This window comes from Nelumbo lutea, chromosome 4 (genome assembly GCF_056320005.1).
Source record: "Nelumbo lutea isolate HS-2025 chromosome 4, American lotus-T2T, whole genome shotgun sequence".
NCBI lineage: Eukaryota > Viridiplantae > Streptophyta > Magnoliopsida > Proteales > Nelumbonaceae > Nelumbo > Nelumbo lutea.
In genome coordinates this window covers 86,631,688-86,703,776 of record NC_142687.1, presented here as the reverse complement: position 1 = coordinate 86,703,776, position 72,089 = coordinate 86,631,688, and the positions used below count along the sequence as shown (strand labels likewise).

Below are 72,089 nucleotides of genomic sequence, written 5' to 3'. Positions count from 1 at the left end.
TACGAACTCACTGCCACAAAACAGAGAAAAGATGAATCAGTCGTTGATTATATTGACAGGTGGAGAAATCTCTACCTTAATTGTCGAGACAAGCTCTCAGAAGTTTCAACTATTGATACTTGTATTCAAGGCATGGGTTGGGGTTTGCATTACATCCTCAAGGGAATAAAACCCTTAACATTTGAGGAATTGGCCACCTGCACCCATGACATGGAACGTATCTTGGCCACCTTCGGAGAACATCAACTGGATAATTTCCAAAGGGAAAAGGAAAAGAAAGATGGTGAAAATTAGACAAAATTGTCTAAGCCGATGCAAATTCTAGCAACCTCAATAGCCCCTCTCGAGCTTATCAAGAAGAAAAAAAGCAAGAAAGAAATAAAATCAAATATTAAACAAGAAAAAGAAAATCCAAAACTCACTCTTAAAGAATTGTAAGTGAAGGTGTATCCATTTCCTAATTCAAATGTCCCGAAAATGTTAGATGCCCTTCTAACTTGAAAACTTATAGAGCTTCCTAATAGTAAACGCCTAGAAGAGGAAGGGAAAATTGATCATCCGAAGTATTGTCATTACCATCGAGTAATTAGCCACCCAGTTGAGAAATGTTTTGTCCTCAAAGACAAGATAATAAAATTGGTCGAATCAAGAGTGATCGAACTAGATCCAAGTGATGACATAGCGACCACCAACATGACAACCACTACATTTGGATCCTTTGAACCTAAAGGCCTCCAATGCCCTCATCGTCCTGTCATCTATGAACTTACATCGGGGGCATAACTAAATGAAGCGCAAATCCCTAGTGACCCTTCTACTTGTTGTCATGCATTAGGGGTAGTACTAAATCGAGCACAAGCACATGCCTTAAGTTCCAAGGAAATTCCTTCACTCTGGTCCACCACGTCACTCTCAAAAGATGACTAGCCCATCATTACACGGCAGGAGCATCATGCGACACACCAATCCACTCTACCTTGTGGACAATCAAAGCAAATTAAAAGGAAGGTTCGATCATTAAGTTCCAAGGACAATCAAAGCAAACTAAATCGAGCACAAGCACATGCCTTAAGTTCTAAGGAAATTCCTTCACTCTGGTCCACCACGTCACTCTCAAAAGATGATTAGCCCATCATTACACGGCAGGAGCATCATGCGACACACCAATCCACTCTACCTTGTGGACAATCAAAGCAAATTAAAAGGAAGGTTCGATCATAGAGACTCCCCAAAAGCAAGAAAAGACAAGGCAAGAACATTGCTACCCAGCGACTGCAAGTGGTAACCAATGAAGTTTTGAAACAAGTCCCTCGGCTTCTAATTACTCTACAAGACTACTACAAAGTATACTCCCATATATGAGCTTAAACTATTCGTGCTCCTAGATATGAACCTAAACCTTGTATTAAAAAAAAACTCAATCAATATACTCCTGGATATGAGCATAAACTATCTACAAGGCTCCCGAGTATGAGTATAAACTACTTGACCTCTTAAACAACTCAAAGTTTGCTCCCGGATACGAGCATAAATTGTTTGCAAAACTCCAAGAGTATAAGTATAAACTACTCGTCATTTTGAAACTACTTAAAATTTGCTCCTAGATACAAGTATAAATTTTCTACAAAACTTCAAGAGTATGAGTATAAACTACTCTTCATTTTGAAATTATTCAAAATTTGCTCTTGGATACAAGTATAAATTGTCTGCAGAACTCCAAGAATATGAGTATAAACTACTCAAAATTTTCTCCCAGATACGAGAATAAACTGTCTACAAGACTCTTCAGTATGAGTATGAACTACTCAACTTCCAAAATAGCTCAAAATGTCCTCCCGAGCACGAACCTAAACTATATACAATGCCCCAAAATTGCAAGTACAAGTCACTTCATGAACTGTGGCATGACTTGATTCCTTTAAGGGTAGGGAGGCAACTTGAAAAAGTGCAATCGCAAAATAAATTATTACTCCTGGCCCACACAAGTATAAACTGTGAATAACTAAATCAAATATTAAAAAAAGAAAAACTACTCCTGACCTGCACGAGTATAAATTGTGAATGGAAAATTAAAAAAAAAAAAAAAAAAAACTTCTGATCTACATGAGTGAAATTGCAAATGATTCAAGAAATTCTTGCTCTTGCTTGCAAGAGTGCAAAACTTTGCAAGATTGCCAATTACAATAACAACCACCTTGGGGGGCATTTGTTGGTATATAAATTTCAACTTACTGAAGATGTTATCCCAAGAAATGCATTTAGTAAGGCCAAGTATGAAATGAATGGGGAAAGGAATATAGGGGCCTCTAAGGTATTGGCCCAAGAAATTGATGCTAAATATGATTTGGAGAAAAAAAAAAAGGAGAAATGATTGAGCTCAAGCCCAAGATGGTGTAGGGTTGGGGTCCATTGTAAATGGACATTAGCCCCATGCCACATGGCAATCCTTAAGCGTCCCACTAAATTGAAGGCCCACTATATTTCAATTAAAGATATTTTCTCTCTAATCACATTGAATTAGAGTGATTATTTCAAATCAAGAGGTTCAATCAGCTTAGTGGGGGCCATTTAAATGGCTATAATTTCACCCAAATTAATCATAATTGAATAAATTACCTTTTTATGTGAAGACACCCAATTATCTCACCTTGGCATAATAGGAAGAAAATGACAAAATATTGCAAAGTTGGCAATGATAAATATTTTCTCTCAAATCATGCTAAATTTGAGGGTTCACTCAAAGATTTACTCAAGTGGGACACAATTGAATGGCAATCACACTTAGATAAACATCCATAAAAAGGGGAATACAGTTGGCTAATAGATATGAAAAGCAGTAGCTTAACCAGATTTGTGGAGTCAAGCTCTTTCCGATTGGTCATTTATGCAAGCCTCACCAATCAATCTTGATTGGATTAAACCAAAATTGGTGGAGAGAATCCTACTAACAGCTATCAAGCCAATCTTGTGGTTCCCCCAATTAAATGGCAATTATCAACCATAATTACACTTCCATTATTGTCAAACGAGAGGGAATCATGGCTGAAAATTGAACCCAACTCATTATAAAAGGGGGGATGGGATAAGAGGCTTGAAAAAGGAGAGCAAGTTTCATGAGAAGAAGAGACGGGCTGCACCAACATCAAGGGAAGACGAATTAGAATTTCAGCCCCTCGATCATTAAAGCTTCGAAACCATTACAGCTCCATGCCACGTCAATTGAAGGAATCCAGCCTTTGGCTTGTTGTAATAAAAAGCTTCATCAAATTACTACAATAAAAAAAAAAAATCTCCTATCTTGTGTGTATACAATTGATCATTGCAAATTCTTTCTACAATTACAAGTTGTCAAATTTTTTGGATTATGTCCGTAACAAGCTACAAATACAAGTTTGGATTGTATTTGTGACAAGAGAATCAGAAGATTACCTTTGCCAAAAAAAAAAGTTTGTATCACACTTACATTTCAAAAAAATATTTTTTTTTTATTTATCTTCATTTAAGGCACTATGGCCTCTCTCTCCCTTATTATTCTTTGGTGTTGTACTAGAGACTCAGTATTGAATAGTGTCAAACTTTTGCCTTTCCAAGCATTATTACATTATAGTGAGTTAGATATTGGGGCCTAACTTGGGCATTACCCCTTTTTCAATTTTAATATTATAAAGGCTGGAGTTGGCCTTGTGGACTATGGGGCCGGGCCAGACACATAAAACCAGATGGGGGAAGGAGCCAATTTGAACTCTAAATAGTGCTCACTCCACTCACCACTTGCCCAATGTAATGACAATAGTTCCTTCCCCAAACTCAGGACAATCTTCTTGGTGCTATGCTTTACTTTATATCCTTTTCAACCCCAAAAGTTTTTTCCTTTTGGTGTGCTGTCTACCTGGTTACTATTTAACAAGGACAGGACTGAAGTTTCATCCACTTTGACCTGAAAAATGGGTTCCCATCTCTCAGATTTTTTTTTGTCATATTTACTCCTTTGAAAAAGCTAAATTTCCACGGGTCAATCATAAATGGTTCCCACTTGATCTATTATTACAGATAAAACGAAGATGAAGGTGTTGCATAGCACGCCCAAAAGGGTTAAAGGGAAACAAATCAAATCTCTCAAAAAGCTTTAATTTTGATATTATGATGATAAACTTGATCAATAAAGATTTGAGAAATGAAGCCAGATCAAGGATGTTCTTGGTTGTCTCATCAGGACTTGATGGATCATCAAGTCAAAGGTCCTACTGTAGTCTTTGAGAGCCAGTAAATGAGTTTGGGCGAAGACAACAAAAAACCGAATATGCTCCCTCAATGGGTTTGGATTAATCTCTTTAATGTAGTGAAGAGCACCCTACAAACGCTCAAGTCAGTAAACGCTAAACAATGAGGTAGTCAATTAACCCAAATTAGTTAAAACAAGCTAGTTACAACCGATCAAGTAAGTTCGAAAAACAAGCCAGAAGGCAGGACAGTTAGAATGGTAGGGTGTAGAGAGCATAAAGAAAAGTTTACCTTGGGTGGTATGTCCTTAAATATTCGCTGGGAGAATATTATTGTGTTTCTTACATGAGGTACACATGTCATGTCTCCAGATCATCCTCAACTGAAGTTCCAGGTCTATGCTCAAAAGGCTGGCATAAAGAAAAACAGGCTAAGCTGGCGCTTGCTAAAATGCCGGCTTAGCCTTTTAAACTGACGGCATAAATTTGAGCCGGCGGTTCGGTGGCCACCTTCTTTACTTGTGTCGCCCTAGTGTCACGGGGATAAATGTTGGGGTCCCGTGCGGCACTCGGAAGGGGCGAGTAAGCCTACGCAACAAAGCAAACACACACAAAAAGGCAACAAGATGGAATGCGAATTAGCAAAAGGCTATTTGTATTGCAATAATCAGTGGCAAGCACAAGCACACAGTACAGTGTCGAGGGGATCTCGTGCTTAACCCTTACACGCTTATGAACTCACTCGACTACCTACCTCCCCTCAAAGAATATGTTAAGATTTTGGGGGAGTGACAATAAGAGACATCAAAAAGGTGAAAAAAGAATACTACAGTATTACAGTAGTGCCATTGGCAATCCCCCATACAAAAGTACATGTATAGACCACTCATGGCACACACTTGGACGCTGGAGTGGCGGCTGTAGGCATGGTGATTGGCACTTGAAGGCGCGGCGAAGAGGACACTTGTTACAGTCTCCCCCACTCAATTCAGTCTCCGTCCTCGAAGACTATCTTCCATTTGAGGCTTGAACTTGTTGGTGAAAGAAGGTTCTTCGACTGCTCTACGAACCGGGTTTCTTCCAAGGCTCTGATTGTAGGTCGGGTAGATTGCTAGTGGAAGTTCTTGATGGTAGGAAAACCTATGGCCAGTCCCTAAGTTATGTCCTTGCTTGGCTGCTTCAAGGTAGGATTTTGACTTGTTCCTGATGGTGGTAGGAAAGTTGGTGGCCAAGGCTAGGTCAAAATGGTATTTTGGATTGTTAGGGTATTGGTTCCCATGCATTTTTCCCCAATGGTGACTCACAAGGCTACTACATAATTTATCTTGAGGGATGATGTGAATGAGGTCCCTAGAAGGCTCGGGTGGCACTCATTCTCCCCGATGGTTGTGGTAGTAGGCGTGGGCAAAGTTTGATGCGGCCTTGGGTCTTCTGTTGGGCCCACCAATTGTGAGTGTGTGCGGCTTCTGCTGCAACGGTGGCTTCCACTGCTGTTGTTGTGGCGGCACTGGCACTGACGTTGACTTCTTCCCAGAGTTGCTGCGATCACTTCCTATTGCAATGGTGGTAGTTGTAGATCTCTCGGCCAACAATGGTGGAGGGTGGTGTTGGAGTTGTAAGGCAGAGACGTGCTTCTTCTTGGTGCTGGTGGTGCCGATCATGTTAACCATGCAAGGTGACTGCTCATCCAAGATCATCAGGGTGTCGAGGTGAGGCGCCGGTGCAGCTTTGGCCTGTATCATGAAGTCCATTCCAAGGACAATATTGAAATCATCTATGTGGATGACAGAGAGGTCAATCTCTCCATCCCAGGTACCGAGTTGTAGTCTTACTTGGCGGGCCATGCCTTCAATAGGTTTGGCACCTGTGTTAACTGCTTTGAGCCAGCCAAGCTCTTTGGAAATGGCCAAGTTTAGTCTCTTGGCCTCTGCAATGGATATGAAGTTGTGAGTGGCCCCTGTGTCAACTAGGGCCCTAGTTGGCCTCCCGCCAATGGTTACATCAACATACCTCAGTCCTCTTTTGACTGAGGAGGGTTGTTTAGAGGTAGCCCCTTTCTTCTTCATGGCATTGAAAAGTTGGAGGGCGCCCACTCTTGGCGCTTGGGTACTCCGTTCCCCATCACTCTGCTCATCATCACTTAGCTTGGCAATGAGGGCATTCAGCTTTGCTCGCTTTGGGCAATTCCTGGTGAAGTGCTCCTCCCCACAAATGTAGCAAGTGGGAGGATGGCTTGGTCTCCCTTGATATCTGTTGTTGTAGTAGCTTTGACTTCCTTGTGGCTGCTTCTCCTTGTGGTGCTCGACTGGTTTGTGGTTGAAGGGTGGCTTCTCTTTTAGGGGACTGGGTTGTCTGTCTCTCCCACTCAAATGTGTGGTACACGGGTTGGCTGGTCTATTTCCTTCGTCATCCGACAATCTTTGTTCACTAAGTTGTTCGGCCACGGCCATGGCGGAGGCAAGGTCCTGAACATTGCTCGTTGGAGCTCGAGCTCGGCCCGGGGCTTTAGACCATCCATGAAGTTGAACAATAAGTCCTTGTCTGACATATCGATGACTTCTAATGTGAGGGTTAAAAACTCTTTGACATAGTCATGGAGGGAGTCGCCGTGCTTGAGAGTCTTCATCTTGCGACGAGAGAGGTATTCCACATTCTTTGGGTAGAACTGTCTCTTGAGCTCACTTTTAAAGTCAGCCCAGGTACAGATAACACACGTACCACGTTCTATATCAACACACCTTCTGCGTCACCACAACATAGCGACATCAGTCAAATACATAGTAGCAGTACGTACCTGAGTCATTTCATCAGTCACATTGGCAGCGGCAAGGTACTGTTCCATTTGCCACAGAAAGTTGTCAAGCTCTCTTGCATTGCGGGTTCCCGAATAGGGGGTTGGCTCCCTAATCTTGATGTGGGAGGGAGTATGTGTAAAGGAAGTGCTGGTTGGATTAGCGATGGCCCTCTTCAGGATTGCACATTCTGCTTTAAGCTCCTCTAATTGAGGTTGGGTGTCAGAGGAGGAACATGCGGCGGACTTCATTGAGGCCCACTCTGCTCTCATTTCATCCAGCTGGGCCTAGACGGCCATTGATGTGGAGGTGCTTCTTCTACACGTTGCCCACTCATTCTTCATCTCATCGAGCTGGGCTTGAAAACTATCAAGCCTGTCTTGGACCTGTGAGTTGGAGGAGCTTGCTTCTTGTTGGCGCGCAGTGCTGCAAATTTGCTTGAGTGTGCCATTGATTATGTCTCCGACCTCGTCCACGACTCCACTCAAGCGACCTTCAATCTCGACCAATGTGTTGTCCACGGCTTCCATGTTTTGATGCAGCTCGTCTATCGAGTCTCGCATCTCACCTACGATGGCTTCACAACGTAGTATGTGCAACTCAACGGCTGCATGCTTGTTGGAAGATTTCTCACATTTGCTGGGCTTCGGTTCCTTGTCCTTGTCGATGTCATCGACGGGCACATCATCGGCCTCATGGGCTGTGGAGAGTCCATGCTCGATCTCCACCACGATGTCCTTGTTATGCTTCATTCTATCACTCACGTCGCGGGCCGAATTCCTTAAGAGGAGCTCTTGTTCTGATACCAACTATGACGGGGATAAATGTTGGGGCCCCATGCGGCACTCGGAAGGGGCGAGTAAGCCTACGCAACAAAGCAAACACACACAAAAAGGCAACAAGATGGAATGCGAATTAGCAAAAGGCTATTTGTATTGCAATAATCAGTGGCAAGCACAAGCACACAGTACAGTGTCGAGGGGATCTCGTGCTTAACCTTTACACGCTTATGAACTCACTCAACTACCTACCTCCCCTCAAAGAGTACGTTAAGCTTTTGGGGGAGTGACAATAAGAGACATCAAAAAGGTGAAAAAAGAATACTACAGTATTACAATAGTGCAATTGGCAATCCCCCATACAAAAGTACATGTATAGACCACCCATGGCACACACTTGGATGCTGGAGTGGCGGTTGTAGGCATGGTGATTGGCACTTGAAGGCGCGGCGAAGAGGACACTTGTTACACTAGGTCATGGACGCCGGTCTTGAATACAAAGACCACCATCCTAGGGACCCAGTCCGACCATACATTGAGTGGCGGTTTTTAGAGAATTGTCGGCTTAGTTATTGAGTCGGCGCCCTTGACTGTCAGCTTAGATTAATTTGTCACTACCACAAAATGCCACCTTAGTTAAATTTTGTAATCAAATTCGACGGTTAACCGCCGGCTTAGACCAAATTTTCATCTAATTAAACCACCGCTATTAATGTTTTATTTTGACAAAAGTCACAGTTTGGACCACCAGCATAGACATTATATAAACTATTGGTTTAAGTGTAATGCTTTACCAAAGGTGACGGTTTGTTTGACCACTGGCTTAGGCTTTTAATTTTTTTTTTTTATAAATAAGAATTTCAGTTGACACCTGCTGAAACCTAAAGCATAAAATTAATAAAACAAATGCATGGTTCATATTGATTCTTTAATAAAAAAATCTTTTCATCACTCAACAACCAATCTCTAGAAGTCTAGATCATGTAATGCTGCTGCAAACCTGAAATGAACACGATTCAACCAATCACTGAAAAAGAATAATCATAATTGGTTTTGCATATTTCTTTAAAGAAGTATCCGAAACTTGAAAAGAATTCAAACTATCTCCAACCAACATGGGATCACAAACTGGGGAAATGTTGACCGATACAGTGAAGCTATGCTTCTTGGGTTTTTCCTTGACCGATACAGTGAAGATCTGATCATTCTTGGGTTTTGCCTTGACCGATACAGTGAAGCTCTGCTTCTCACCAATGCTACAAAATGACAGACTCATGGGCTCGACAGTAATCTCTACACCAAGTGCTGCATTTATGGTGGCATTGTATATGGACCCTGCTAACCCCACATTAGTGACTGTCATTCTGAACACGCTAGTTACCAGCTCAATAGCTTCATTCACAATTAGCTGCATGGAAGTGAGGAGAAGTCGATAGGATTTGAGTCAATTATCATACTTAGGGTTGTACCGCTATAACCTTCTTTGCATAAGAACTCAATGTATTGCATTTCATCCATGTCATAGACCAATCCAGGTGAGACAGCCTTCAGTGGGTTCACCTGACCAGCACCATACACAAATTTGGCCTCTTGGTTGACAGTAGAACTCACTGGCGTAGCTGAATAATACAAAACATACATATTTACATCAGAATACATTTGAAGATGATCAGCAAGAGAGAAAGTGAGCTTAGTTTTATCCATTTTCTTTAGGAAGTTAAATAAAGAAGGCATAGGAGTTTTTTACCAGTTGTCGTGATGGCAAATTTGATGGCTGCCGGCGACCAAATTGGGTGCATTGATTTGACATAGGTAGCCACCCCAATTATCCATTTGGGTGCATTGAAGAATACATTTGAAGATGATCAGCGAGAGAGAAAATGAGCTTAGTTTTATCCATGCATGGACGTAGCAGACATCATTACGAATTTGGAAAACTGATCATCATCTGGCTAGCCGGAAATTGACACGATTCCTGTGTACACATCCAAGACATTGGCACCAGGAGCAACAATGTCAAGCTGTTTTGAATGTTCATCATGAATTGAGAAAATATCAGATCATAAGGAATTCGATATCATTCAATTAAATAATAAGTCAAGTGACCCATTTAATTTCCACACACAATATCTAGCAATAGAATGGTGTCATGGATAATGGCACAAGCTAGAAATAAATTTCTTGATGATGGTAAATGATGGTCAAGAGATATATGTGGTGAGTTTTCTACAATAAAAGATATCTGACACCCATTCCTTTTACCTTTAGAACTTTGTTTGATACAGGATTAGGTCCTCTAGATGAAAACGTATATAGTCACAAATGAAGCAGCAACTTTCATGGCCTGGGTTTTGAATATCACGGCTTTGGGGGAACTAGATAAATTGCAACAAAAAAAAATACAGATTGAAATGGCTCAAGTCAGCATAGTTGTTCCTCTGTCAATTGAATGTTGTATTGATAAACTTACTTGAAAAGAGCAACAAAGGGAAAACAGCAATACAGTATCAATGTATATATAGAGCTCGCTTTCATGAATTACTTTGTGGAATTAATGTAGTCCATTATTATTTGCCTTTGAGTATGGTTTACCGTGGTCGATGGTGAGATCAAAACGGAGGCATAATCAAAAGGCCCGAAATTCGATTCTAGTATGGTTCCAACCCCTCCCATTTTTTTCACATTGTAATCGGGTGCATCATAAAAGTTGTCACAGTATACAATCTTTCCTTTCACCTTCTTGGGGTCCAATGAATCTTTGTAATAGTTACTATAGTCAAGACATATTGCAGCATTTTTGTGAATGCCATTGAAGTTGATAGGTTGGAATGAAAAAACCAAAACAGATTTGTTCATGAAATCAGAGGTACTGAACACTTTTTGTAATTAACAAAAGAAAGGAGTAATATAATTAATTAACGTGCGGGACAAGAGTCAGTTGCCTTGCATAAGCCGCGTATTGAGATGTATTAAGAATAACATCAGCACTCTTTATAAGAGGATAGAAACTTTTGTTAGGAGACACTATCAATTACAACTCCCTACACATTGTAGAGAAAACAAATGAAATTAATCAAAGATAGATGATGAATGGTTATAGGTTACAAGTGATCGATAATGAAGAAAGGGAGATGGATGGAACGACTTACATATACAGACTTGCCATTCCCTAGAACAACTTTGTTCCTGAACTCTCGATTAGTAGTTCTTGCGGCTACAATGAGAATCCATGGAGCATAATTACTTACAGTACCAGCAGAAGGTCCAAAGTTTCCAACTGCTTCTGAGGTGAGAATCCCACTCTTCATGGCATGGAAGGAGCCAATGGCTATAGAATCAGAAATGTATGGTCCAGTGTGACCACCAATAGACATAGAGATGATGTATGGTCCAGTGTTACAACCCTTTTTCACCTGACCCCCAAATAATTGCCCTCGGTTTACCCATTGGTTTGGTAAGAGTATCAGCCATCCCTTTGGTTGACATTTGTACCCATTTTACACTTATAACTGTTTTCCTTTTCAACATTTTAATCTCGCTCATGATATTCTTGTACAGCCATGGGTTCAGCTCCTAATTTTGAGTCATTTAGTTGCTTGAATCTCCTATATTTCTATAATTATGTTCCTTAGTCCTTGCAATGCTACTGATAGTTCTTCTTTTATTGAGCTTCCCTTCCCTATCAGTACTGAATATATGGTCAGTATGAGTACAATCCCTAAAGGTTCCACCAATACCTAATGGACCTAGACTGCCCCCACTTATTATGTCCTCAATGGAGAAAGAGTCAAAGTGCCTAATTGTTTGACCCATTAAATTGCCCTTGCTATGGTGCTTTTGGTAATAGCATTTTTGGACCTTGCCTTTCCACATCCAATGGAGAAGTCAACTTGCACCCCTAAAGAGCAAAAAACCATTCCCAAATTCCAAAAACAAAAGAACATGAAAAGGATACAGATGTGAGGAGATAAACACCACTTATTATGTCCACAGCAAGTGATAGGTAGTTTCCCCACTTGCATTACAAAGGATACAGATGTGAGGAGATAAACACCAACTCAGTCTTTTACTCTGAAGATGCAAATAAGTATTAATTTTCAAATGAAAAGCCTCTCAACAGAAGGCCCTCACCTTAGGTAACACTACTCTATACCAAATCTTTTTTATTGAGAAAGTCTTAGGGGGTGGAGAGAGAGAGAGAGAGAGAGAGAGAGAGAAAGAGATGAGGGAGGGAGAATCCATACAGCAAATAAATAGGAACAAGAGGAGACTAAAGGGGTGGGAATCTAAATCATACCATCAGATTTTTACAGACCAAGAAAGATCCCACCTAAATAACTGAACAAATTTAAAACCAAGGATACCTCTAACTCCCTCAAACCCCTTGTAAATAATTTCACATGTCTAATTAACTTCTAACAACATATTTTTTTTCTATGTTGCATGCTCTATATGACTCGGTTGTTTTAAATATAATACTGAAATAAACGGTTTGAATGTCTCAGCATTTGAGGCCTCTTGCTAGTGTGCTCGATGCTTTTTATCTGTTTCTAAAATCAGCCAACATTTTAATCATGTGACACCATTTAGATCTCATTTGAGATCAAAAGAAAAACCACAAAATTCCATTTTTTCAGAAATATTAGAAATGATGAAAATAGGCCTTGGTTGAATCAATAGACACACCTAGGTTTTCAAGTTCTTGAAAACCAAAATGAAATCTCGGAATTCGTCAGGTGTTATTGTAGATATATTTGGCACCAATAAGTGTGTCATTCACTCACTATTTCAAACCAAATCTTTTTTCTAACTAAAAGCAACTTCTCTAGTCCTTGTTCCACGAAACAAACATCATATGAAACATTTGGATTGTGAATGTTGTCATCATTCATAGCTTCAGTGTATCCCAGAATTGCATCATACTTTGGAATCCTCTACCAGTATTGATTGTTAACATCAACAACTATTACTTGATAGCTTCAATATGCCTCTGGCTTGAGTAATACTTTGGATATTTTGCAAACACCTACATGCTCCAACAAAAATAATGCAATGGAAACTGCTATTCCTTGTATTCTCTGCTTTGTTCACTCTTCTCTTTGTTGGGCTCCCAAGGAAGATAATGCAATAGATGACTACTATTCTGGGTATACCCTTCAGGAGAACATCTGTAGTGTATTCTCTTTAAAAGTTTTACTTGTTTTCCTTACTAAGAGCAAAAATAAACTTATCCATCAAAAAAAAAAGAGCGAAAACAAAATTGGAAAATGATGAGATAGAAGCACATGTATGCTCAACTTTGTTACAGGAAGACGTGACAAGAACCAATAATCACCTCAGATACCTTTCCCTGAATCATAGGATAAGTAAAACTAAGTGTTTTGCATCATTTATGTTTAAAACAAGCTGAATCATAAAATGATGGGCACCAAAAGAAGAGTCTATTTCTCAGAGGTTGCCCATTGATTTTAGCCTACAGTCTACGAGCCATTCATGAGGAAGTCTAGAAGAGATGAATTTGATGCAATACCTCTTGCTGACAAAGTTATTAACATTAGTGTAAGAGCACATGCTATGCATGTGTTCAAGTATTAACCATATATGATAATATGTTATTTAAATTTAACTTTTATGATGGACATGGAACCCAAGGCAAGTTTGCTTTATATAGTATAGATGTTGTATGTCCAATTATCAATAAAACGTAGGATGCTCAAGATTAAATATGCCATCAGGAAGAGATCAAGATAGTAAAACCATACTAGGGCTCAATCTTGAGAAAATCTTGAAGAAAAGGCTACCAATTCACAACTGTACCACTCTCTGTACTGAATGCAACATGTGAAGGTTTTACTAATATTATGGTTGTCCTAATTGATGATTCTGAGACAATGATTTCAGCATACTATTTTGAGCTGGGAAGGATTATTCATTGTGCTTTTTGGCTCTTACCCAAGAAAATATGCATTCTAGGTCCTTGCAGATTATATGGGCTGATGGTACAAAATCTGAAACAAAACTACCCAATAGATTCCACTATTCAATGGAGTTCCACCACAAAACTCAATAAATTTCTTAGCAGGTTCTTCTCAAACTAGACACCATTAGAGTAAATCCCAATCTGTATTATCTGTACCAGAATTGCATATTGGGGTACAGAGATGGGAGAAGTTCAGAGGTTACACTCTCGATGATATTGTTCAAAGATGATCTGTTGTGTCTCCTCCCTCCAGCATAGATGATGGTTCAGGATTGGATTATTTCTCTCCACAAGGAGATGGATGCTCTTTGGGGAACCTGGAATTCTCAAGAATGGGGAGGGGGGATTATGGGAATGCAGGAGATATCATACTGGGATTGGGGTATTCAGTTAGAGCTGACTTCAGAAATGAAATCCTCACTTGAGGGCCTTAATCTCCTTTGTTTAATTGGATGGTTCAGAGACAACACCGACAGCCCATGGGCACATCATCATCATGCTAGAGAAGCCAAGGATCTAGTTCCAGTTTGGAGATCTTTTTCAAATGATTTAAAAGATCAGCTAATGCAATGGTGATTTTCTAGCTAGAGTAAGGAGGGCAGAGTTGTATTTGGTGGTGGTTGGGGGGGGATGTTCTACGAAAGGAAGCCAAAAAGAAGAAAATGTATAGAAATTATCTACGAAAAAAACCAGTGATTCCACCAAAAAAATTAAAAAATAAATAAATAACAGAAAATCCCAAGCATCTACATTACAATAAAAAGAAAATCCCAAGCCAAATAGTCCCATCGACCAGCACTATGCAATGGAAAGAAAAGGAGAATTCCCAACCTCAAGACAACTACCCAAAACTCAGCATTAATACAATGATCTCAATGAAAGTCAACACGAGCCCCCTTAAAACAGCAGAGAATAAGAAGGGCATGTCATCATATATAAGCGTGCAAGAACCGAAGAGATTCAAAATCAAAATTTTTAACCAACTAGTAAAACGGAACCCTTCTCCTGTCAAGCTTCTGAATCTGCCCTTTCTTCCTTGTTCGTCTGCGTACTAGGAAAGTAGAGTAGCAGATGGTTCTCGCCCTAAGAGGAAAAAAGGGATGATTAGGGTTTTAGAATTTAATAGGAAATATGGGAATAGCATAGTCAATGATCGAACTTGCCTTTATCGACTCTTCGAATCACTTCTAATTAGCTTCTTGGAACAACTTGGAATGCCTCCTTGACTTCTCGACTTCTTTGTTCAATTGCTCTCAGTGATGATTTAATATAAGGTGAGATTGAGTGAATCTCTCTCAGTTGGTAGCTTTCTGTTTTTGGGTGGGAGATGAAGTGGACAAGAGGAGACGTTCCTCTCTCAAAAATGAAGCAGTAGAGAGTGGCGCACGAACACACCAATGTTTTTTGGAGGGAAATTTTGTTATTCAACCGGTCCAAAAATAATTCATGACGGCCGGTTCAATGTTTTAAAACCGCTGGCTTTATTGATTGAACCACCGCCCTTTTTCTATTGATCGGTGGTTTGATCCAATCTTGGTGCTTATGCTAAAATCGCCAGTATACATGGGTCTACCCTGGCATTTTGTTTAACCGCCGGTTTAAAAACACAGGCTTATCTGGTTTTTCTTGTAGTGAGGATAAGGAGTTTAGAACCATTAGGGCCAAGTTTGACGTGGCAGATTCCATTTGGTGTTTGCAATGGATTCCCACTTCACCTAGGAGACCAGATCCAGTAGGCACAACATAAGAAGCACATTCAGCGAGTACTTTGTAATAAATATTTTGATAACTGTTAAAAGTTGTCAAAAAGATTTGAAAGTACTTATTTAACATGTTTAGAATGACGTGCCTAACTGATACCGACTCAATTCACCCGGGTCTGCAACATGCACCAACATTTGCCTCCATGACAAGTGGAAGTGATCCACATCATTGTTCTCCATGCCATCCAAGCTTGGGACGTATGGTGGTCTCCAGCCCAGCAATGGCCATCTGCCATTCCTCATCATCAGTCCATGTGGTGGTTTGACCGGAGGTCCAAGTTATGACCAATCAAGATACAGTCTTGCTCTAAGTACATGTATGCATCTGATAGACTAATACAGGTCGTCCATCCACTATGTGTGTGTGTATATATATATATATATCACATATTATTTATATTATATATTTGGAAAAATTCTTTATCAGTAGCCTATACTTTGGCTTGAGTGACAATTTGATCCCCGAACTTTCAAAATGTGACAATCCAGTACCTACCATTAACCATTCCATTAATCAGTCATTAAGTGACATTTAAAAAGTCAAAAATGCCCTTCGAATTCCATCTAATTCTCTTTATCAACCATCCAAACATTGACAAATAAAATGAGCGGTCCTAAATTCTAGATTCTTCTAAATAGTCACCAACTTTTTTGAATAGAAGATGTTAAGATTTGGGACTGTTCAGTTTTTTGTCAACATTTGGATGGTTGATAAAGAGAATTAGATGGCATTCGAAGGGTATTTTTGACTTTTCAAATGTCACTTAACGGCTGATTAAAGAACTAGTTAACGACATGTACTAGATTGTCATATTTTGAAAGTTCAAGTACCGGATTGTCACATTTTAAAGTTTGGGGACCAAATTGTCACTCAAGCCAAAGTACAGAGTACTGATCGAGAACATTCAATAACAAGTAGTTTCTATCGGTTTGAATATAATATTACATATATTTATAATATATAATACAAATATAAAAAACTAAATAATCGAATCAGCCAACCAGTTAACAAGTAGTACCTATTCAGTTTTGGTTTGAAGATATAAAACAAAAAACAAAAAAAATGATATAACCATTTCGATTTCAAAAGAAAACCTCCATAATTCGATTAACTGAACCCTAAGCACCCCTAAATAAGATTGTCATTTGGCTAATTTTGAAAACATCGAAGATGAAGTGATCAACGACCAAAATCTTCGACATACAAAAATTACAAACTGAAAGCTTAGTTTGACGCATACATTTCTATTCCAACATATAATAAATTAGCAAGGTAGAAGACTATAAGGGTCCGCTTGGTTCATAATTGGAATCGGAATCAGAATCAGAATGATCAATTTTCATTGTCTGTTTGGTTCAGGCAGGAATGGAAATTAAAATCAGCAGAAATAAGATTTCATTCTCAAGGGAGGGATAGGAAATGGCCATTCCCTCAAATGGGGGAATGTCATTCCAGCAGGAATAGGAATGAGATTCCTATTCCATCCAACCAAACAGTTAGCTCATTCCGATTCCAATTCCAGACCCCTGTTCCTGCAAACCAAACGGGTCCTAAGTACATTTGATTATGAATAACTTATAGCTAAATTATGGGATCCATGTTGGATCCCTTGGGCTAAAGAAGCAAGCCTTAACCCTAGAGTTGAGCAACTCAAGTGCAGCAGTAGACTTGATGCACCTCGGAGTCTTGTATTGATTGATCGAACCCCCCTGGCTAATGCAAAGGTCCATCAACGCATCGAATGTCCCTGCCCCCACCAAGCGTATCTCCAAGGGACCCACAGACTTATCGTATGCACGGCATCGTCTATACACATAATCAAGTGACTCCTCTACCGTAGAGCAGCACTCCGGCAGGAGGTGAGCATCAAACAGAGATATCACACCGTTGGTCGTCGATGAGTGCTGTAGGTGCAGCACCTCCCAGTACAACACGTAGTGCCCAGGTATGGTCGACGTATCAGCATAACTAGTGTACTCTACAAGTAGAGCATTGTATGGTTCTAACAGCTTCTTCGCCATGCACACGCTCTTGTGAAGGTCCTCTTCGTTCGTCTTATCGGTGTCGATGCTCAATACAACATTCCGCCGGCAGATGAATCGGAACTGTGGAGCGCGGTTGTAAAATCCGGTCACCTGGAGCACATCTCCGATGCGATACCTATAAAGTCCTACTCCCAAGTCCCAACAAAGAAGAAGAATCAGTTTTAATTTGCTTTAGTCAGGTTTAATTTAGGATTATTCTCTTACTAATCAATCAATGCTTGACTGACTTACCAGCAAAGGTTGTAACGACAAGTTCGTAATAGCAGCCAGGTCTAACATGGGCAAGATCGACCAGCTTATCAACTGGCACTACTTCTTCTTCATTGCCGGCGTCCATCATCAGCAATAATCGCCCGTTGTCACCCAAGGGGATGAACTCAAAGTAACCCATGTTGGGTAAAAGAGTGTATGACACTTCTGCAGGATCACATAAGGGATTCAAGTTGACGCCGAAGTAACACTCAGATGAAGCGTACATGGTGCAGACCAAAGGTAGCTTCCCTCCACTGTAGAAATTGAGGGCCGGTATGTATTGGGCCATGGTCCCAGTGACTACAGCTTCAATGTACTTGGCTCTAGGCCATAACTGACACAGTATCCCCTTCCATGATTTACACCTACAGATGGCCTCGATCTCATCGGCAAGAAGTGGGTTGGGTGACCTTAGCACGTCTGACACGGCTGTTCGACATCCGGGATCGACTATTGTGGTAGAGTCGAGAGAACCAGTTCTTATGTCATTGCACAAGTGTACCCAGTTGCGCTCAAGGAAGCTAATGGCTCGGAGGAAGGCCGACGCAAACACAGCTCCAAGACGTAACACTTGATGTCGGTGGACTAAGCCGGTTAGGAGTTGGCAGTACATGCTCTGCTTGTTATCAGTGCAAAGGATGGCCTGGTCGGGGCTGGTGTAGTCGTTAAAAGGGTCCGGCGGTCGACACTTGAAGTGTTTGCTCTTGTAATAACTGGTCAGGACAGGCCGTGTGGGTAGGCCGGAGGGTGTCGGCGTCTCACTCTTCACAAAGTAGAGGTACATGGCCTTACCCTTGTCGAGGCCTGGGACATACCTGCAGGGAAAGAGAGCCAATAGAGAGAGAGACCTGGTTAATCAATCAAACATTCAAACTACAGGAATCAACAACCTTCATGGTCAAATAATGAACAATTGACCAGGTTTGGATTGAGAATGCCTGAATCGGTGCCCGGTGGCTGGACCAAAAAAGCTTTTGTAGGGATTTGTTGGCTTTTTAGTGGACTGTTTTGATTTATATATAGGTCCACCATATCCATCAAATATCAATTGTCTACGTTATAGCTAGGCAGATTGGACGTTAATGCAAATATGGAAACTGGAAAGTCTTACTGGTTCATGATCGGCATAATGAGATTATACAAAAAGGTTCGACGGTCAAGATCCTCTGCGATCGACGGCATCAGCTTTTGCTCTCCAGCCGAAGTCCCAGAACTGGTAATTAAGAACCGTAAACAGCAATATAATACATAAGGGGACTCCATCTCAAACATAACAAAACAAAGAATATAGACCATAACACCATATATAAAGCTCTAAAATGGCTAACTAGCATATTGCAATGAAGACTAAGGAGTGTTATTTGCTTCCACTCTCTATTTGGGTTGTCTCTTTGTGTGGATTTTTCTCTCATTTCTTCTTAATCTTCATGTGGGGTGTGCATGTATGTGCCTGTGTTTGTGTCATCTCTTTCAAGTTTCAACTTCCAAATTCCAAGTCCATCTGAGAGAGAAAGACAAACAGACCCACCTGCGTAGCATCTCAGTTATGGTTTGGCCGGATATAAGGGAAGAGTCTTCACCATTGGCGATTCTCTGAATGTATGGCTGGATATCAGCGTAAGTAACGACCGGAACAAGACGCTTGAACGTTGTCACCTCGGTGGGTTCTTTCATATACTTGTTCAAGTACTCAGTGTTCTTGTTTTTCATCAAGATGTCCTTTAAAAGGTTCTCCTGAACTTCCCCAGTCCTCTCTATTAACTTCTCCAGTTCCTTCAGTGCCTCCTCCCCTTTGTACTCTAACTTCTTCCCATCCATATGAGAGAGAGAGAGAGATAAAATTAAGAGAGCAAATACAAAGGTAGAAGTAGAGAAAAGAAAACAGAAACCTTCCACAATGTGGGTCTATTTATAATAATAGTCTCTGGCTAAGATATTATTCTGATTACTAAATTATACCCATGACTGATCAATTTTCTTACGCATCTCTAATACGATTTGATTCTGCCAGTACTGTGGGCCCTCAAGAGCTTTTCTTGATCGACTGGTGCAAAATAATTGGCTTCACTCCTGAAGTTATGGCGGTAGACCAACTTGATTGATTTCTACCGGTTTGTATCCAAGTTGTGCAGTTTTTCTACGACCCATTGATGAGCAAAAGCAAGAATGGCCGTGTAGAAGATATGACGACACCCAAATCGAGAAGGGTTTTCTAAAGTGTAGACCTTATTCGTCTTCGTAGTCCTTCAAACCTGTACATGTTTCAAAAACCGTAATGGATTGGATTTCAAGAATCTACATCTAATTTTTTATTATATATAAATAATAAATTAAATAAGTGAAATTGTGAAATAATATATATACAATAAAATTTTTAATTATTTGATTAAGACATGTAAAAAATACATAATCTATCAATTATTCTTATACATAAAATTCAAAATATTATTATATTTAATATCTACTACATAAAAAGATCGGATTTAACCTAATACCATACCTTACTCGTAATCATACTTATAGAATTCCAAAACCTATCCTTCAAGCAAAAATACCCGCCCCATCAAGGAAGATAAGGGCAGGTACCCACTTATTCCCATCAACCAAATCAATCACCTACCTCAGCCCTCAAAACAATATATAGAAACAAATAAAAAACTTACAGGAGAAGTGTTGAATGTTAATCAGTTTAGAAATGTTCAGATTTGATGCTGCTTCTTCCCACTAAAGTATGTAAGTTCTCGTAAAATCTCCCATTTTTGTCTCACTTAGAGTTTACACTTCAAATACAAGACATCTATGTGTAACAATGGCAATGTTTTGAAAATCGATGGAGAGACCATAATTCAATCCATTCAATTCAGTCATTTTTTCCAAGTAGCAATGACAGTAACCATCGATCCAAAGAATCTCACTCCAGAACTCTAGATATCTGAAAAATACGACACTTTCCTAACATAAATAGTATGAAATATACCTAAGCATCAGGGAAGAGATTGCTCATATCTAGTTCAAAATGGTGGCTACCCATGCAATTCACCCCGTTGCATCTTTCCATGCCTGAATAAAGTGTAAGTACTGATAGAGAAAGAAATTTTCATCACAGTAATGGAAAAGAAACATTTCCTGATTGCACTTCTATGGTTAATTAAGAAAACCAACAGCCCCCAAAGCCATAAAAAATAAACCCAAGTTGAAATTATAAAAAGGGTCATTCGAATATCCATGAATTCATCAAATTAAAAAGATAGTCCTTACCATCATTTGGATTTAATGAAATTGGATTTGAAGTAATTCTATCAACTTTCATAGCACTGACATCTGGTCAGAGAAAAGAAATAGAATGGGATGGATGAAATGTACAGGAGCAAACATCCTTATCCAAATTGGCCATGGATTGACAAAAGTCTTAATCCACATCTTTAAAGCATGTCTCATTCAAGTAGATGGATTGGTGCGCATCTCCTTTTTGGCCATTTTTTCAACCAGTAGTACGTTTGAGGGACCCTGACCCTCACCTCCCCCACTAATCCATGAATTCTGGCAAGGGAATAATAGTGCTAGTGCTTCAGAACTCACACACTATTTTCTAGTTGAAAGGAAGATGCAGTAATGAATTGAATGAGAAAGTAGAGCATGATGTACTAGACTAATGGGGCAATTCCAGATACTCTGATGACCCCCCAAACCCAATATTGAAATTAAGCTCCCTGTATCATCCAACCCTTGAAATCTGTGATTGGGTGGTGCCTTCTATCAGGCATTCAATCAGTCCAGTTGCATGCATCTAAAGAACATTCTGACATTCTCCCCACCATTTGAAGAACTGCAGATGTCCATATGTGACGGAACTTTCCTGAAAGCCCAACTGGTTCTAAAGTACTAACATCTCCACCCCTCCGGCCACCCCCATTACTACTCTAAATGATGGCAACATGCAGAAACAAGGACAAGAAAACCACAGTGAACAACTTTCAATAGTCTGTACAGCACAGAGCCAGAGCATTATGGAATACATGGACTAACTAACAGCCTTTGGGCCACAAAAGTCACAAAGGAGTGAAGAGGAAAAAGGAGAAATCAACATGCATACTAATATTCTTTGATCCCTCTTTTCTTTTCTTTCTATTTATTTGGAAATTATTATTTTGACAAAAGAAAGAGATTTGTTTATAGCCTTATAGGCATAACGACAAAAGAATCCTTATTCCTAAATGGGCCCTTTCCTTCTGGTCTTTTTTATGCTTTTCTGCAAAAGGGATGTAAAATTAGGCTTGGACTGAATGGCGCCTCGTCTTTGTTGGCCATAAATCAGTTTCTCTCTCTCTCTAATGTGGAAGTTGTTTTCAGCCTTTTTGGTGAAAAGTCGAATGATAAAGAAAACTGAAACCTGCACAATGGTTAATGGTATGAATTGAGTCCACATGAGTTGTCGGGCTAACTAAATTATGATTATCCTTCCAGCCATATGTTCAGATTAATTTATATTATGGTTCACTCTATTGAACAATGGCACTGTTAAGTATCAATCAGGCTCATAATTCTGAGACCAAAAACAATCCCTCTTATCATTCATTCAAGTCCAAATCCAAAAAATAGGGCTTATCTATATACCTATATAGCTCAGGCCTTGCCCGCTAGAGCTGTCAATGGATTCCAAAAATCTAATAGCTGATTTGACTCCAAATTTGGATGTTAGAACTTGCACCCAATTAATAATGAGATTAGATACAAATTTAGCCCTATTTGATTTAACTAAAATTCAAGTCCAATAAAAATTTATTATTTTATGTATATATGTAGTATAATTATGTATACATATAATATATTATATAATATATAATGATATATATATATATATAAACTTTACAATTGATAAACTTTATATTGTATACTTAATACATTTATATACATATATATTTTAAAATAATTGATTTTCTTAAAACTATTTAATTTTTTGGTCATTTTAAACAGTATAAGATGGTTGCAAATTAAATCCAAATATGATCCAAAGCTGACATAATAATCGGATGCAAATGCGGATCAAAGGATTTCATAATCCAAAGTAGATGTGGATGTAGTTGGATTTAATATGAACCCAAGTTATCTCCAGTCCTATTGTCCGCCTTATGTGTGGGGTTGGATAGATCTAAACTAGACCTATCTTAGAAAAAAAATATTTGCTTGAGCCCAAAAATTTGTAGGCCTAGCCATGTTTGGGCTAAGTTATAAATGATCATCCCTTAGTAGGAGTCATATGGCATTTATAATTAGGCTATTATTAGTATTTTATGTAGAATGTAAGTGGTTTATTTTATTATTTTTAATAAATTTTTTACTTATTATTATTATTATTCTTATTAGCTATTTTTAAATAAAATTCAAATGCAAGTTAATTTTTAATTTATGACTTACTAATTTTATTAATTTCTTAATTTTTAGTAGTTGCTAGTTAAAATTTGTTAAAATTTAATATTTTTATTAATTTTAGTAATTAAGTTTTAAATTATAGTTTTCTAACAATTAATGAATTAATAAGATTTGAATATGAATAGGGATAATGTTCCCCGTCTTATTGGGCACTCAATATCAGGTCAGGGATGGGATTGCCTTGGCAAGGACAATGATTGATAGTGATACCCAATCGAGGACGGGGGTGAAGATGGGGGAGTGAATTCATCGCCCCGCCCTAACCCCAATTATATATATATATATATACATCGCCCCACCCTAACCCCAATTATATATATATATATATATATATATATATATCAAAATATATTTAAAATACTTTTATATTTTAAAAAATTCCCTCATTTTAAGTAAATATATTTTATAAAAATAATTTTAAGGGTAAAATACAAAAACCTTGACAATCATAAAAACTTCCCCTATAATTTCTTTTTAACAAATACCTCCCCTAAACTTTTGAGAAACTCGGCAAAAACCTCCCTTACATCACCTTCCCATACGGAAAACGTTAAACTGATGCACCAATTTTACCAAATGCCTATTCTACCCTTTTATAAATTATTTTAAATACAAAATTACCGAAATAGCCCTGTTTTAACTCAACAAAAATGTTAGAAGATGACTGTTAAAAGAGGTTTTATCAAATTAAAATATGACTATTTTAGTATTTTTGTATGTAAAATAATTTATAAAAGGGTAGATTGGGTATTTAGAAAAAACGGGTGCATCAATCTAACTTTTTCCGTATGGGAAGGTGAAGGGAGGTTTTTGTTGAGTTTCTCAAAAGTTCAAGGAAGATATTTTTTAAAATGAAACTATAGGGGAGGTTTTTATGATTGTTAGAAACTTTAAGGGAAATTTTTGTATTTTACCCTAATTTCAATTTAAAATTTTAAGGTTTCATGTTCCTGATAAAGAATCCATCTCTGTTAGGAATTGAGGATGGAAGGTCATATTTATCCATAGAGGGGATCAAGGTCAAGGATGGTGATTTGTTTCAAAGTCGAGATTAGGGACAAGGAATATGGTCCCCACCATGAACCCCCCCCATCCCCCCACTTGTCATAGTTTTATAATTAACACGGGCAAGCCTATTCCTATCCCAAGCCGAGACAAATATTATTATGCTAGTATGGGTAGGGTTCAACTACACAACCTATAAAATTGTTAATACACTATCAAAATCTAGCCTTAGATCTTTTATGTTTTTTGGTTCATTATGCTACACAATGAGGTTAACTTATCCCCCATAGATCCTTCGGGTTCAATATTAATAATTTTTATTTAAAGATAGTTAAAAATCCAAAAATAATGCATGCATGGGTTGTGCTTAGTTTTGGTTCAGTCTAATTATGAATTTCACATTGCTCTTTAGGGTAACATTTGGGGGTTGGGTCAGGTTGAAGATTAACCGGAATCCAATCTAAAATATTAAACCTTGAGCCTGGGCTTAGATTAATTTAATTATGAATAGAAAAGTTAATCTATAGATCAATTTGATTATAACATTTAAGTATTAATAAATTAAAATAAATAAAATAAAATACTAATAGATAATATGAAAAAATAATTAATTATTAAGTAATTAACAATAATTTACTATTTTTATTAAAAATGTTAATATAATTAATCTAAATTACAAAATTATTTTTATAACAAATTACTAAAATTATTAATTTCTAGTATCTCACTTTTCTTTGATAAATCCTATGCATTGCATAGGTACCCGCTAGTAAGCATATAAAAACTCAAGACAATTCAATAAAACTCAGGACAGTTCAATAACATCTGAAATGGCTGAACTAATAAGATCATTGCTTTTAATAGGAACAATTTCTAAGGCTTGCAGACCCCTAATGGCTAGAGATGAATTTGGGTAAATTAGATTACGATATCGGCCTTCCTATGTATACATGAAAAGAAAAAGGTAGTCCAAGATAATCTCTATTCTAGCTATATGGGATAGGCTACATGAATCCTGCTTCCCTAGTGATTCCATTTTCCATAAAGCCAAAGAAAAAGCTTGACATTCACCAATCCACGGGGTCTCTCATGAACCAACCTGTTCTCAAGGTTCAAAATATCACAACATATTAGTCTGTATTGGCTAATACGTATTGTTCTGACAAGAACCCGATATGCGCAACGTGTATAAATCATTCATTCCGTTTCTTTTAGTACGTATCGGCTTATACGATCCTGTATTGGGCTGTTTCGAATCTCTATTGACCGATATAGACCCAAAATAGTCCGATACAATTTGGGTCTATATCATTAATCCATATTTAATATTGAATATCTCATTAATATCGTTTATTTAAGTATAATTTCTCTTTCATTAATTAGCCAATTACTCCAAAACAAATTTAAATTTAAATTTAAATTTTAGCGCCTAATTCAAATTCTCTCATTAATTACTGTAATTAATGGTCCCCTATTATTAATTTCATTTTTTTAGTGTAAAAACTTGAAATTTTAGTTATAGCAAGATTTGAAACTTGGCTACTTGATTTTAACAACCACAAATTCACCATTGAACCACACATATTTGTTTGCTACGATCATATGTATTTTTTAATTTTAAATAAATTTTCACTTTTCTTAATGAGTGAAAAGTTTTTATTAATAAATACTAGAATTAATTATTAAAAATTTTATACACATTTTAATTATATTGGTTTTTGAAAATTGGCATTCACATTTTACTTTTTTTTTTTTTGTTCTTTTACATTTTAATTATTCCATCATTTTTCAATGATTACCAATTGTCTCCTATATATCACACTTAATATAAATCATTGAATTATGATATTTTAAATTTAAATAACTTATTTGCAATCATATAAAATATGTAAATATAACTAGTAATATATTTTTTAAGATTTAATTAAATTTTATATTGATTTTTCATCCATATCCATATGTATCCAAAACATATCCCAACACTTTTAAACCTTGCCCACGCCCAAATAATGCATTGCTGAGGTGTAAGGGTGGACTGAAAAAGTGCCAGTCATGGAGGGTGCTGTTGACAGCCCAGGCTGCCAAAAGTGTGTACAGCAAAAGTTTCGTCCAGATATGCTATGCTGTGGTCAGCAATGTGCTGTGGTCTCTGGACAGCAGATTCAGACTCACCAACGATGGGGATGGAGTTCTATCAATCTAGGACATGTTAAATGACCTTAACCAGCAAAATGTCACGTGGGATCGTCACATTACATTTGTATGGAGCCCGAGGAAGGATAGAAAGCAGAGTATCATGCACCACAAAAAAATGCAAAGGTCATTATCAAAATTACTCAAGAATAGATGTCTTCTATAACCACTACACCATTCTTCATCATTCCACAAACATATTTGTCAACAACATCCAATCCACGTCACTGATTAACTGCAAAAAAAAAAAAAAAAAGCTCAACAACTGAACTAGAACTCATACTCAATCCTTTGGTAAAATGTTCAATGAATCTATTATCAAAGTCTCCAAACAGGAGCAAAACACCAGCAGCAATCAGCCAATCATCTCTGCTTACTGCTGTCGAACTTCGATTTTCTTCTTTTGCCAGAGACGATCCAGTGCACTGTCAGCATCTCCCTGCAAAACCATTGGTTTTCTTTCATCAGTTTAGATAGGGTTGCAGTGTATAGCAACAAGAAAACCTCAGTCAAGAAACAGCACAAAAAAGATGGAAGTACCACACAAGAATTCGAGCAAACTATAAATACATTAGTTCATACATGCGTTTGTGACCCTTTTCAACAACAGATCACTCAAGAATAAATGGCACTATCCAAACATAACAACGCCGTTGACATCCAAGCAATATCTTTGCTTGATTATTTTGGAGAGGAAAATATATGATGTTACGACTCTCACCTAATTTCATCCTCCATAAACCTTTCAAGTGTGCATTATACAATGGATGAGACAATGCCGATAACCTTCCCATGAGAAGTGTAAAATGTGTCTATGGTTACCTGTGTACTATGGAAACATCCTCGGAAGATACCCAAATGGAAAACAATGGTGCTAAAGAACATTTTCAAGAGTAGAAGTGAACACAATAAATGATTGAGAACTAGCCAACAGGGGGCTGAAATTTATTTGCTTTAGTAAACCATTCTTCCAAGAAATAAACAGTGTTTTAAAAGCGCAAGGGCCAATTTGTGCCTGAGGTGCAAAGCACAAGGCGAGGTGCACACCTTTTTAAGCAAGGTGCAAAATTACAAAAAAAAAAGGTAAATATAAAAAAAAAGTCAGAAAATTCAAACAAATGCCAAAAATTTTTAAACAATGCAAAAAAACATTAAACAAAATGTTAAAAAAATATATAAACTTAAACGTTAAAATAAATGTTTTTAAATAACCTATTATCTAAATTTTAAATAGATAAACATAAAATGTAAAGCGTATTCAAATGAAAATTTAAAAATAAAAGCAAACATATAAAGCATTTTCAAGCATGTAAAACCCACAATCTCTTTTTTTCCTTAATTGCATTGCTTCAAGTGGCTAATGTGATGTAAAACATATTTCATTCTTGATTCTATGAGTAGCCTTTGTGCCACGCCTCTCGAGGCAAGCCCGAACAAGACTATGTTAGGGTCTGAAATTCTTATTTCTCATATAAAAAAATAATGATTTTATAGCTTTCATTGCCTTTTAAGAAGATATCATATTGCAATGAATGACAAACAACATCAGCAAATAAGGGCTGCATCTTTTGAGGCTGAGGCGCAAGGCACACCAGGCATGCAGCTTTTGCAAGGGGTGCACCTAGGACCAGGGCAAGGCGCATTTTAGGGTATGCGCCTTGCCTGTGCGCCTAGGAGTGCCTCTTAATATCACTAGAAATAATACATGGCAAATTTATTTGTTTTAATAAAAGGTGGTTATACTCAACAGTACAATAAAAATCATGCTTATAGCAAGAAATAATACATGGCAAATTTCAACACAAAAGATTGCATTTACAACCTTAACAAAACCATCTATTTAAGATTTCAAATGGCGTTTTGAACATTCTACAGCCTACAGACCAAATAGTGTGATTAAAGTGCACCTAGAGACCTGTTAGTACTTAGTATGTTTATTATGTTACTTAATCTCAAATGCACATAGGCTCATCAAACTGCGGAAATCAGAAGCACATAGCATCATCAAATGACAGACACCTTAATTGCTCTTCACCAAAGTCACTTCACGTAGACTAAACAATGTCTACCTCTAGCTATTACATGCTATTAACATGCTATTAGAAAACCAATGGCAATAGCCAACAATATTGGGAAATGTTTGGATGCAAAATTGAGGAAAGCAAAACTCAAGGGCCAGAACTTAAAGCTTGAGATCATGACAACTATATTTGGCAGCCCATTCTTTAGCAGGGTAACTAACCATAAAATGATGAAATAAGATGCAGATAGACAAAACCCCAACAAGCTGGGGCAATATTGATGATGGTGAGATATGTCAAAAATGGCTAGCCAGGGTAGAGCCCAGGACCAGATACCATTCTGAGACAACAAAGGTCCAAGTTCAACTTTTTAAATACAGAGAACAATAAAGTTCAACCCAAGATTCTAAATATCCATACAGACCAAGACACTGGATGGGGCATCTCGGTCTTTACCCTGAGATGCTTTCTGTTTCTTTAGTTTTCTCTCAAACCAGTTCAGTCACACCACAAAGCACATGGTATTTTGAGACCCACCGATACAAGTGCTCTGCCTTATTGTGCAATTATTATTTTCAAATTTTCTGTGCCTATGTTGTAGTAATCCAAGTTCTTCAATAATAAATTATAACGAATTATTGTACAATTACAACATGGACGAGCACCATCCCTAAGGTCAGCATAACTGTAAACATTTAAATTTAGAAGAGGGGTTCTTATAACGAATAAAGTGAACAGAAGATGAACCTGAGCTCGGACAAAACCACACAGAGCAAAGGTGGTAAAGTGGCCAGTATATATGCCATTCTCATCCACATGCCCAATATTTATCTGGACAGATGCATGGTCCTTCGAAGTAATAAGCCTATTTGTGGCAGAGCTGCAAATCATAAACCATAGGTAGTAAATAAACAAAAACTTCAATATCTAATTAACATAGACGAAAACAGGAAGAATAAGCAAGCTCTTAAGGGTGATAGAAAATATGAGACACGGTTGTGTATACCATTTCCTGGGGATGTACAGATCCATGTTTTGACCCTCTTCGTTCTGCATTTTGGTGGTTGTTTCAACGGCTCGGAGAAACCAGACTGGCAGAACTGAATAAAGCAAATGCGTTGAGTAATCATGGATACAATTTTTGTATTATAAAGGAGAATACAATTGAGAAGGTACAATTTGGGGACACGTTCAGTTTAAGTTTACAATTGAGATCTCAAAGAAACCGTATTCGGTAGTTTAACAAACCCTAATAAAACGGACAGTTGATTCGAAAGAAACACCATCCAGAGGTAAGAGAAAAGATCAATGACCAATTAATTAATCGATAAAAAGAAAACAATGGTTCCCATAAAACCCGCAATACAGATATCCAATTTCAATCTCATCAATCGCAACAGAACATTAAAGAAAAACGCAATAAAGCCTAAGAAAAGCAGAGATTTCCAAGCAAGATGATAGGGAAGATCGATTCATCCAAGTTAGAGAGCGTACCAGAGGCAATGAAAGAGTCCTGCGAATGTTGAGAAGACGGACCGAGATTCCAACAGCAAAACCCTAATTTCTTCGAAAGAATAGGATTTTGCTGAAAAGATTTCAATGCCATAAATACGCCTCCATCTTGCTTTATTGACAATCTGGCCCTTGACCTGGTTGACAACGGGCCCTGTTCTTGCTCCAAAAGCTCGTCCTAGGCCTTGACATAGTACAGGCCTGGAGGCCCACAATTAGACACATGTTCACAGACCGGGATTCAATTTCGGCCCATGACCATTTGACACTATTTCCATCTCGGTCTTCAGGCTGGTACAAGTGAGCAAAAGGAACCTAAAAACCGAATTGACCGAAAAGCAGACCAAATCCGAACCGAAAAATGGTTAATCGAATTGGTCGGTTTGGTTTTGGTTTGATATTATTAAAAACCATTAATTTCGGTTTGGTTTGGATTAATTTATTAAAAAATCTGCAGTTAATCAAACCAATTGGTATATACTAATAATATATATATATGTTATATATTATACGATAAATTACAAAACCCCCCTTGTACTATGGGGTTAGTGATAAAGACCACCCGTACTTTTCTTTGCAATAAAGATACCCCTGAACTTTCTTCGTTTGACAAAGACCCTCTTCTTTTCGCATTTCGTGAATTAACTTTTTAAAAGATTAATGTCCCACTATTTTAAATTTTTTAAATACCCAAACAACCATTTTCTTTAATTTATGAAATCACTTAACTTTTTATATACTTTGAACTATTCATCTTTCCTCCCCTTTCCCGTGTTCCTTCATGCCATGACAGACTCCATTTGATAGTAAGACTAATTTCTAGGTAAATCTGCCAAGTTTATTCATTGGGTTGGACTCCTGAAAAGAATTCTACTGTCATTGCATGACAAGATTCGGAGGTTAATTGTGTGGAATGCTAGCTCTAAGAAGGTAGAAAACCCATTCTCCAAATGATCAATCTGGTGCATGTGGTAGTGTTGATCAATTTGAATTCTTCAGTTGATAAGGATGGGAATTTACCAATATCAAGGATGTTAAGCGGCATGCATAAGGGTTATGTATCTTCATGTTAGTATGTTCCAGATGAAGATACTCACCTAATAACCAATTCTGGTGATCAAACGTGAGTTTTGTGGGATGTTACCACAGGCCAGAGGCTTTCTGTGTTTGGAGGTGAATTTCCATCAAGGCACACAGCTAATGTACTAAGGTGTGTATAAAGACCCATGTCCATCAATTCTAACTTGAAGAATTGCGAATGACTTCAAAACAAAAACTGCAAATGCACAAACAACAAAGCTTATGACAAGTAGAAAATCTCCAACATATTGCGTAGGCCCATTATTTGGTACAAACTACAAAGTTAATGAAAACCTGCTTATAAACCGCTCTACTAGCTTTTCTATTCTAGACTTGCAAAACCAATGAATCCATTAATATATTTGAATAAACTCCTTGGGAGTGGGTTCATTTTACTAAACTTGACTGTAAGGACAAAAGTGAACAAAGGGTAGAGTGTAATTATTGTAGTAAGGCCTAGTTTGTCCATTTGCAAGTGATACTAGTTCCTTAAGTAATATCACTTGTCTAGATGTAAACAGTATCCCCTTAATAATATAGACAAGTGGCAAAAGACTTTGGAAACTTTACTTCAAAGTTCTAAAGAGGGGATCACCACACCATCACTTATGCTTTACAAGTTTAATCAAGACGAATGTAAAAAAAGAACTTGATATGATGATTATTATATATGAATTACCTTTTAAACATGCGGAACGAGAGGGGTTTTGTGGCTTTTGTGGTAAAATGCAACCAAGATTTGTAGTTCTTTTACGTCACATAATAATTAGAGATTGTTATAGTCTTCATGTGGAGGAGAATAAAATATTATAACAATTTTTTTAAAAACTATCATCAAGGGTTTGTCTCACTACAGACACATGTACATCATCTCAAAACCTTAGTTACAAGTGTCTCACTGTTCATTTCATTGATGATGAGTGGAAATTGCACAAAAAAAAATTAAATTTTTGTCTAATTTCTAGTCATCCAGGAGAGATAATTGGCAAGGCCATTGAGAGGTGTTTACTTAATTGGGTCATTGAAAGAGTGTTAACTGTAACGGTGGACAATGCAAGTTTAAATGATGTAAGGATTCAATATTTGATGAAAAGACATAATAATTAGAAGGGAAGTGTCTTAAAAAGTAAGTTCTTGCACATGAGATGTGGTGCACATATTTTGAGCTCAATTGTCAAAGAAGGGTTGTCAAAGGTAGATGGTTCTATTTTCAAGATTCGTTTTGCAGTGAAAGAGTGTTCACTGTGGTGGTGGACAATGCAAGTTCAAATGATGTAGGGATTCAATATTTGGAAAAAATATAAAATAATTTGAATGAAAGTGTCTTAAAAAGAGAGTTCTTGCACATGAGATGTGGAGCACATATTTTGAGCTTAATTGTCAAAGAAGGGTTGTCAAAGGTAGATGATTCTACTTTCAATATTCGTTTTGTAGTGAAATATGTAGGATCTTCACCAACAAGATTGAAAAGATTTAAGGATTGTGTGGAGAAAAAAAAAAAAAGATAGTGAGTACGGGTCTTGTTTGCCTAGATATTGAAACTAGGTCGAACTCTACTTATTTAATGTTGAAATCTGCTTTGAAAATTCAAAAGGCATTTGATTTGTTGGAGAGTGTTGACAGTAGGTATGTAAATGATCTTATTCATCTTAAAAACAAGGTCTGCCTACTGATGGAGATTGGGAATATGCTTGTGGTTTGCTACCTTTTCTTAAAATTTTCTATGAAACTACATTGATATTGTCTAGCTCACTTTATATAACTAGAAATGAATACATGAAAGAAATTTATGGTATTGGAATTATCCTTTTCTCGGAGGTGTAAGAGTGATGATTCCTCTATTAGTTTTATGGCTTACAAGATAAAAAGGAAGTGTGACAAGTATTGGATTATTAGTGAGTTATATAATGTTAATATTACTAAAGTGCTAAATGAAAAGGTGAAACAAGTTTTGATTTTTATGAATGAGATTTATAGTTCAGCCTAGTCATTTCCTAATATTCACTCAAGTAATCAATTTCAGGATCCAAATGATATGGGAGTTAAGAATGTAGAGGATATTGCTGATTTCATGAATTCATTATTTAGCAAGCAAAAAACGCGTCAAGGAAGTGTAGAAAACAAAACAGAATTGGATAAATTTTTAAGAGAGGAATGTGAAGATCCTAAAAGTAAATCATTTGACATATTGCCTTAGTAGAAAACTAGTTCCTCTAAATATCGGGTGCTTTCTTTGATGGTTCAAGATTTATTAGCTACGCATGTGTCTACAATTGCATTTGAATCGGCTTTTAGCACTGAAGGTCGTGTGCTTGATTCATTTCGTAGTTCTCTAACTCCGAGAATGGTAGATCTATCATTTGTGGATAAAATTGGTTATGAATGTCACATGGTTATCTTTATATAGAGGAGAGCTTAAATGAGCTCGAAAATATGGAATCAGGTAAAGTTTGTGTTTTTCATTTTTGTTTTTATTGTTCATGTTTATTTTGTTATAGTAATTCTAATTTGCATTTGTCTTTTTATTGTAGAAATGGTATCCTTAATCGAAGAGCATCTTCTTGTCAACATTGATGATTAAGTGGTTGAGTGGTTGTAGAACTTGTGTTTGTGGTTGTGAAGTGTGAAGAGTGAAACTATGAATTTGTTTTTTTATAGTTGTGGTCCTTGTAGGCTTGTGGTTGTGAACCTTGTGGTTTTTTTAATTATTTTATGGTTATGGACCTGTAGTTGTGGTTCTTATTATGCAAATTACGGTTTTTATGGATTATGCTTATGGATTTTTATGGCTATGGACATGTAGTTATGGTTTTTATGGTTATAGACTTGTTGTCTTGGTTAATTCTTTGACAACCAATCAGCCATACAAGTTTGTTTATTTATTTTAATTCTTTGACAGCTATACTTGTGCTTGGTTCTAGTTCTATTAAGTTTTTCCCCTCCAAAATTAGAACCATTAGCTAAGAAATTTTGATGAGAGATGGAGAGGGAAGGGCTTAAAATAGGCTAATAGTAGGCTTTAAAGGTATTACTATGCTACTCTATAGAATGATTTAGTTGCTTTTCGCTTTTAATTAGTGAGAACATGACAGGTGAAGAAATTAGTATCACTTGTAGAAGTCTTTGTGCTCATGGTTAGACCATGTCAAATTTAGGTATAACTTGTAGCAACCTTGGTTTATTTCATCTATGATTTGTTTCTTTATTTTTAATATTACTATTTGATTGTTTTGTTATTAACTCTGTTATATACTCTGCCATGACTTGCTAGTTTTGATGCGGAATGATCATCTCAATTTGATAATGTTGGTGACAATGTTCAGGAGAGGAGACTGCAAGTATGAAAAAGGAGAGAAGGGAGTAGAAGGTGTGTAACTAGGGCCATTAAAAATTACACCAGTCAGCTTCTCAATTCTCAGTTATGCCATTACATCTCAATCTGAATGTAAGGCCATTTACTTAACTACTTAGGCTTAATGTTGATGATCATGACTATTTGGTAGCTTTGAAAAGAATAGGGGAATTTGATTTGATGACCTGTTGGTTTTTTCTTGTGTTCTTTCTTTTTTTTTCAAGAAATTGATTTGAAAACACCATCTCACTTAACCATTTCTTATACGTGCTTTCTGGTTAGGTTCTACACCTAAAAATCTAAGATTAATAGATATTTCTGGTTAAGTTCTTTTCCAGATGATCTTATCATGTTCTAGGTAAACTCTAAGTGTTAATTAACATTGCAGGCTTTCCATTAGGATCTGATAATCTTACAATGTGACCAGATACGGATACCCATGTTGAAATATCTTGTATTTGCAATGTTTGAAAATTATTTTCTGCATAATGATTACATCATTAGAAGATTTAGTGATACATTGGGTTTCATGCCTAAAATTAGAAAAGAGCATAGTTATTCACAAACATATTACAAAAGTAAAGGATCTAAGATGAGTGAGTAAAGGGGATTTGAACCAGTTCAAATTTCATGATTTGAACTAGCTCTTTATGTAAAAGAAGGCAATGCATGGGCAGAATAGTGAGAGCTATATATTATATTGACATACATGAATAGTAATGGCCTACAATAATCTGTCACTAATCCAATGTGGTCTCCACCAGCTGAAGGGTTCACAAAATAAAACTTTGATGAAGCAGTGAAGGCAACCCCAGGCCTTCTAAGCATGGGAGGTGTATCCAGGAATCAGGAATGATAGGTTTTGCCTCTATCCTTTGAGTCAATTGATGTAGGAAATTCTCTCAAAGATGAAATTTTGGCTACTTTGGAAAGGTTAAAAAAAGCAAAAGAATTAAATTGTCACAGCCTGATCATTGAAGGCAATTCCTAGTTAGATATTGGCTGGTTAAAAAAATAAGATAATGGACTAGGAATTTGCAAATGAAAGGAAAAAATTAAAATGGTTTTCCAGAGGCATGGAAGTGAGATTTATGGGTTAACCAAATAGGGGGGTGGAAGGGTTCAATTTATGTGGGCTTGTTTGTAATCTTTTGTGCTCTTGTCTTTGGGGAGGGCGAAGAGAGTTTACCTCTTGTCTTTGATGTTGTTATTATTGTTCTTTCTTCATAAAATTTTTGTTATTGATAAAAAAAGATCCATGCTATATATTAAGTAGGACAACAAAGACAACGTTTTTTTTTTTTTTAAATCAATATAAAAAACTTTCTTGATCAAGAAAAATGAAATAATGTTAAAACACAAACATGGCCCCTTCTATAGACCTAAACCCCAATCATTGTAGAAAAAAAAAACTACTATCTTGAAAAATTAAATCCTTTAAAAATACATAAGAAACCATGGATTGGATATTATAAATCTGTTATGTCCATACCAAATTTTAATAACAGACCTGATCCAAATGAAAGAACCATTGCAAGAAAAATCCACTATGCCCATTAGCATAGCCTTGGGCTAAAACCACAGGAGTAGTTGATTTCACCTTGAACTATTCACTGTAAATCTCCTATTTCGGGCCCATAGAGTCCAATGACTACACTACTCCAAATATCCCTGCAATAAGCCAATAAGGCCAAAATTTTTGCTCTAATAGTTTGTTTCATGACAACCGTTATTAATCAGTATATGCGGTAGATGTTTAAGGTACATGTAATGAGCAGCCACATACATAAATACAGAAACTTCCTCCAGGAAAAAAGCTTTGACAGTTAGTTTTCAGCTTTTATTTTGGGTACCTGGATGAAGTTTCAACGTTTTTCTAACAGATGGTGATGACAAAAAAAAAACAACCAAATCTACAGTTGTAGCCAAACCAAAGGCAACTACTGAAGTAGAAACTTCCATCAATAGGCTTGATATCCGTGTTGGCCTCATAAAAAATGTTCAGAAACATCCAAATGTTGATTCCCTTGATGTGAAAGAGATTGATGTGGGTGAAGGATCACCAAGAACTATTGTTAGTGGCCTTGTCAAATGCATTCCTCTTGAAAAATGCAGGTTCTTTTGTTCTCCTTTTCACCTTGATACTAGCATTAGCCAAAATTCTACCTTTTGTTTCTATATTGTTTCAATCCTTTTAATACTTTTTCATTTTAATCATCTATGAGTAAACACCAATATTATCCATGTGCAGAACTGGAGAGTCTGTGTTCTTTGCAACCTCAAGGCTTACAGGCTTCCCTTGAACAAACTCGGCAAGAGGGAAGGTTTTTTCCCTTTTTTTTTATTTTGAGTGCATAAAAAAATCAAAAAACCGAACCGTGGTTAATCGGTTATCGGTTCGGTTTCGTTTCAGTTAGTTTAAAAATCGAACAGATTGGTTCGATTCAAAAAATTACCCCACGGTTCGGTTCGGTTCGGTTAACCGAACCATGAGCACACCTACAGGCTGGGTCCATTCAATTTTTGTTGAAAGCCAAGTCCAAATCCGGCCCATGAATAGGTTTACCTATAATTTTGAATGTTTTTGTTTAATGTTTTTAAAATTGACACATAAGGCTCAGTTTGGAGGGAGTACAAATACAAATATGCACAGTACAAATACAAACAAAATAAAAGGTTTTGTGCTCTACATATTTGTATTTTTACTCTTTCCAAATGGAGCCTAAGCAACAAAACTGAAAAGCATTATTGAACTGTACTTTTGTTTTGAGAAGCAAAAATAAGTTGGATTTTGCTTTTTGCTATATGATCTATAAAACATGATATGAAGCCCCCAAATTGAAAACATGTTCTTTAATCAGAAATTTGAGAATACAATTTTGTTTCATTTTTTGAGAAAAACATAAAACCAATAACACATTTTAACTGTCATTGTTTTAAGAACAAATCCGTATAGTAGAAAAATACCCATTTGCATCTTTTCCTTTCTAAAACAGCATGAAAACAAAATTTATCCGGTGTTTGAGAGCATAAATGTTTTTGGGTATGACTATGATACCGGAAAGGCACCATATCTGAAAAACTCACAGCCAATCAACTGGCATCACAATAAAATTCACGACATATTTTGATTGGTCAAAGCTCTTTTAATATCATGTATTTCCGTTATCATAGATTTTTCCAATGTTTTTTGTTTTCATTTGTTTTTAAAATTGTGACATCAGCAACAATGCAAAAACACATCCTTGAATCGTGTTTTCTGTTTGGAAAAGAAAAAATAAATTACATTTTATTAAAAAAAAAGCAATAGATATCAGTGAAACAACCTATACAATGGTCTTTTAAAACAAAAAACAAATTCTATGCTATTGAAATTATATAATTAATGGAATGTATTGTGGTCTCTGGTCAGAAGATCCGGACTCACCAACGATAGGGATGGAATTCTATCAATCTAGGACATGTTAAATGACCTTAACCAGCAAAATGTCACGTGGGATCGTCACATTACCATTGTATGGAGCCCGAGGAAGGATAGAAAGCAGAGAGTATCATGAACCACAAAAAAATGCGAAGGTCATTATCAAAATTACTCAAGAATAGATGTCTTCTATAACCACTACACCATTCTTCATCATTCCACAAACAGATTTGTCAACAAGTAACATCCAATCCACGTCACTGATTAACTGCAAATAAAATAAAAAAAAAAAAAAAAGCTCAACAACTGAACTAGAACTCATACTCAATCCTTTGGTAAAATGTTCAATGGCTCTATTATCAAAGTCTCCAAACAGGAGCAAAACACCAGCAGCAATCAGCCAATCATCTCTGCTTACTGCTGTCGAACTTCGACTTTCTTCTTTTGCCAGAGACGATCCAGTGCACTGTCAGCATCTCCCTGCAAAACCATTGGTTTTCTTTCATCAGCTTAGATAGGGTTGCAGTGTATAGCAACAAGAAAACCTCAGTCAAGAAACAGCACAAAAAAGATGGAAGTACCACACAAGGATTCGAGCAAACTATAAATACATTAGTTCATACATGCGTTTGTGACCCTTTTCAACAACAGATCACTCAAGAATAAATGGCACTATCCAAACATAACAACGCCGTTGACATCCAAGCAATATCTTTGCTTGATTATTTTGGAGAGGAAAATATATGATGTTACGACTCTCACCTAATTTCATCCTCCATAAACCTTTCAAGTGTGCATTATACAATGCATGAAACAATGCCGATAACCTTCCCATGAGAAGTGTAAAATGTGTCTATGGTTACCTGTGTACTATGGAAACATCCTCGGAAGATACCCAAATGGAATGATCTACAAAAGTTGAGGAAAACAATGGTGCTAAAGAACATTTTCAAGAGTAGAAGTGAACACAATCAATGATTGAGAACTAGCCAACAGGGGGCTGAAATTTATTTGCTTTAGTAAACCATTCTTCCAAGAAATAAACAGTGTTTTAAAAGTGCAAAGCGTAAAAAGAGTGCAAGGGCCAATTTGTGCCTGAGGCGCAAAGCACAAGGCAAGGTGCACACCTTTTTAAGCAAGGTGCAAAATTACAAAAAAAAAAACTAAATATAAAAAAAAAGTCAGAAAATTCAAACAAATGCCAAAAATTTTTTAAAAATGCAAAAAAACATTAAACAAAATGTTAAAAAAATATATAAACTTAAATTTTAAAATAAATGTTTTTAAAAAACCTATTATCTAAATTTTAAATAGATAAACATAAAATGTAAAGCGTATTCAAATGAAATTTTAAAAATAAAAGCAAACATACAAAGCATTTTCAAGCATGTAAAACCCACAATCTCTTTTTATTCTTAATTGCATTGCTTCAAGTGGCTAATGTGATGTAAAACATATTTCATTCTTGATTCTATGAGTCGCCTTTGTGCCACGCCTCTCGAGGCAAGCCCGAACAAGTCTATGTTAGGGTCTGAAATTCTTATTTCTCATATAAAAAATAATGATTTTATAGCTTCCGTTGCCTTTTAAGAAGATATCATATTGCAATGAATGACAAACAACATCAGCAAATAAGGGCTGCATCTTTTGAGGCTGAGGCGCAAGGCACACCAGGCATGCAGCTTTTGCAAGGGGTGCACCTAGGACCAGGGCGAGGCGCATTTTAGGGTATGCGCCTTGCCTGTGCGCCTAGGAGTGCCTCTTTAAATCACTAGAAATAATACATGGCAAATTTATTTGTTTTAATAAAAGGTGGTTATACTCAACAGTACAACAAAAATCATGCTTATAGCAAGAAATAATACATGGAAAATTTCAACACAAAAGGTTGCATTTACAACCTTAACCAAACCATCTATTTAAGATTTCAAATGGCATTTTGAACATTCTACAGCCTACAGACCAAATAGTGTGATTAAAGTGTACCTAGAGACCTGTTAGTACTTAGTATGTTTATTATGTTACTTAATCTCAAATGCACATAGGCTCATCAAACTGCGGAAATCAGAAGCACATAGCATCATCAAATGACAGACACCTAAATTGCTCTTCACCAAAGTCACTTCATGCAGACTAAACAATGTCTACCTCTAGCTATTACATGCTATTACATAACAATAACATACATTACATTGGATCAATGGAGATGGTATAGTAGTGTCATTAGAAAACCAATGGCAATAGCCAACAATATTGGGAAATGTTTGGATGCAAAATTGAGGAAAGCAAAACTCAAGGGCCAGAACTTAAAGCTTGAGATCATGACAACTATATTTGGCAGCCCATTCTTTAGCAGGGTAACTACCCATAAAATGATGAAATAAGATGCAGATAGACAAAACCCCAACAAGCTGGGGCAATATTGATGATGGTGAGATATGTCAAAAATGGCTAGCCAGGGCAGAGCCCAGGACCAGATACCATTCTGAGACAACAAAGGTCCAAGTTCAACTTTTTAAATACAGAGAACAATAAAGTTCAACCCAAGATTCTAAATATCCACACAGACCAAGACACTGGATGGGGCATCTCGGTCTTTACCCTGAGATGCTTTCTGTTTCTTTAGTTTTTATTTTCAAACCAATTCAGTCACACCACAAAGCACATGGTATTTTGAGACCCACCGATACAAGTGCTCTGCCTTATTGTACAATTATTATTTTCAAATTTTCTGTGCCTATGTTGTAGTAATCCAAGTTCTTCAATAATAAATTATAACGAATTATTGTACAATTACAACATGGACGAGCACTATCCCCAAGGTCGGCATAACTGTAAACATTTAAATTTAGAAGAGGGGTTCTTATAACGAATAAAGTGAACAGAAGATGAACCTGAGCTCGGACAAAACCACACAGAGCAAAGGTGGTAAAGTGGCCAGTATATATGCCATTCTCATCCACATGCCCAATATTTATCTGGACAGATGCATGGTCCTTCGAAGTAATAAGCCTATTTGTGGCAGAGCTGCAAATCATAAACCATAGGTAGTAAATAAATAAAAACTTCAATATCTAATTAACATAGACGAAAACAGCAAGAATAAGCAAGCTCTTAAGGGTGATAGAAAATATGAGACACGGTTGTATATACCATTTCCTGGGGATGTACAGATCCATGTTTTGACCCTCTTCGTTCTGCATTTTGGTGGTTGTTTCAACGGCTCGGAGAAACCAGACTGATAGAACTGAATAAAGCAAATGCGTTGAGTAATTATGGATACAATTTTTGTATTATAAAGGAAAATACAATTGAGAAGGTACAATTTGGGGACACGTTCAGTTTAAGTTTACAATTGAGATCTCAAAGAAACCGTATTCGGTAGTTTAACAAACCCTAATAAAACGGACAGTTGATTCGAAACAAACACCATCCAGAGGTAAGTGAAAAGATCAATGACCAATTAATTAATCGATAAAAAGAAAACAATAGTTAAAAATGAAATTCCCATAAAACCCGCAATACAGATATCCGATTTCAATCTCATCAATCGCAACAGAACATTAAAGAAAAACGCAATAAAGCGTAAGAAAAGCAGAGATTTCGAAGCAAGATGATAGGGAATATCGATTCATCCAAGTTAGAGAGCGTACCAGAGGCAATGAAAGAGTCCTGCGAATGTTGAGAAGACGGAACCAGATTCCAACAGCGAAACCCTAATTTCTTCGAAACAATAGGATTTTGCTGAAAAGATGACTCCGATTTTATATAATCAACTCTCTATAGAGGTGGACATTTCGTCTTAAATGATTAAATGATTACATCAGTACGGGAGAGGAGTCTCCAGAAGAAATAACGCTCGTTGGGCTAGGGCTGCAAAATGGATTGGATCGGATTCGACAGAAAAGGTATATTTGACCCGATGCCATTAGAAATCTGATTGATTCCAATTAGATAAGAATCTATTTGATTTTCAAAAGTATGATTAGAAATCGAATTTAAATTCAAATATCTTATCATATTCTATTTAAATATATAAAATACATATATATAAATATAAGGGCTTTTATTCTTCTATCCATCTCATAAATTATATGAATTTGTATAAACTGGGAACAATGACAGTAGGGGCAATTCATCACAAATTCACAATTGAAGAGGTAATATAGCATAGGTGAGGGTTTGAGATACTATATTTAAAAAAAAAAAAACAATAAAAATTTATGAGGGGTATAAATCATAAATTTCCATTCTTTATAATATTTTATAACTAACAGATCCGACCAGGTCATTAACGAATTTGATCGGGGTATATTTGAATTCGATCCATTAACTAAACCATCTACTTTTTCAATCCAATTCGATTTATTAAAATCAAGGGTTAAATCTGGCTCTTACCGAATCAATTTCGGATTGGAATTGGATGGGATCCAACTTATTTATAGCCTAGCGTTGGGCTTTCACAATTTTTAGCCAGCTCTATTCCACAGGGATTAACCGATTTTGGAGCGGGAATGTCCATAAGATATTCCAAATGTAAGATTGAAGGCATTGTTTTTAAAATCGGACCGAACCGGAAAAACGAGAATTGATCATATGATCAGTTCCATTTTTCAAAACCGTTTTTTTTCTTAAAACCATTGATTTTGGTTAGCAAATCACTGAACCGATTGGTTAACTGTTTGAACGGTTTTGATTATTTTCTAATTTTTTTATTTTTTTGAATTTTTTTGTCAAAACAGATCAACCATTCGATTCAAAGTCAAACAGTCAGACCGATCAAACCGATAACTGGACCCCTGATTGGTTCAATCACCGATTCATTTTTTAAAAACCATGGTTGAAGGGACTCTGAGCACGGTTCGTGAAGACGAAATCCATATATATATATATATATATATATATATATATATATATATATATATATATATTTTTTTTTTTTTTTTTTTTTTTTCTGATGTATTTCACAAAAATATAAAATCCTCCCTTAGGTTTTCTGACAAATATATAAACTTCCCTTGTGTTTTGAATTTAACAAAAACCTCCCTTAACTTTTTGAAAAAAAGAGACAAATACCCCCTTCAATTAGGTGGCACTTGGAAGAGTATTTATCTCATGGATGGATCATTTCAGATCATGCCATGAAAAAAATAGAGATCTCGGTTTGGTGTGAATAGGACTGGTCCACAATATATGGTAGACCAGCCCCATCCGCGGTTAAATATCTCGTCAATACATTTTTATCGTGGTTTAATTCGGTCCTCGGGACTGCAACTTAAACTATCACTTCTCTGATGAAGTTCTCCTTTCGGATTTGTGTGTGTATGTGTGTTTTCATTTGAATGTGTTCTGTTTCGTTAATTCCAACCTTCGTTCTTCCCTTAAACCTCCATTGCTGCAAGAGCTAAAACCCTTGAAGAGAACACTTTTCAGTGATTACTGTTTGAATGTGATTTCTCCTCGACCATTTACACCCATTGCTTGAACCTACATGTTAAGAAAATGTTAATCTCATCAAAACAAATAAAGAACGAAAAGATATAACAACACAAAATGGGTGTAAAGAATTTGAGTAAGGCAACAGATAGTACAAATGTGTAGAAGAAGACAGAAAAGTTCCCAGTTTGTCCCCAACTTGAGATGATAAGAGAGGAATGAGCAACTGAACCATTTTATATTAATGTTTAAAGCACAAGAGTAAAATCACCATGACAAAAAGTAAGAAAAATATAATAGAATTATTAACTGGAATGGATAGGATAAGCCACAACATTTACAGATACCAACTAGTACGAGATCCAATGGATTATTATTTTGCATAAATATTTTAATGGTATGATTGTCTTGCAATAATTTGATATTTCATTTGATTAAATATTATTTTTTATTATTTTTATCAACAGAATAATATTTTTTATTTTTTAAAATGATTTTATTACCATCTTTGTTGAAATTAATATTTTTTAGTTAATATTCAATTGTCAATGCCTTTTTTCCAATTTATTTATCATATAAATTGTAAAAATTATCTATTTATGATTCACTAGGTAGATTACTTAATAAATTACATATGAGATACATGAAATAAAAACATGTGGCGTGGACTTGACCGGTCCACGCCACGCCTACAAAACACCACTATGTGCATGGTTTTCAAAACCGGACCGGACTAGAGGTCGGACCTAAAAAACAGGGAACTGGTCACTTGATCGGTTCCATTTTTCCCCAAAACCATTGATTTTGGTAAGCAAACCGCTGAATCGACCGATTAACGGTTCAAACGTTTTGACCATTTTTCAATTTTTTAATTTTTTTTAATTTTTTTGTTAGAATGGGCCAACCATTTGGGTTAAACTGTCAGGCCATTTGAACCGGTAACCAGACCCCTAACCGGTTCGGTTTTAAAAACCATGACTGTGGGTGTGGACTGGACTAGTCCACATATTCCGTCCACAATTCAAAACAACTATGGATTGTGGTCTGGTGTGGATTAGTCATTGCCACAGGGGTGTAGTGTAGATCAATCCACACCCACCAATTTTTCATCCATACTATAGAACACCCGTTAGTTTACTAGTAACTTAAGTGAGCATTTTACCAAAATACCCTCATGAGTAGAGATGAAGAGCTAGCAAAAAAAATAAAATAAAATAAAAAAAGATGAATCGAAGAAGAGTATGCTAGCAAAGGTTTAAACGGAAGATGAATATGACGAATGAGAGACGGGATTTGCCATCTTTAAAGCTACTGCAAGTATCAAATATTGGAGAAATTTCTACAATTGATGTTATGTTCTCCGGTCAATAAGTTCTAGTGGATGCTACAGAACGCATTAAATAAGGGTGTTCGATTGTAAAAGACAATGGAAGGGAGGTATTTATATCTTTCTTCAAAATTATAAGGAGGATTTTATTAAAACCAAAAGAGAGGGGAGGTTTTATGATTGTCAGAAACCTTAAGGGATGTTTTTATATTTTATCCAAAAATAATTATTCTAAATGTACATATAGATATTGCAATTTTTCTTGATCAAACTGCCCCTTTTTTTAATTTTGATGAGTGCAATAAAAAAAATACTACATCATCTTCCTCTAAAACATTGAACCAAGGCATCTCTCTTCCTTCTTGCTCCTCTTTTTTCTCTATCTTATCTCCTTTTTCCTTCCTTCTTTTCCTCTTGTGACGAACACAAATTTTGGTCGAAACACAACTCAATAACCTATTTTTGCTTTTCAACTAATGTGACAACTTAGACATTGTTAACCAAGGCATCGGTTCTACCAAAAGCATCATAATCTTTCTGCAATAAGGATTCTAAGACTTGGACGATTTGGATCATTCTTTGATAAAGAGCTAAAGCCCGGTTGACAGATTTCATTGCATAGAGACTATAGTCGACTTTTCTGTCACACAGTAGCAACAATCTTGCAACCAACCTTAGAGATTCAACTTGAACCGTTAACCATCACCACCTTTCCATCTAAACAATGGCATCACTCAAGATCTTTGTCACTTGGCTATTATGGTCATGTTTGATTCAATTCTCATTTTTCTCATTCTTACTCAAGATGAAATTCTAAAATGGATAAGAATGGATTGTTAGAGTATCTCAATAGTTATGATAGACTTGTAACCGGGATGGGTATCTCTGATAGCTATCCTAGATAATTGATTATGGTTATCTAGGATAGCTATCTTAGATAATTGATCACCTTATCTCATTGTCATGTAATTTCCTAGATAAATTCTAACTCTGTAATTGTTGTCCTCTTGTAACTTCTCTATTTAAATGATTCAAGAGACCAGTCATCACTGACAAAGTCATTCCATTCTCATTTAAATAGATAAACCTATTATCTATTTAAATGATTCAAGCACCACTACTCATGCCGTCTAGAGACAAATGCAGTCTGGATCGATAGATGGTCAAACCATTATGGTGGTCTCCCTTTCTAGTTTTATGATTGTAGTCTCAGTAAGATTGGATCGTACTAATTTCTTGCCTTGGAGCTCTCAAACTACACTATCTCTCAAAGGGCATCGTTTATACGGCTATATGGACGGATATTTTCCTTCTTGGAAGATGGCAGTAGCCAAGGGTCTAGCCGCAGCAACCCAGATCATGCAACATGGATCAAACAAGACCAGTTGTTCATAAGCTGGTTATTATCTTCATTAATAGAGCCGGTTCTGGCTCAAGTAGTTGGCTGTAAGATATCCATAGAGGTATGGGATTGACTTCATGTTCTCTTTTCATCTACTAGTAAAACTCGAATCCATGATTTGAAATTAAATTAGCTTATCTGAAGAAGGGTACTCTCACTGTCACTAATTATGTTCAAAAAATTAAAAGTTTATCTGATGCTTTAGCTGCTTCTGGACACTTCCTCACTGATGTTGATCAAATTCATTATCTTCTTGGTGGTTTACCTGTTGAATATGATACCTTGTGCTCTCTGTGACTACTAGACTAGATAGTCTTTCTTTTGCTAAAAATCAAAATTTGTAACTTACCTTTGAAAAGCACTTAGAGCGTCACTCTTCACAATCTGTATTGGATTCTCCTTTTGCTAATTTGGCCAATAAGAAAACCTTTAATCGTAATCAGTCATCTTCTTATAAGCTTTGACAATTTAATAATGATGGTGGTTCTAACAACTCCAAGAAAACTTCCTATAATAACAACAATCATAGCAAATCCAATTCCAAGAATGCCACTATAGTTTGTCAACTCTGTGGGTATCCTGGCCATACAATAGCTACTTGCCGCCTTTATTTGAAACTCACTACCAATAAGCCTACCAAGCAAGCTCATATAGCCTCATCTTCACGATCTGTCATGATGAAAATTGGTATCTTGATTCTGGAGCAACCAATCATATGACTTCAGGTATTGAGAGCCTCTCTCTTCATGATGAGTATCATGGAACAGATCATATCTTGGTCGGAAATGGTATGGGTCAAGACATTTCTCATATTGGCTCTTCTATTTTGAATATTGATTATGGGTCCATTGTCTTGAAAAATATTCTCAGAGTTCCTAATATATCTAAGAACTTGCTCTTTGTCAAAAGAACTACAATTCATAGTTGCATCCAGACACAAAAGCCACAAAACCCCTCTCGTTCCACATGCTTAAAAGGTAATTCATCCATAATAATCATCCAAGCAAGTTCTTTTTCTACATTCATCTTGATTAAACTTATAAGGCATAAGTGATGGTGTGGTGCTCCCCTCTTTAGAACTTTGAAGTGAAGTTTCTAAAGTCTTTTGCCACTTGTCTATATTATTAAGGGGATACTGTTTACATCTAGACAAGTGATATTACTTAAGGAACTAGTATTACTTGCAGATGGACAAACTAGGCCTTACCACAATAATTACACTCTACCCTTTGTTCACTTTTGTCCTTACAGTCAAGTTTAGTAAAATGAACTCACTCCCAAGGAGTTTATTCAAATATATTAATGGATTCGTTGGTTTTGCAAGTCTAGAATAGAAAAACTAGTAGAGCGGTTTATAAGCAGGTTTTCATTAACTTTGTAGTTTGTACCAAATAATAGGCCTATACAATCTGTTGGAGATCTGCTATTTGTCATAAGCTTTGTTGTTTGTGCATTTGTAGTTTTTGTTTTGAAGTCATTCTCAATTCTTCAAAACAAAATTAATGGATATGGGTCTTTATACACGCCTTAGTACATTAGTTGTGTGCCTTGATGAAAATTCACCTCTAAACACAAAAAGCCTCTCGCCTGTGGTAACATCCCACAAAACTCACGTTTGATCACCAAAATTGGTTATTAGGTGAGTATCTTCATCTAGAACATACTAACATGAAGATACATAACCCTTATGCATGCCGCTTAACATCCTTGATATTGGTAAATTCCCATCCTTGTCAACTGAAGAGTTCAGATTGATCAACACTACCACATGCACCAGATTGATCATTTGGAGAATGGGTTTTCTGGCTTGTTAGAGCTAGCATTCCACACAATTAACCTCTGAATTTTGTCATGCAATGACAATTCAATTCTTTTCAGGAGTCCAACTCAATGATTAAACTTGACAGATTTACCCAAAAATTAGTCTTACTATCAAATGGTGAGTCTGTTATGGCATGAAGGAACATGGGAAAGGGGAGGAAAGACGAATAGTTCAAAGTATATAAAAAGTTAAGTGATTTCATAAATTAAAGAAAAGGGTTGTTTGGGTATTTAAAAAATTTAAAACAGTGGGACATTAATCTTTTTCAAAGTTAATTCACGGAATGCAAAAAGAAGAGGGTCCTTTGTCAAACGGCGAAAGTTCAGGAGTGTCTTTATTGCAAAGAAAAGTACAGGGGGTCTTTATCACTGGCATATATATATATATTATTAGTATATACCAATTGGTATGATTAATTGCCGATTTTTTAATAAATTAATCGAAACCAAACCGAAATTAGTGATTTTTAATAATATAAAACCAAAACTGAACCGACCAATTCGGTTAACCATTTTTCGGTTCGGATTCGATCCGCTTTTCGGTCAATTCGGTTTTTAGGTTCCTTTTGCACGTACCAGCCTGAAAAGCGATATGGAAATAGTGTCAAATGGTTATGGGCCGAAATTGAATCCCGGTCTGTGAACATGTGTCTAATTGTGGGCCTCCAGGCCTGTACTACGTCAAGGCCTAGGACGAGCTTTTGGAGCAAGAACAGGGCCCGTTGTAAACTAGGTCAAGGGCCAGATTGTCAATAAAGCAAGATGGAAGCGTATTTATGGCATTGACATCTTTTCAGCAAAATCCTATTCTTTCGAAGAAAATAGGGTTTTGCTGTTGGAATCTAGTTCCGTCTTCTCAACCTTCGCAGGACTCTTTCATTGCCTCTGGTACGCTCTCTAACTTGGATGAATCGATCTTCCCTATCATCTTGCTTGGAAATCTCTGCTTTTCTTAGGCTTTATTGCGTTTTTCTTTAATGTTCTGTTGCGATTGATGAGATTGAAATCGGATATCTGTATTGCGGGTTTTATGGGAACTATTGTTTTCTTTTTATCGATTAATTAATTGGTCATTGATCTTTTCTCTTACCTCTGGATGGTGTTTGTTTCGCATCAACTGTCCGTTTTATTAGGGTTTGTTAAACTACCGAATACGGTTTCTTTGAGATCTCAATTGTAAACTTAAACTGAACGTGTCCCCAAATTGTACCTTCTCAATTGTATTTTCCTTTATAATACAAAAATTGTATCCATAGTTACTCAACGCATTTGCTTTATTCAGTTCTGTCAGTCTGGTTTCTCCGAGCCGTTGAAACAACCACCAAAATGCAGAACGAGGAGGGTCAAAACATGGATCTGTACATCCCCAGGAAATGGTATATACAACCGTGTCTCATATTTTCTATCACCCTTAAGAGCTTGCTTATTCTTGCTGTTTTCGTCTATGTTAATTAGATATTGAAGTTTTTATTTATTTACTACCTATGGTTTATGATTTGCAGCTCTGCCACAAATAGGCTTATTACTTCGAAGGACCATGCATCTGTCCAGATAAATATTGGGCATGTGGATGAGAATGGCATATATACTGGCCATTTTACCACATTTGCTCTGTGTGGTTTTGTCCGAGCTCAGGTTCATCTTCTGTTCACTTTATTCGTTATAAGAACCCCTCTTCTAAATTTAAATGTTTACAGTTATGCTGACCTTAGGGATAGTGATCGTCTATGTTGTAATTGTACAATAATTCGTTATAATTTATTATTGAAGAACTTGGATTACCACAACATAGGAACAGAAAATTTGAAAATAATAATTGTACAATAAGGCAGAGCACTTGTATTGGTGGGTCTCAAAATACCATGTGCTTTGTGGTGTGACTGAACTGGTTTGAGAAAAAGCTAAAGAAACAGAAAGCATCTCAGGGTAAAGACCGAGATGACCCATCCAGTGTATTGGTCTGTATGGATATTTAGAAGCTTGGGTTTAACTTTATTGTTTTCTGTATTTAAAAAGTTGAACTTGGACCTTTGTTGTCTCAGAATGGTATCTGGTCCTGGCTCTGCCCTGGCTAGCCATTTTTGACATATCTCACCATCATCAATATTGCCCCAGCTTGTTGGAGCTTTAAGTTCTGGCCCTTGAGTTTTGCTTTCCTCAATTTTGCATCCAAACAGTTCCCAATATTGTTGGCTATTGCCATTGGTTTTCTAATGACACTACTATACCATCTCCATTGATCCAATGTAATGTATGTTATTGTTATGTAATAGCATGTAATAGCTAGAGGTAGACATTGTTTAGTCTGCATGAAGTGACTTTGGTGAAGAGCAATTAAGGTGTCTGTCATTTGATGATGCTATGTGCTTCTGATTTCCACAGTTTGATGAGCCTATGTGCATTTGAGATTAAGTAACATAATAAACATACTAAGTACTAACAGGTCTCTAGGTACACATTAATCACACTATTTGGTCTGTAGGCTGTAGAATGTTCAAAATGCCATTTGAAATCTTAAATAGATGGTTTTGTTAAGGTTGTAAATGCAACCTTTTGTGTTGAAATTTGCCATGTATTATTTCTTGCTATAAGCATGATTTTTATTGTACTGTTGAGTATAACCACCTTTTATTAAAACAAATAAATTTGCCATGTATTATTTCTAGTGATTTAAATAGGCACTCCTAGGCGCACAGGCAAGGTGCATACCCTAAAATGCTCCTCGCCCTGGTCCTAGGTGCACCCCTTGCAAAAGCTGCATGCCTGGTGTGCCTTGCGCCTCAGCCTCAAAAGATGCAGCCCTTATTTGCTGATGTTGTTTGTCATTCATTGCAATATGTTATCCTCTTAAAAGGCAACGGAAGCTATAAAATCATTATTTTTTATATGAGAAATAAGAATTTCAGACCCTAACATAGACTTGTTCGGGCTTGCCTTGAGAGGCGTGGCACAAAGGCGACTCATAGAATCAAGAATGAAATATGTTTTACATCACATTAGCCACTTGAAGCAATGCAATTAAAAAAAAAAAAGAGATTGTGGGTTTTACATGCTTGAAAATGCTTTATATGTTCGCTTTTATTTTTAAATTTTCATTTGAATACGCTTTACATTTTATGTTTATCTATTTAAAATTTAGATAATAGGTTATTTAAAAACATTTATTTTAAAGTTTAAGTTTATATATTTTTTAACATTTTGTTTAATGTTTTTTTGCATTGTTTAAAAATTTTTGGCATTTGTTTGAATTTTCTGACTTTTTTTTTTTATATTTAGCCTTTTTTTTTTTGTAATTTTGCACCTTGCTTAAAAAGGTGTGCACCTCGCCTTGTGCTTTGCGCCTCAGGCACAAATTGGCCCTTGCGCTTTGCGCTTTTAAAACACTGTTTATTTCTTGGAAGAATGGTTTACTAAAGCAAATAAATTTCAGCCCCCTGTTGGCTAGTTCTCAATCATTTATTGTGTTCACTTCTACTCTTGAAAATGTTCTTTAGCACCATTGTTTTCCATTTGGGTATCTTCCGAGGATGTTTCCATAGTACCACTGGTAACCATAGACACATTTTACACTTCTCATGGGAAGGTTATCGGCATTGTCTCATCCATTGTATAATGCACACTTGAAAGGTTTATGGAGGATGAAATTAGGTGAGAGTCGTAACATCATATATTTTCCTCTCCAAAATAATCAAGCAAAGATATTGCTTGGATGTCAACGGCGTTGTTATGTTTGGATAGTGCCATTTATTCTTGAGTGATCTGTTGTTGACAAGGGTCACAAACGCATGTATGAACTAATGTATTTATAGTTTGCTCGAATCCTTGTGTGGTACTTCCATCTTTTTTGTGCTGTTTCTTGACTGAGGTTTTCTTGTTGCTATACACTGCAACCCTATCTAAACTGATGAAAGAAAACCAATGGTTTTGCAGGGAGATGCTGACAGTGCACTGGATCGTCTCTGGCAAAAGAAGAAAGTCGAAGTTCGACAGCAGTAAGCAGAGATGATTGGCTGATTGCTGCTGGTGTTTTGCTCCTGTTTGGAGACTTTGATAATAGAGCCATTGAACATTTTACCAAAGGATTGAGTATGAGTTCTAGTTCAGTAGTTGAGCTTTTTTTTTTTTTTTTGCAGTTAATCAGTGACGTGGATTCGATGTTGTTGACAAATCTGTTTGTGGAATGATGAAGAATGGTGTAGTGGTTATAGAAGACATCTATTCTTGAGTAATTTTGATAATGACCTTCGCATTTTTTTGTGGTGCATGATACTCTGCCTTCTATCCTTCCTCGGGCTCCATACAATGGTAATGTGACGATCCCACGTGACATTTTGCTGGTTAAGGTCATTTAACATGTCCTAGATTGATAGAACTCCATCCCTATCGTTGGTGAGTCCGGATCTTCTGACCAGAGACCACAATACATTGCTGGCCACCTTCATCTCTTCTACTTTAGCAACTGGATGTGTTGTGGTCAGCAGATCTCGACCAAGCTTTGGCTGTATACATTGGGCAACCTGGTCTGTCAACACTCAACAGGACTCTCCATGAGTGGCACTTTTTCAGTCCCCCACACCCCAGCCATGCATCTGACACCGATATTGTTACCTAGTTGTGGGCAAGGTTCACACTATCGGAAACGTAAGATCTATTGCAAAGACAATTTTAAGAGATGTTCTTAATATATGAGGAGATCCGAAGTCCAGTTAATCTTCTCTTTCCATCCTAAGTCTCCATTACAACCAGGAAGAGATGTTATCAAGTGGCTAGTTCACACATTGCATTCTTTTAAATAATAGTTGAGTGCATGTGAGTTCTGCAAGAATAGAAACTAAGAGAGAGAGAGAGAGAGGGTAAGTTGGGTTGGCCCAGATTGGCATTTTATACTGTTTAGGGCTCAGACCTTCTGATTGGGTCCATTCATTCAAACTAACATGGACGAGATGCACCCCGGGAGAGGGATGGACAGATTGTTGGAGATAGTAAAATAAATGGAGAGGGGGGTGTGAAAATAAATGGATTAGCTTTTTCACATGATGTTCTGGATGTAAAAGACAAGGCAAGTATTGAAATAGAAAGTTAAGAAATGTTATTAGAAATTTCATAAACTTTTTTAAAGAACTAATATCCCTCATTTTCTTCTCTCTCAAACCAAATATACCTTTTTAGTTTGTCCTCAACTAGTTTCTTAAGCATTTCTTTTCTCTATCCAAAACTTGTGTGATTATCAATAAGGCTGTCAATAGGCTCAAAAAAATCCCATACCTAATCACATTTGATTTGATTATCTTGGATTAGAAGATCTATCTACATAATTCGGACTTGGGTTTTACGATTTGCATCTAATTAATTAATCGGATCGGATGCAGGTTTAATGCCATCTGATTCCATTGAAATCCAAGTCTGGTTATTTTATAATACATATTAATTTAATATATAAAATTCATATAACTATATATAAATATAAAAATATATAATTTTATTATTATATATTATGTATAAATTAATAACAATTATTTTAAAATTATGATAAGGAGTTGCATTAAATCCAAATCCGGTCCAAGATTCCCAAATCCAGTTGGATTTCAGATTTTAAGATTTCATTAGTTGGATCAGATTCAAATGTTATTGTATTTGATATGATTTCAACCATAATTTTAAACATTTACATGGCCGGTTAAGGGGGTGTTCTCCGATGTGAATTTTTTGTTTGTTTGTTGTGAGTTTTAAAATCAAAATAGAATCACTTGGTTTGAAAAACAAGTGGGTTCTTGAAACACAACAGGATTCCTTGCATGCAAAAACTTTGCATATATTCTGAAAGCAGTGGAATCCAGTTGCAAATAAGAACGTCTTATCATGAATTTAACATACATGTATGGGAGATATTCCCAATGTTTAGGCGGATGCTTCGTGAGAAGAATTGTTGCTGGAGAGTTTTGGATTCTCTTAAAACAACACATAAAATGTGCTATGGTTATAAATGGGTTCTTTTTCCTTCCAAAACTGAGATAAAAAAAATAAAAAGACTTGTTCATAAAATTCTGGTTGAAAGAATAATCGTGGTGTTTGATTCTGTAACTGTTTATGTGAAAAACAATGCCAGTTCATAGCCATGGAGGCAATTAACCCAAAATATTATTGGTCAAGACTGTTTATTAAATAGACATTTTTTTTCGGTTTGTGTGAGAGCCAATTGTTGGAGGAAACACTATTTTTAATATTTTCCCAATACTCAACTATTTATTTATTGTTGAGTTTCTATGATACCTAATAGCGTCTAATGGCACCTAACTATCAAACAACACCAAATAAACGTTTATTAACCACTTTCTCGTTTTTCAATATAAAAATAGCACAAAAATTTTAGAGAAAATTCCTGATAGGTACCCTGTACTTTAGGTCAAGTGCCAATTTAGTACCCGAACTTTAAACGTGACAACCTAGTACCTGAACTTTCATTTTGCGACAATCTAGTACCTACCATTAATGAATCATCAATTATGTATATCACGTGACCTCATGTGCGATTTAAGACAATATCAAAATTACCCTTAGACACTGTTCATCATCTTCTTTCTCAAGAAAATGAAACAGAGCCCAAGCTCTCTGTACGTAGTTGAGGGACGACTCAGATGTACTACTAGTACCACCCTTCATCCAACTATGTTGATGAAAATATCCACCACTAGCTCACTAGTCACCCTCACAATGGTACCACCGGTGGCAGTAGCAAGAAGTGAATGAGTCGCTGATTGTCGGCAACATTCTAGACTCCCAGTTTGAAACCAAGAAAAGAGAAGCAACGAATGTTCATAGAATGGATCAATTGAGTGGAGCCATGGGGGTAGAAAAAAAAAAAGTAAAAACAATCAACAACTGACCCAAGTGCGTTCTTCTTGCAATACTAGACAGCCATAGGATTCGAAGAAGATTGTATTGGTTTGAGCTTTCACTAATCGCTAGCTTTATTTTGGTTTGGACTTTGGACTTTCAGAGTTGGGCTTGGCCGCTTTTAGACGGCCTTGAGTCCTTTGACGTTGTTGAGTCTCGAGTTTATATATTTGTTACAACTCACTTACTCTTGAGAGTTGAGCTTGAGACTCTTATGGCTTATCTCATAGGAATAGGATAATAGATAATACCAACAGCTTTGTAGTTGGATGGTTCTGTTAGAAAACCATTTTCTATAGACCTAGTTTTTCAGCACAACACACTGCCAGATATAAAAAATGATTCTTAGTTGGACTTTAGGTATTTTCCACTTGCCATAACCTAAAAAAAACATTGGAATTTTGTTGGCAATTCTCCCCTATTTTGGAGCTTCCATCTTGATGGTCCAAGCATGCCATTGAACCACTCAGGCTCGGTGTTCCATTTTGAGGAATACATGGCCACAAAGGCTGAAAGAGTGAACAAGGCTCTGGACGAGGCTATTCCTCTGAGACATCCTACTCAAGATACATGAGGCCATGAGGTATTCATTGCTGGCCAATGGGAAGCGCATCCGTCCCATCCTGTACATCACATCCTGTTAGTTAGTGGGAGGGGATGAGTCATTGGCTTTGCCCGTGGGGTGTGAATCGAGATGATTCATACCATGCCACTCATACACGATAACCTCCCTTACATGGACAACGATGACCTGAGACGAGGCAAGCCCACCAACCATAAGGCTTTTGGGGAAGCCATAACTGTTCTGGCTGGGGGTGCACTTCTTTCCCTTGCCTTTGATCATGTCGCGGCTAGGACAATCAATGTGCCACCGGAGCTTGTCGTGCGGGTAGTGGCCGAGCTGGGTGTGGCAGTTGGGTCTGATGGACTTATGGCAGGTCAAATTGTTAACATTGCCTGTGAGGGACAACTAGTAGTGGATCTAAAGGAATTAGAGTACATTCATTTCCACAAGACTACAAAGCTGCTTGATGCTTTGGCCATCTGTGGAATGATCATGGATGGAGGAAGCATGACCAAGGTGGAGAGGGTGAGAAGGTATGCCAGGTGCACTGGTTTGTTGTTTCAGGTGGTGGATGATATTCCAGACATTATAAGGTATGCTAAGTATTTTCATCTGTCATCTGAAGTCTCAGCCGTCTACTATTAACAGCTCCAACGGTAGCCATGGCAGCATTCTTAGACTAGCAAATTAGAGGGGTGGAGAGGAGGAAAGAGTTAGGAGAGACAAGACGATGAATAAAAGGCACTGCTAGTCTGGTTTTATTGGATGGTTGATAAAGAAAATTAGATGACACTTGAAGGGCATGTTTGTCTTTTTGTATGCCACTTAACGGCTGGTTAATGTCGGGTACTAGATTGTCGCAAAATGAAAGTTTGGGTACTAGTTTCTTGGGTTTTAAAGTTCGGGTACTGAATTGGCACTTGGCCTAAAGTACAAGGTACTTATCGGGAAAATTTCCAAAATTTTATTAAATAAATGCCTACAGTACTAAACAACCCCAACGTTACATCTAATTATTTAGGGTAAATTACTGAAGCCTCCCCCGAACTTTCTGACCATTGCTGAAATCTCCCTTGAAGTTTGATAATTGCGATCACCCCTTTGAAACTTTGTGACATAGTTGCAAGTAGACCCCGTTTGTAATAATATATTTTAAAAATAGACATTGGAATGTCCAAAAATACCCACACAATTATTTTTCACCAAAATGTTTACTTCCAACTATTCCAAAGTTCAAATGAGGTGATTGTAATTATCAAACTTCATGGGAGGTTTCAACAATGGTCTAAAAGTCAAGATGGGGTTTCAACAATTTACCCAATTATTTAATATCACATTCCATAAATTATATAATTTCAATAGCATAGAATTTGTTTTTTGTTTTAAAAGACCATTGTTTAGGTTGTTTCAATAATATGTATTGCTTTTTTTTAATAAAATGTAATTTAGTTTTTCTTTTCCAAACAGAAAACACGATTCAAGGATGTGTTTTTGCATTGTTGTTGATGTCACAATTTTAAAAACAAATGAAAACAAAAAACATTGGAAAAATCTATGATAACGGAAAGACATGATATTAAAAGAGCTTTGACCAATCAAAATATATCGTGAATTTTATTGTGATGCCAGTTGATTGGCTGTGAGTTTCTCAGATACGATGCCTTTCCGGTATCAAAGTCATACCCAAAAACATTTATGCTGTAAAACATCGGATAAATTTTGTTTTCATGCTGTTTTAGAAAGGAAAAGAAGCAAATGGGTATTTTCCTACTATACGGATTTGTTCTTAAAACAATGACAGTTAAAATGTGTTATTGGTTGCATGTTTTTCTCAAAAAATGAAACAAAATTGTATTCTCAAATTTCTGATTAAAGAACATGTTTTCAATTTGGGGGCTTCATATCATGTCTTATAGATCATATAGCAAAAAGCAAAATCCAATTTATTTTTCCTTGTCAAAACAAAAGTACAATTCAATAATGCTTTTCAGTTTTGTTGCTTAGGCTCCATTTGGAAAGAGTACAAATACAAATATGTAGAGCGCAAAACCTTTTATTTTGTATGTATTTGTACTGTGCTTATTTGTATTTGTACTCCCTCCAAACTGAGCCTTATGTGTCAATTTTAAAACCATCAAAAAAAACATTCAAAGTTATAGGTAAACCTGTTCATGGGCCGGATTTGGACTTGGCTTTTGACAAAAATTGAATGGACCCAGCCTGTAGGTGTGCTTACAGTTTGGTTAACCGAATTGTGGGGTAATTTTTTGAACCGAACCGACCTGTTCGGTTTTTAAACTAACTGAACCGAAACTAAACCGATAACCGATTAACCACGGTTCAATTTTTTGGTTTTTTTATGCACTCAAAATAAAAAAAGGGAAAAAACCATCCCCCTTGCATAATTTGTTCAAAGGAAGCCTGTAAGCCTTGAGGTTGCAAAGAACACAGACTCCAGTTCTGCCCATGGATAATATTAGTGTTTACTCATAGATGATTAAAATGAAAAAGTATTGAAAGGATTGAAACAATATAGAAACAAAAGGTATAATTTTGACTAATGCCAGTATCAAGGTGAAAAGGAGAACAAAATAACCTGCATTTCTTCAAGAGGAATGTATTTGACAAGGCCACTAACAACAGTTCTTGGTGATCCTTCACCCACATCAATCTCTTTCACATAAAGGGAATCAACATTTGGATGTTTATGAACCTTTTTTATGAGGCCAACACGGATATCAAGCCTACTGATAGAAGTTTCTACTTCAGTAGTTGCCTTTGGTTTGGTGACAACTGTAGATTTGTTTGGTCTTTTTTTGTCATCACCATCTTGTAGAAAAACGTTGAAACTTCATCCAAGTACCCAAAATAAAAGCTGAAAACAAACTGTCAAAGTTTTTTTCCCAGAGGAAGTTTCTGTATTTATGTATGTGGCTGCTCATTAAATGTACCTTAAACATCTACCACATATACCGATTAATAACGGTTGTGATGAAACAAACTATTAGAGCAGAAATTTTAACCTTATTGGCTTATTGCAGGGATATTTGGAGTAGTCTAGTCATTGGACTCTAGGGGCCGAAACAGGAGATTTACAGTGAATAGTTCGAGGTGAAATCAGCTACTCCTGTGGTTTTAGCCCAAGGCTACGCTAATGGGCATAGTGGATTTTTCTTGCAATGGTTCTTTCACTTGGATCAGGTCTGTTATTAAACTTTGGTATGGACAGAATAGAGTTATAACATCCAATCCATGGTTTCTTATGTATTTTTAAAGGATTTAATTTTTCAGGGTAGTTGTTTTTTTTTTCTACAATGATTGGGGTTTAGGTCTATAGAAAGGGCCATGTTTGTGTTTTAACATTATTTCACTTTTCTTGATTAAGAAAGTTTTTTATACTAATTTGAAAAAAAAAATCATTGTCTTTGTTGTCCTACTTAATATATAGCATGGATCTTTTTTTATCAATAACAAAAATTTTATGAAGAAAGAACAATAATAACAACATCCAAGAGGAGAGGTAAACTCTCGTAGCCCTCCCCAAAGACAAGAGCACAAAAGATTACAAACAAGCCCACATAGATTGAACCCTTCCAACCCCCTATTTGGTTAATCCATAAATCTCACTTCCAGGCCTCTAGAAAGCCATTTTAATTTTTTTCCTTTCATTTGCAAATTCCTAGTCCATTATCTTCTTTTTCTAACCAGCCAATATCTAACTAGGAATTGCCTTCAATGATCAGTCTGTGACTATTTAATTCTTTTGCTTTTTTTAACCTTTCCAAAGCAGCCAAAATTTCATATTTGAGAGAAATTCCTACATCAATAGACTCAAACGATAGAGCCAAGACCTATCCTTCCTGATTCCTAGATACACCTCCCATACTTAGAAGGCCTGGGGTTGCCTTCACTACTTCATCAAAGTTTTATTTTGTGAACCCTTCAGCTGGTGGAGACCACATTGGATTAGTGACAGATTACTGAAGGCCTTTACTATTCATGTATGTCAATATAATACATAGCTCTCACTATTCTGCCCATGCATTGCCTTCTTTTACATAAAGAACTAGTTCAAATCATGAAATTTGAACTGGTTCAAATCCCCTTTACTCACTCATCCTAGATCCTTTACTTTTGTAATATGTTTGTGAATAACTATGCTCTTTTCTAATTTTAGGCATGAAACCCAATGTATCACTAAATCTTCTAATGATGTAATCATTATGCAGAAAATAATTTTCAAACATTGCAAATACAAGATATTTCAACATGGGTATCCGTATCTGGTCACATTCTAAGATTATCAGATCCTAATGGAAAGCCTGCAATGTTAATTAACACCTAGAGTCTACCTAGAACATGATAAAATCATCTGGAAAAGAACCTAACCAGAAATATCTATTAATCTTAGATTTTTAGGTGTAGAACCTAACCAGAAAGCACATATAAGAAATGGTTAAGTGAGATGGTGTTTTCAAATCAATTTCTTGAAAAAGAAAGAAAGAACACAAGAAAAAACCAACAGGTCATCAAATCAAATTCCCCTATTCTTTCCAAAGCTACCAAATAGTCATGATCAACATTGAACCTAAGTAGTTAAGTAAATGGCCTTACATACAGATTGAGATGTAATGGCATAGCTGAGAACTGAGAAGCTGACTAGTGTAATTTTTAATGGTCCTAGTTACACACCTTCTACTCCCTTCTCTCCATTTTCATACTTGCAGTCTCCTCTCCTGAACATTGTTACCAACATTGTCAATTTGAGATGGTCATTCCGCATCAAAACTAGCTAGCCATGCCAGAGTATATAACATAGTCAATAACAAAACAGTCAAATAGTAATATTAAAAATAAAGAAACAGATAATAGATGAAATAAACCAAGGTTGCTACAAGTTATACCTAAATTTGACATGGTTTGGCCATGAGCACAAAGACTTTTACAAGTGTTACTAATTTTTTCACCTGTCATGTTCTCACTAATTAAAAGCAACAAGCAACTTAATCATTCCATGGAGTAGCATAGTAATACCTTTGAAGCCTACTATTCGCCTATTTCAAGCCCTTCCCTCTACATCTCTCATCAAAATTTCTTAGCTAATGGTTCTAACTTTGGAGGGGAAAAACTTAATAGAGCTAGAACCAAGCACAAATATAACAGTCAAAGAATTAAAATAAATAAACAAACTTGTATGGCTGATTGGTTGTCAAAGAATTAACCAAGACAATAAATCCATAACCATAAAAACCACAACTACAAGTCCATAGCCATAAAAGTCCATAAGCATAATCCATAATAACCACAATCACAACAATGCAATTTGCATCATAAGAACCACAACTATAAGTCCATAACCATAAAATAATTAAAAAAACCACAAGGTTCACAACCACAAGCCTACAAGGACCACAACTATAAAAAAACAAATTCATAGTTTCACACTTCATACTTCACAACCACAAACAAATTATAAGTATGGGAGGTGTATCCAAGAATCAGGAAAGACACGTCTTGGCTCTATCCTTTGAGTCAATTGATGTAGGAAATTCTCTCAAATATGAAATTTTGGTTGCTTTGGAAAAGTTAAAAAGAGCAAAAGAATTAAACAGTCACAGACTGATCATTGAAGGCAATTCCTAGTTAGCTATAGGCTGGTTAGAAAAAGAAGATAATGGATTGGGAATTTGCAAATGAAAGGAAAAAATTAAAATGGTTTTCTAGAGGCATGGAAGTGAGATTTATGGGTTAACCAAATAGGGGGTTGGAAGGGTTCAATCTATGTGGGCTTGTTTGTAATCTTTTGAGCTCTTGTCTTTGGGGAGGGCTAAGAGAGTTTACCTCTCCTCTTGGATGTTGTTATTATTGTTCTTTCTTCATAAAATTTTTGTTATTGACAAAAAAAGATCCATGCCATATATTAAGTAGGACAACAAAGACTGTTTTTTTTTTTTTACAAATCAGTATAAAAAACTTTCTTGATCAAGAAAAGTGAAATAATGTTAAAACACAAACATGGCCACTTCTGTAGACCTAAACCCCAATCATTGTAGAAAAAAAAAACTACTACCCTGAAAAATTAAATCCTTGAAAAATGCATAAGAAACCATGGATTGGATGTTATAACTCTATTCTGTCCATACCAAATTTTAATAACAGACTTGATCTAAGTGAAAGAACCATTGCAAGAAAAATCCACTATGCCCATTAGCGTAGTCTTGGACTAAAACCATAGGAGTAGCTGATTTCACCTCGAACTATTCACTGTAAATCTCCTGTTTCGGGACCCCAGAGTCCAATGACTACACTGCTCCAAATATCCCTACAATAAGCTAATAAGGCTAAAATTTATGCTCTAATAGTTTATTTCATGACAACCGTTATTAATCAGTATATGTGGTAGATGTTTAAGGTACATGTAATGAGCAGCCACATACATAAATACAGAAACTTCCTCCAGGAAAAAAGCTTTGATAGTTTGTTTTCAACTTTTATTTTGGGTACTTGGATGAAGTTTCAATGTTTTTCTAACAGATGGTGATGACAAAAAAAGACCAAAAAAATCTACAGTTGTAGCCAAACCAAAGGCAACTGCTGAAGTAGAAACTTCCATCAATAGGCTTGATATCCGTGTTGGTCTCATAAAAAATGTTCAGAAACATCCAAATGTTGATTCCCTTTATGTGAAAGAAATTGATGTGGGTGAAGGATTACCAAGAACTATTGTTAGTGGTCTTGTCAAATACATTCCTCTTGAAGAAATGCAGGTTCTTTTGTTAATACTGACATTAGTCAAAATTCTACCTTTTGTTTCTATATTGTTTCAATCCTTTCAATACTTTTTCATTTTAATCATCCATGAGTAAACACCAATATTATCCATGGGCAGAACTGGTGAGTCTGTGTTCTTTGCAACCTCAAGGCTTACAGGCTTCCCTTGAACAAATTCTGCAAGAGGGAAGGTTATTTCCTTTTTTTATTTTGAGTGCCTAAAAAAACCAAAAAACTGAACCGTGGTTAATCGGTTATCGGTTCGGTTTCAATTCAGTTAGTTTAAAAAATGAACAGGTCGGTTTGATTCAAAAAATTACCCCACGGTTCGGTTAACTGAACCGTGAACACACCTACAAGCTAGGTCCATTCAATTTTTGTTAAAAGCCAAGTCCAAATCCGGCCCACGAACATGTTTACCTGTAATTTTGAATGTTTTTGTTTGATGTTTTTAAAATTGACACATAAGGCTCAGCTTGGAGGGAGTACAAAAACAAATATGAACAATACAAATACATACAAAATAAAAAGTTTTGCGCTCTACATATTTGTATTTGTACTCTTTCCAAATGGAGCCTAAGCAACAAAACTGAAAAACATTATTGAGCTGTACTTTTGTTTTGAGAAGCAAAAATAAGTTGGATTTCGCTTTTTGCTATATGATCTATAAGACATGATATGAAGCTCCCAAATTGAAAACATATTCTTTAATCAGAAATTTGAGAATACAATTTTGTTTCATTTTTTGAGAAAAACATAAAACCAATAATACATTTTAACTGTCATTGTTTTAAGAACAAATCCGTATAGTAGGAAAATACCCATTTGCTTCTTTTCCTTTTTAAAACAACATGAAAACAAAATTTGTCTGGTGTTTTACAGCATAAATGTTTTTGGGTATGACTATGATACCGGAAAGGCATCGTATCTGAAAAACTCACAACCAATCAACTGGCATCACAATAAAATTCACGATATATTTTGATTGGTCAAAGCTCTTTTAATATCATGTATTTCCGTTATCATAGATTTTTCCAATGTTTTTTGTTTTCATTTGTTTTTAAAATTGTGACATCAGCAACAATGCAAAAACACATCCTTGAATCGTGTTTTCTGTTTGGAAAAGAAAAAATAAATTACATTTTATTAAAAAAAAGCAATACATATTATTGAAACAACCTAAACAATGGTCTTTTAAAACAAAAAACAAATTCTATGCTATTGAAATTATATAATTTATGGAATGTGATATTAAATAATTGGGTAAATTTTTGAAACCCCATCTTGACTTTCAGACCATTGTTGAAACCTCCCATGAAGTTTGATAATTACAATCACCTCATTTGAACTTTGGACATAGTTGAAAGTAAACATTTTGGTGAAAAATATCTGTGTGGGTATTTTTGGACATTTCAATGTCTATTTTTAAAATATATTATTACAAACGGGGTCTACTTGCAACTATGTCACAAAGTTTCAAAGGAGTGATTGCAATTATCAAACTTCAGGGGAGATTTCAGCAATGGTCAGAAAGTTCGGGGGAGGCTTCAGTAATTTACCCTAAATAATTAGATGTAACATTGGGGTTGTTTAGTACTGTAGGCATTTATTTAATAAAATTTTGGGAAATTTCCTGATAAGTACCCTATACTTTAGGCCGAGTGCCAATTTAGTACCCGAACTTTAAAACCCAAGAAACTAGTACCCAAACTTTCATTTTGTGACAATCTAGTACCCGACATTAACCCGCCATTAAGTGGCATGCAAAAAGACAAAAGTACCCTTCAAGTGTCATCTAATTTTCTTTATCAACCATCCAATAAAATCAGACTAGCAGTGCTGCCTATTCATTGTCTTGTCTCTCCTCACTCTTTCCTCCTCTCCGCCCCTCTAATTTGCTAGTCTATGAATGCTGCCATGGCTACTGCTGTCCCAACCGTTGGAGCTGTTAATAGTGGACGACTGAGACTTCAGATGACAGATGAGAATACTTAGCATACCTTTGTAATGTCTAGAATATCATCCACCACCTGAAACAGAAAACCAGTGCACCCGGCATACCTTCTCACCCTCTCCACCTCGGCCATGCTTCCTCCATCCATGATCATTCCACATATGGCCAAAGCATCAAGCAGCTTTGTAGTCTAGTGGAAATGAATGTACTCTAATTCCTTTAGATCCACTACTAGTTGTCCATCACAGGCAATGTTAACAATTTGACCTGCCATAAGTCCATTAGACCCAACTACCACACCTAGCTCGGCCACTACCCGGACGACAAGCTCCGGCGGCACATCGATGGTCCTAGCCTTGACATGATCAAAGGCAAGGGAAAGAAGTGCACCCCCGGCTAGAACATCTATGGCTTCCCCAAAAGCCTTATGGTTGGTGGGCTTGCCTCGTCTCAGGTCATTGTTGTCCATGTAAGGGAGGTCCATTTAGGACCACTATTAGTGCAAACTGCATAGTGGTTGGTGGGCTTGCCTTATTAGTGCAAATTGCATAGTGGTCCGGTTCGAAACAAAACCGAATGAATTATTCAAAGAATTCATTTAGGACCACTACAATTGATGTTTTGCAAATATTGACCACATCAACAAACTGGATTTGAATTAGTTGTGTCTTAGCGAATTTGTTTGTTAAATGGGCCTAGCCAAAGCAACCCATTGGTAATTCTAAGACGCTGGAATTTGTTTGTTGTGTTAAACCAGAATTGCTTAGGCCCAAAGGCGAGCAATTAAGATTTAACATCATGAATGTGAATCATTTGAAGATACCTAAATCCCTAATGCCCAAAGGTGTGGGATAGCAATCTCAATTGATACACACTCACTTAAACCGGCAATTGGGTTGAATGCCCAAAGGTAAAACTCAATTGCTTATGTGGTGAAATCCTAATTCTATAAATTTGATTTAAATTTGTAGCTAATCTCGATACCTTCAACATTACTGCAATTCCCATGTTGGATGAAGATAATTACGGAGAATGGAGCGAAATGCTTCATATAATTCTGGGATGCAAAGACCTAGATTTAGCCATATGGGAAAAAACAAAACCCCGTACTTATTGACAATGCATCTCAGAAAGAAAAAGAGCACTTAGGTAGTTGGGAAAAATCTAACCGAATTTGCAAATCCATCATTAAATCCCGCATAAACAAAAGGATAAGAGGTGCTATTCCGGAGAAAGATACTGTGGCTGAATATCTTGTAGCCATTGAAGAACATTTTGTTGCCTCAGAGAAAGTGGTTTTACAGACACTATTGATTAAACTAGCTAACATGAGATTAGCTAATTCGAAATCTGTTAGAGACCACATTCTAGAAATGAATGACATAAGTGACAAACTCAATAGCCTTGGTGTGACTGTCACCGACCCCTTCTTGGTCACCTTCATCCTTACCTCCTTGCTACCTGAGTATGGACCATTCAAGGTGTCATACAATACTCAGAAGGAACCCTAGAACTTTAATAGGCTCATGACTATGTGTGTGCAAGAGGATGAAAGGCTTAGACAAGAGAGGTTGGAAACTGCTAATCTTGTCATGAATGGTGAGAAGAAGAGGAAAGGTCCTGCACGGAAGAACAAGAGGAATAAAAATACTAAAGGAAAACCAAATGGTGAGCCTAATTGCTTCTTCTATAAAAAGAAGGGTCATATCAGAAGAGACTGCACAAGTTTCAAAAACTGGTTGGAAAAGAAGAAGGGTCTGAAGGGGAAAGAGTCAAGTACTAATACTTCATTGGTTTGTGAATCTAATTTTGATTCATGGTGAATTGATTCGGGTGCAACAACTCGTATAGGATCTAAAATTTACAAAACTCTCCCCATGCAAACCTGTCTGTCCCAGTGCCATCCCTCCAAGTACAATTTCATTGTCCGGAGACTTGGACACAAAAATGTGCCCCATCTATCCATTTATTTAGGAAGGAGACCACCCACCCTTACCTATATTGGACTTCCAATAACTGATGTGTGGTGAATAATAATTAGCCCTTTTCCACTCAATTTACCCATGAAGTCATTCAATGGCTACGAAAATCCAGTTTGAGAAAGCAAAGTACGTTCGACCAAAGTAGCTAGAAATAGATACATAGAAGAATTAGAGCAACAAAGTAACAGACGGACCCATGCCGCTCAGCTGCGCTAGCTATATTTGCACATTATGCATGTTGAGCATTCATGTACATATATGCATCTGATCAATACGACGAAACACTACTTATTTGAATTTTATGATAAAAAGAAAAAAAGACAAAGTAAAGAGCGCTATAGCTAATTAATTTCTGATTATCAATTCATTAGAACCAACTCGCCCTTTCTTTCACTTTGATCATCAACCCATCCTTCACCTCAAGCATGATGGCCGGTTTGTAGGAAATAGGATGATCCTCGACCACTTGAATCTGGAAGTTGAAGAGCACAGCTGAAGCGGCCAGCTTCATATTGGTGAGAGCCATGTTTTTGCCTAAGCAAGACCTCTGTCCAATGCTGAAGGCGAATAATAGCTTGGAAATCTTGTCCTTGTCCAGCGTCCCATCCGGACGGATCCATCTCTCCGGCCTGAATTCCAGGCAGCCGTCCCCCCAGAGCGACGGCATCCTCCCGACCGCATACATGGACAGTATTATCTGCATCCCTGGCTTGACGATGCTACCATCTGGGAGCACTTCTTCCTTCACGACACCCTTCACGTTCACTGGGTTCGGTGGACACAACCGCAGAGACTCACATAATGCTGCATGCAAATACACCAACTCTCGTAAATCTTCTGAGTCGAATACCCATGGCTTCTTGTATTCAACCCCGCCTTCCTTCAGCTTATCAGACACCACCAGCCTTAACTCTTGCAGGATCTTTTCTTCCACACGAGGGTTTCTGGAAACCAGCCAGATGAACCAGATAATGCCTGAGGCCGTAGTGTTTCGTCCCGCCATGAAAAAGTTGAGCACCGTGTCCCTGAGGAACTTCACCCTCGGCTCCGACCAGTCGTTCTTCTCCCCCAGAGATCTGATGAAGTTGGACAAAAGAGAGCTTTCTTCGGTGTCTATTCCTTTAAGCAATTGTTCTTTCTTGTGTAAGATGAGATCCAGTATGGACGCATCTGCCAACTGCCATGCTCTGGCCAACTTCTTCTCCGGCCCAAGCCTCAGTCGACGGAGCAGCTTCCACAGAAACGTCGGCGTAAAAAGCCTGAAAAGTATAGCTGCTTGTGCATCGTCAACCGCTTGGGCAACTTCGTTGATGGGAAGATCTTCAGAGAGGCAACCTAAATCTCTTCCGGCGATGGTGATATTAATACTGTCGAAGGTGAACCTCATACAAACATCTTGGAAATCGACGGTAGTCCCTTCCCTGGCCACACGAGCTAGCATGGGGAGGAGCTTCTGTTCTACCTTTTTCTGGACGGTGCTACTGACGAAGCTCCGGAAGTCGATCGATCTGAAAACCCAGTGTGCGGTCTTCCGCTGCGCATGCCAGGAGTCGCCCTCCGCGTTGAAAATGCCATCACCAAGAATATCAAACGCCTCTGTGAAGTCCTCCCCTTTGGGGTAGTTGGAAGGATTTGTTTTCAGGATGTGCTCGAAATTCTGGGGATCGCAGGTGACGAACTGATCAAGCTTTGAAAAGATGGGGCCCTTGAGGTAGAAGCTATAGGTGCCGAGGGAGATGAAGACATGGGTGAACCAGTCGTGCAGATTGAGGATGTTGCGAAGGAGCACAGGAGAAGAGCCTAGCAATGGCCAGTTCAGTATGACGCTCTTGTTCTTTTGTTTGAGCAACCATGTGAGACTGAGAGACAACAGCAGCAAAACAATGGCTACCAGAGTCTCGTACCCTAATCCAGTGATCACCATCTCTCTGCTTGTGTTGTGCAATCTGCTATTGAAAAAATCAATGAATCAGAGTTATTTATAGACTCAGTCACAGAAAAGAAAAGATAAGTGCAGCTTCACGTGGCGATCCAAGGCGCAACCACCACAGTTTGCATCAAAGAGACGGCAATCATGGAGCTCAACTGTCCCAAACCTCTGGCAAAATTGACGAGTTTCACTTTTTTTGTTGTTGTTGGGTTGAAACTATCAAGGTTTCACTTATTAGACAGGCAAAAAGCGACCCTGATACACAGATTTGGGTCCGGAGTTTTTATGGGAAAATAAAACAGTCGCATGCATACGATTCAATTACATCTCGACTTTTTAACCCATAATCCAATGAGAGAGAGAGAAGCTCACATGATCGCATCTGCTGCGATTGTCGCTGACGTATATATCCATGTTTGATTGGGCGGTCACAAACAGCAAATAGAATTAAGGAAGGAACTACAAGCAACTCGGGGTATTGAACCAACCATGAAACATGACATCACCTCTGTACACATACGGACTAATTAAATCCGCAGAGTACCGCCTCATTTGCAGATATTGTTAATGGATTCTCTCTCTATCTATCCAGGAGATATTTCCAATGCAAGGATACAATGGTTGTTTGAAAGTCCTCCCGTTTCGTGTAAATGTTTTACCTGTCTCATTTGCTTTTTCAACGACTGTCACGAGAAGAACATATATCTCTCCTGAGTGAATGCGAGTATTGTTCCACATATATCACCAGTGAAACCATGGTTTTTAAAAAAACCCGGTCGGACCGGACGGTCAGACCAAAAAACCGGGAACCAGTCCGGTGCCGGTTCCAGGTTTCCCCAAAACCGGATTTTCCATAAAAACTGTTGACTTTGCTTACTAAAACTGCTGACTCGGGCGGTTAATCGTTTGAGTTGTTCGAATGATTTTGACTGATTTTCAATTTTTTTTAATTTTTTTATTTTATTTATCTTGTCAAAACGAGCCGACCGTTCAATTCGAACTATTTGACCCAATAATCGAACCCCTGACCGACTCGATTTTAAAAACCATAACAGCGTGTACCCTCTAATAGGAGGCATGCACGTCACCTACAACATTAATGGAAATGGCTTGATTACCTACGGTTCACTACATTCCTTCTCATATATCACTTTCCATGGTCACATTCACAACAAGGAAACAAGTTCCTGGTGAGGTGAGGAGCAAGTGGTGATGGGCCTGAGCACCTTTGACATATTGGCATTCTTTATTAATCTCCTTTTTTTAGTTAAAATGTCCTTATTCTCATAAATACTAAATTTTTATCAGGACTGTCAAATGCAGCCTTAATCCGCTCCAAAACTGTTTTTGTTGTTTACAAATGCTAAGCCACCCAAGCCAACAAAAATGAAAAGGGTATAATATTGACATATTCTAAACATTGCAACGAAGGAACCATCACGTATATCTTTGTAATTACCAAGGAAACTATCAAAAAAATAATAATAATAAGAATTAAAGGGTAAATCTCTTAAACTATTTACACTAACTCCACTTTTACTGTTTAGCTATTGTCTTAAAATATCCTTAAGTTTTTTGATAATTGTCTAAAACCTCCTTTTCCATTAATTTTGTGTTACAATTCGTCCACATGTGACATCACATGAATAATAATTATTTTAAAATTCTTAAAATATCCTTATTCTTTACCTCTATTATCGGAAGTTGCAGCGTTGCGGTGATTTTGGTATCGTGTCGTCGTCGCTGGCAACGGTGACCACTGCAACTTCCGAACAGCAAAAGTTTGGTGCTTCGTGTATTTGTATTGTATTATATTGTAGACTGAGACTCGACCTCGATAAAGGACACCCCAATCGTGGGGCATGGTTAAAAGCTGAGAGAGAGAGAGAGAGAGAGAGGCTTGTTTGGTTAAGCGACTTCAATACATATCACAGGGTCAAAAAGAAGGGAAAATACGATTGATATAAGAACATATCAGCCATACGTATCAATACGATGCAGCCCTGTATCGGTCAATATGGCGTGAGACACCCCAATACAGGGCCATATCGCACCCTGTGCTAATGACAAGTTTATAAATGACTGATCCAGCTTTTGTTGGCAGGTAATTTTGTACTTTTTGAATAGTTTTCATATGTTTTTTAGTGGAAAGTATATTCCACCATCAAGAGCTCTACTTTAAGACAAAAGAAAAAGTAAAAAATGGGAGAAAAGAGGAAGAATTGTATTAATTTATATGTCAAGCATTCATGTTCAAATTTTGACTATTTAAATTGATATTAATTTATATAATTTTATTAATATTATATAAGAATTTTAAATAATTCAATTTCTCTAAAATTTTAAAAAATAAACTAAATAAAAAATAAAAGATAATTTAATATTACAAGTTTATATGTTTTATTTTGCATATATCTTAAAAGTAAGGCATATGTTTATTTGAAAACATATACTTACTATTTATATAAAAATACTAAATAAATAAAATTTCCAAAAAAAACACATCATTTATATAAATATACTAAATAAATAAAATAAAAATTTTATATTATAATAAAAGTTAACATTAAAATAATAAAAACTAAAATAGAGTAGTAATTATTTAAAAACATAGCTATTATTTATGTAAAAAATAAATATTTTTTTAAATTAATAAAAATACCATAATAGCCTTTTTAGACGGAAGGCTAATGGATGGGGGTTTTTGCCTCACAGTCATAGTTAGGGGTGGATTCAAGCCGAGCCAAGCCGAATAGTACCAGGCTCAAGCTTGGCTCGAGATAAGGCTCGGCTGGGCTCGGCTCGGCTCAACTCATTTTATATTTTATAAATATTTTATTATAAAAATATTTAGAAAATTATTTTATAAAAATAAAAAATATATATACAATTTTTATTTTATATTTAAAATTTTAAGAATTATAATAATTAATAATTATAATATCTTTATTATATATATTATATATTAATATATATATATATATATATAGATATATTTTTTTTTTGAGTCGGCTCGTGAGGAGCTCTAGTAGGCTCGAGCTCAGCTCATTTAATAATCAAGCAATTGAATTGAGCTCGAGCTCGGTTGAAATCGAGCCAAACCAAGCCTTTCATGAGTCGAGCTCGAGCAGCTCGTGAAAAGCTCAACTTATTGCCACCTCTAGTCATAGTACAAGGGGGTCTTTTTTGCAAAACAATGTATTGGAGGTCTTTGTCACAAACCCCATATTACAGGGGGTCTTTGTAATTTATCCAAATTTAAATGGTTTTATAATAGCATATTTAAGCTCTTATATTAACAACCATTATTGCAAAATAGATAAAAATATTTCGTGAGACACAAGGGCCTTTTAGATATTCCTCAAGTAAAAGATTAAGAGACAATTTCGATTCAGGTAATTTAATTTTTGCAATATTTATAATATTAAATATTTGATTATAAGTTATGTATTATACATTGTTTTTGAAATTGAATGGTGGCTTTTATTTGAATAAAGTGCTCTAAATCTACAATCTATTGCAATGAAAATATTGTCACAAACACTTTTGGTCTTATACATTCAAAGCAGCGAAATCGTCTATCATATAAGAACTTGTAAAATGTTAGTTTATGTTTACTACAACATGAGGTTAAAGATAACAAAATCTTATAAATGATAGAAAACGTTCAAAAGGATACTTTGATCCTGTAAATTTGGACAAAATATATGATGACAATGATCCACTAATAGAATGACTTCAAGTGCAAGTACTGAAAAAGATACAATGTTGTTACATGAACCTGGTGATCCACCTAGACCTAACACATTCACCACTGGATAATTACATGTAAATGTTGATAGTCGAATTAAGGAATAATACACCCAAAGGGATACAAATGAAACACAACCTGTTAATGACAATGATATTGATGGCAATGATAATCATGATGGAGACGATAGCAACGATAGAAGTGGCAATGATGAGGAAGGTGGTTGTAGTGGTGGTGGTTATAGTGAAACTCAATATACACCACCAAGAGGCAATGTTGGTAATGAACAAAGGATAGTATTTACCAAAGAACATTTTTTTATCATGCCACATAAGATCAAGATCGTTCTAACTGTAGGACTAGACAATTAAATCATATAATTGAGAAAGGCAATCTCATTATTGTAATGA

At 36.6% G+C, this 72,089-nt stretch overlaps 4 protein-coding genes and 2 pseudogenes across 6 annotated transcripts; 2 read left to right on the top strand and 4 right to left on the bottom strand.

Annotated features, from left to right (window-relative positions):
• Positions 1 to 16,744: 16,744 nt before the first annotated feature.
• On the bottom strand, positions 16,745 to 21,782 carry GH3.9 (putative indole-3-acetic acid-amido synthetase GH3.9). Of its 2 annotated transcripts, XM_088984604.1 has the most exons (6): positions 21,091 to 21,782; positions 19,815 to 20,084; positions 19,361 to 19,638; positions 18,944 to 19,045; positions 17,812 to 18,647; positions 16,745 to 17,705 (listed from the first exon to the last, which is right to left on the bottom strand). In XM_088984604.1, exons 3-6 carry the CDS (start codon positions 19,540 to 19,542, stop codon positions 17,122 to 17,124), a joined length of 1,704 nt encoding a protein of 567 aa, XP_088840730.1. In that variant the 5' UTR covers positions 19,543 to 19,638; positions 19,815 to 20,084; positions 21,091 to 21,782; the 3' UTR covers positions 16,745 to 17,121. The 2 variants fall into 2 exon arrangements, with proteins under 2 accessions (XP_088840730.1, XP_088840729.1); XM_088984603.1 differs by lacking the exons at positions 19,815 to 20,084; positions 21,091 to 21,782 and having other exon boundaries at positions 19,361 to 19,711.
• Positions 21,783 to 26,564: 4,782 nt separating this feature from the next.
• LOC148861541 (small ribosomal subunit protein eS21-like) lies at positions 26,565 to 30,154 on the bottom strand. Its single transcript, XM_088984602.1, has 4 exons — positions 29,976 to 30,154; positions 29,488 to 29,581; positions 29,229 to 29,361; positions 26,565 to 26,899 (listed from the first exon to the last, which is right to left on the bottom strand). Exons 1-4 carry the CDS (start codon positions 30,085 to 30,087, stop codon positions 26,834 to 26,836), a joined length of 405 nt encoding a protein of 134 aa, XP_088840728.1. The 5' UTR covers positions 30,088 to 30,154; the 3' UTR covers positions 26,565 to 26,833.
• A 7,825-nt stretch (positions 30,155 to 37,979) lies between these two features.
• On the bottom strand, positions 37,980 to 41,978 carry LOC148861540 (small ribosomal subunit protein eS21). Its single transcript, XM_088984601.1, has 4 exons — positions 41,500 to 41,978; positions 41,000 to 41,093; positions 40,741 to 40,873; positions 37,980 to 38,326 (listed from the first exon to the last, which is right to left on the bottom strand). The coding sequence occupies exons 2-4, from the start codon at positions 41,047 to 41,049 to the stop codon at positions 38,261 to 38,263; spliced, it is 249 nt and encodes an 82-aa protein (XP_088840727.1). The 5' UTR covers positions 41,050 to 41,093; positions 41,500 to 41,978; the 3' UTR covers positions 37,980 to 38,260.
• Positions 41,979 to 48,424: 6,446 nt separating this feature from the next.
• Positions 48,425 to 52,096, top strand: LOC148861539 (small ribosomal subunit protein eS21-like). Its single transcript, XM_088984600.1, has 4 exons — positions 48,425 to 48,720; positions 49,115 to 49,208; positions 49,335 to 49,467; positions 51,763 to 52,096. The coding sequence occupies exons 1-4, from the start codon at positions 48,609 to 48,611 to the stop codon at positions 51,826 to 51,828; spliced, it is 405 nt and encodes a 134-aa protein (XP_088840726.1). The 5' UTR covers positions 48,425 to 48,608; the 3' UTR covers positions 51,829 to 52,096.
• A 3,081-nt stretch (positions 52,097 to 55,177) lies between these two features.
• LOC148861538 (heterodimeric geranylgeranyl pyrophosphate synthase large subunit 1, chloroplastic-like) lies at positions 55,178 to 55,936 on the top strand (annotated as a pseudogene).
• A 10,174-nt stretch (positions 55,937 to 66,110) lies between these two features.
• On the bottom strand, positions 66,111 to 68,293 carry LOC148861537 (cytochrome P450 86B1 pseudogene; annotated as a pseudogene). The gene has a single exon (XR_016112209.1). The product of XR_016112209.1 is annotated as a cytochrome P450 86B1 pseudogene (transcript).
• Between the last annotated feature and the right edge of the window lie 3,796 nt (positions 68,294 to 72,089).

What these genes read in the sequence shown, in the direction of transcription:
- LOC148861540 (XM_088984601.1), bottom strand. Translation starts at nt 41,049, where the DNA reads ATGCAGAACGAAGAGGGTCAAAACATGGATCTGTACATCCCCAGGAAA. An exon ending in CTGTACATCCCCAGGAAATG is followed by an intron (nt 40,874 to 40,999) that starts GTATATACAACC and finishes TATGATTTGCAG; the next exon opens with CTCTGCCACAAATAGGCTTA. An exon ending in GTGGTTTTGTCCGAGCTCAG is followed by an intron (nt 38,327 to 40,740) that starts GTTCATCTTCTG and finishes ATGGTTTTGCAG; the next exon opens with GGAGATGCTGACAGTGCACT.
- LOC148861539 (XM_088984600.1), top strand. Translation starts at nt 48,609, where the DNA reads ATGGCATTGACATCTTTTCAGCAAAATCCTATTCTTTCGAAGAAAATA. An exon ending in GGACTCTTTCATTGCCTCTG is followed by an intron (nt 48,721 to 49,114) that starts GTACGCTCTCTA and finishes TGCTTTATTCAG; the next exon opens with TTCTGTCAGTCTGGTTTCTC. An exon ending in GTGGTTTTGTCCGAGCTCAG is followed by an intron (nt 49,468 to 51,762) that starts GTTCATCTTCTG and finishes ATGGTTTTGCAG; the next exon opens with GGAGATGCTGACAGTGCACT.
- LOC148861541 (XM_088984602.1), bottom strand. Translation starts at nt 30,087, where the DNA reads ATGGCATTGAAATCTTTTCAGCAAAATCCTATTCTTTCGAAGAAATTA. An exon ending in GGACTCTTTCATTGCCTCTG is followed by an intron (nt 29,582 to 29,975) that starts GTACGCTCTCTA and finishes TGCTTTATTCAG; the next exon opens with TTCTGCCAGTCTGGTTTCTC. An exon ending in CTGTACATCCCCAGGAAATG is followed by an intron (nt 29,362 to 29,487) that starts GTATACACAACC and finishes TATGATTTGCAG; the next exon opens with CTCTGCCACAAATAGGCTTA.
- GH3.9 (XM_088984603.1), bottom strand. Translation starts at nt 19,650, where the DNA reads ATGGATGGGAAGAAGTTAGAGTACAAAGGGGAGGAGGCACTGAAGGAA. An exon ending in ATAACTGAGATGCTACGCAG is followed by an intron (nt 19,046 to 19,360) that starts GTGGGTCTGTTT and finishes CTTAATTACCAG; the next exon opens with TTCTGGGACTTCGGCTGGAG. An exon ending in ATTATGCCGATCATGAACCA is followed by an intron (nt 18,648 to 18,943) that starts GTAAGACTTTCC and finishes CTTTCCCTGCAG; the next exon opens with GTATGTCCCAGGCCTCGACA.